The sequence below is a fragment of the Oryx dammah genome, unplaced genomic scaffold (genome assembly GCF_014754425.2).
Source record: "Oryx dammah isolate SB20612 unplaced genomic scaffold, SCBI_Odam_1.1 HiC_scaffold_15, whole genome shotgun sequence".
NCBI classification, from domain to species: domain Eukaryota; kingdom Metazoa; phylum Chordata; class Mammalia; order Artiodactyla; family Bovidae; genus Oryx; species Oryx dammah.
The window spans coordinates 27,753,480-27,825,055 of record NW_024070199.1 but is presented as its reverse complement, the minus strand read 5'-3'; the positions used below and the strand labels follow the sequence as shown (position 1 = coordinate 27,825,055).

The 71,576-nt window shown below is 41.0% G+C and overlaps 3 protein-coding genes across 7 annotated transcripts; 1 reads left to right on the top strand and 2 right to left on the bottom strand.

The window, feature by feature from the left end:
• Window positions 1-7,592: 7,592 nt before the first annotated feature.
• On the top strand, window positions 7,593-14,049 carry ACRV1 (acrosomal vesicle protein 1). Of its 3 annotated transcripts, XM_040255821.1 has the most exons (5): window positions 7,593-7,644; window positions 9,908-9,976; window positions 10,169-10,432; window positions 12,462-12,581; window positions 13,572-14,049. In XM_040255821.1, exons 1-5 carry the CDS (start codon window positions 7,593-7,595, stop codon window positions 13,694-13,696), a joined length of 630 nt encoding a protein of 209 aa, XP_040111755.1. In that variant the 3' UTR covers window positions 13,697-14,049. The 3 variants fall into 3 exon arrangements, with proteins under 3 accessions (XP_040111755.1, XP_040111754.1, XP_040111753.1); XM_040255820.1 differs by having other exon boundaries at window positions 9,908-10,378; XM_040255819.1 differs by having other exon boundaries at window positions 9,908-10,432.
• Window positions 14,050-22,957: 8,908 nt separating this feature from the next.
• Window positions 22,958-40,152, bottom strand: CHEK1 (checkpoint kinase 1). Of its 3 annotated transcripts, none has more exons than XM_040255815.1 (13): window positions 40,070-40,152; window positions 39,235-39,319; window positions 37,270-37,493; window positions 35,770-35,834; window positions 35,606-35,675; window positions 34,458-34,646; window positions 33,955-34,059; window positions 31,998-32,093; window positions 29,401-29,509; window positions 29,029-29,206; window positions 28,348-28,479; window positions 24,882-24,983; window positions 22,958-23,479 (listed from the first exon to the last, which is right to left on the bottom strand). In XM_040255815.1, exons 2-13 carry the CDS (start codon window positions 39,297-39,299, stop codon window positions 23,384-23,386), a joined length of 1,431 nt encoding a protein of 476 aa, XP_040111749.1. In that variant the 5' UTR covers window positions 39,300-39,319; window positions 40,070-40,152; the 3' UTR covers window positions 22,958-23,383. The 3 variants fall into 3 exon arrangements, with proteins under 3 accessions (XP_040111749.1, XP_040111750.1, XP_040111752.1); XM_040255816.1 differs by lacking the exon at window positions 40,070-40,152 and adding an exon at window positions 39,580-39,713; XM_040255818.1 differs by lacking the exons at window positions 39,235-39,319; window positions 40,070-40,152 and adding an exon at window positions 37,594-37,667.
• A 5,025-nt stretch (window positions 40,153-45,177) lies between these two features.
• Window positions 45,178-67,678, bottom strand: STT3A (STT3 oligosaccharyltransferase complex catalytic subunit A). Its single transcript, XM_040255814.1, has 18 exons — window positions 67,598-67,678; window positions 65,385-65,511; window positions 64,451-64,511; window positions 61,999-62,120; window positions 61,473-61,618; window positions 59,859-59,949; window positions 58,605-58,711; window positions 57,785-57,949; window positions 56,376-56,556; window positions 55,412-55,567; window positions 54,393-54,484; window positions 53,565-53,720; window positions 53,109-53,297; window positions 52,031-52,147; window positions 51,812-51,914; window positions 48,842-49,030; window positions 47,915-48,030; window positions 45,178-46,983 (listed from the first exon to the last, which is right to left on the bottom strand). The coding sequence occupies exons 2-18, from the start codon at window positions 65,470-65,472 to the stop codon at window positions 46,945-46,947; spliced, it is 2,118 nt and encodes a 705-aa protein (XP_040111748.1). The 5' UTR covers window positions 65,473-65,511; window positions 67,598-67,678; the 3' UTR covers window positions 45,178-46,944.
• Between the last annotated feature and the right edge of the window lie 3,898 nt (window positions 67,679-71,576).

Here is a 71,576-nt window from a genome sequence, read left to right as displayed (position 1 = left end):
GGCCATATGCCCTTGGTAGGCTGTGTGCGTTGTGTTGGGGTTTTAGAGCCTGTGCAGGATATAAGGTGGGGCTTCCTGCCCACACGGAGTTGTCCCTGCTCTGGCAAGCGTGAGGTTTGCTCCCCAGTTGCTGAAGTAGAGGTCCCAAGGGTCTGGTTTGATCAGGCTCCATTGCTGTTGAGTGTATTCCCTGCCCCAAAGGAGAAGACTGCTGAAGCGAGTGAAGGCTGTGCAGGCACAGAGAGTCCAAGCGCTCCTGCCTAGGCACCTGTGGTTCCATTGAAGCCAGCCCAACTTCACAGCCTTTTCCGTTGTCTCTATCTCAGATCTAGGGTATGCCTACGGTGTGGAGTGGTGGTGTGGGTTTGGAGGTTGGGGAGTTGTGGCTGCAGGAACTGAGGTGACTGACATTTCCCAAGACCTGTCTTCCCCAGACCCTCGGCTGTAGCTAAACCAAGTCCTCTCCCAGGACCTATCCAATGTTTAGTGCTTAACCACTGCACCCTCTGTGGCACCACCCAGCCTCTTGTGGAGGCAGTGGCCACTAAGGCCTACCTGAGTCATAGGCCAGCTCCCCTTGTCTGTCTGTGCTGAGTGCTTAGTCACTAAATCATGTCCGACTCTTGCAACCCCTTGGACTGTAACCCACCAGGCTCCTCTGTCCATGAGGATTCTCCAGGCAAGAATACTGGAGTGGGTTGCCATGCACTCCTCCAGGGGATCCCTCCAGGGGATCGTCCCAACCTAGAGATTGAACCCAGGTCTCCCTCATTACAAGCAGATTCTTTACCATCTGAGCCACTTATGCACACTTGCTCCTTGGAAGAAAAGCTAAAACCTAGACAGCATATTAAAAAGCAGAGACATTATTTTGCTGACAAAGGTCCGTCTAGTCAAAGCTATGGTTTTCCAGTGGTCATGTATGTATGTGGGAGTTGGACTATAAAGAAAGCTGAGTGCCAAAGAATTGATGCTTTTGAACTGTGGTGTTGGAGAAGTCTCTTGAGAGTCCCTTGGACTGCAAGGAGATTCAACCAGTCAATCCTAAAGGAAATCAGTTCTGAATATTCACTGAAAGAACTGATGTTGAAGCTGAAACTACAATACTTTGGCCACCTGATGGGAAGCACTGACTCACTGGAAAAGACTTTCCAGTAATGCTGGGAAAGATTGAAGGCAGGAGAAGGGGACAACAGAGGATGAGATGGTTGGATGGCATCACCGACTCAATGGACACGAATCTGAGCAGGCTCAGGGAGTTGGTGATGGACAGGGAAGACTGGCGTGCTGCAGTCCATGGGGCCGCAAAGAGTCGGCCACGACCCAGTGGTTGAACTGAACTGAAACAAAGTCCTTTCCCAGGGCCTGAGATTCAGTGCTTAGCGGCTGCGCCCTCTTGTGGCGTCTCCTAGTACATACTCTGACGTCTGCTGTGGCTAGAGACCTGCTGCCTACTGTATGGGCCCTCAGTGGGCTCTGTGGCTCCCGACCAATCACACCCCAGGCGCCCTGGTCTGTTTCTGCAGAGCTAGAGCAAATCTTATCCCAGATCTCGTGTCAGCCTTTGGTGTGCTGTGAGTGGACCATGGTGTTTGCACCTTCAGGTTGGGAAGTAAAGCAAGGCAACAGCAAGCCAGCATGCATGCATTCCCCACAAGTACAGTCTAGCCTTCTCCAGCTCTTTGTCTGTGTCAGTGGATTTCCTGGGAGGCAAGGGGACTTGTCTCCTCCACTTGGGAACCTGACGGGATGCCCTAATTGTAGCTTTACTTGCTCACGGCCCAGGGCAGGAGTCCATCCATATGGACCTTCTGTTCCTTACACATCCCTCCAAGTGTGCAGGTTCTGATGCAATGCCTTTGTTTTCCATCCTACTAGTTATGTATGAGGAAGATCTTTTTTACAGCTTTGATTGTATAATTCTTTTGCCCGTTTCCAGTTTTAAACGGAATTTTTTTTTCATTTCTCTTTCTGTTCATTATTAGTGTATAGAAAAGCAACAGATTTCTGTATGCTAATCTTACACTCTGCAACTTTACTGAATTCATTTATTAATTCTAACACCTTTTTGGTGGAGACTTCAGGGTTTTCTTTATAAAGTATCATGTCATCTGCAAACAGTGACAGTTCTTTTTGTCTAATTGCTGTGACTAGGATTTTGAACACTGTGTTAAACAGACACCAGCCCCTACTAGTTTCTATTTTCCTCGGAGTTCCTCTGAGTTGCCACTTGAATCTGCCAGCTCCCTGATTGGAGCCCAACCTCAAGTTCAGGTTGGAACTGATGACTGGAGGGCAACCGCTAGGAGCTGGGAGAGTCAGGGAAAGGATCTGCAGGGGATCCTCTAAGAGGAGGAAGATGACAGACAGGATGACAGCTGGCTACTTCAGGGACGTGGCCCTCTACAACATGGGGTGATACAATGAAGGAGTAAGCAGTTATGTTACATCTGTAAAATGAGCATAACTTTGTCTCACCCTTTTCCTGGGTTTTGAGGAGGAATGTTTTATCTGATACTCTACATGGAAAGTACAGATATTTTCATACAGGGATCACCAACTTCTGGATATACTCTGAACCTGAAAGTGCATGTGAACGTAGAAATGTGGAAAGTAGCCTCTGTGTTGGACTTCCTGGGTGGTGCTGTGGATAGGAATCCACTTGCCAAGGCAGGGGACATGGGTTCGATCCCTGGTCTGGGAACATCCCACATGCCTCAGAGCAACTAAGCCTGTGTGCCACAACTGCTGAGTTCGAGCTGTGGAGCTCATGAGCTGCAACTCCTGAAGCCCGTGCCCCTAGCGCCTGTCCTCCGCAACAAGAGAAGCCGCCACATTGAGAAGCCATCCCACCGAGAAGCCTGAGCTCTGCAACGGAGACTAGCCCCTGCTTGCTTGCTGCAACTAATGAAAGCCTACGCGAAGCAACAAAGAGCAAGCACAACCAAAAATAAATATTATTGAAAAGAAAAAGTAGCCTCTGTGTTACAACCAGGTCTTCCTTCCTGGTTAACTAAAATACTAAATTCCTAATTGCATGTCATCGTTTAGAAACAAACTATAATATATTTACTTTCAGAGTTCAAACCTATTCCTTATGTCCAGTGATCCTCATAACTGTTCACATGTGAAGTCAACTGGATTAAGTCCAAAGAGCATCCAATTGAGGTTCAGGGTCCTAATTCTGGTGCAGTTGTTTTTCATTTGTAGATCAAATACTAAGTTCATGGAACCTAACATTATTTCTGGTACCACCATTTTTGTTTTTCAACTTCCCACTTTATTTTTGCAATCAGGAGAAGCAAAATGAAACAATTTTGGAGTAATCTCTCAAACACTGCTGAGACCAAGCTGCCTGAGTTAAGTGAGGTGGGTCTGGTCAGTGGCGCCCCCTTGTGTCAAATGGGAGTATTCTTTGTCAGTAGCTGCACCAGACTCAGCATTTAATGCTCAAAAGTACAGATTGAGCAGTAGCTCAGCTGGTAAAGAATCCGCCTGCAATGCAGGAGACCCCAGTTTGATTCCAGGATTGGGAAGCCCCTCTGGAGAAGGGGATAGGCTACCCACTCAAGTATTCTTGGGCTTCCCTGATGGCTCAGACAGTAAAGAGTCCATCTGCAATGTGGGAGACCTGGGTTCGATCCCTGGGTTGGGAAGATCCCTGGGAGGAGGGCATGGCAACCCACTCCAGTATTCTTGTCTGGATAGAGGAGCCTGGCAGGCTGCAATCCATGGGGTCATAAAGAATCGGATACGACTGGGCGCCTAAGTACAGCACTGAACAAAAGTAGAAATGCATTGGACTCCCGGCAGGTCAGTTTAGTGTGTTTCAGCAGCCAGCAGTCTGACAAAATTAATATAAGAATTAACTGTCAGAACTAGACTTCTGAGCTTTTTCATAGGTGTGAGCCATCAGACTTAGCCCAGGACTTCTTCCTCAGATTTGCAGAAAGCCCTGTACAGTTCAAAACAGTTTTCTGAATGCCTGCTAAGAAGTCTAGAGACATCTACTGGCAGAAATGGGTATTATGGATTAATGAGAGGAGCATATTATTCGTGTAATGGAGAAATATAATCATTGAAAACACTGATTCTAAGTGAATTGGCATCATCTTGGATGGATTAAGTTCCCTACTGATGATAGCAAAGAAAAAACTACAAATTTTTCCAGTTCTGAAAGCTAAGGCCTCTGTTTTTGTAGAGAAATGGTGGAATCTGTACATCTGTAAAGGCAGAACCAAGGGTAAGATAGGGGATGGAGAAGAAAATTGTTCTTCCTAAGGATGTGAGGACGACTGGGGGAGATTTGTGGTTATTAGGGCTCCAGGGAAGAGAAAAAGAGGCGTGGAGAGGGAAGAGCAGTTGTAAACAACACAGTGGTTGCTTACATCCTCAAACCTCAGACTCTCAAAACCCCTGTGCACAAAAATGCTGTTTTTTTGGTTTTTTTTTTTTTGTCACACCACACAGCATGTAGGATCTTAGTTCCCTGACCAGGGATTGAACCTACACCCCTTGCATTGGAAGCGCAGAGTCTTAGCCACTGGACTGCAGGGAATTCCCCTATTTTTGTTGTTGTTGTTGGTTGGTTTTTCTTTGTTGTTGCATTTATTTGGCTGGGTCAGGTATTGGTTGCCCTACATCATGTTTTGAGCCATATAAATCTAAGCATGTACAATCAGGGTAGGACATTTAGCATTTTGCAACAGTTCATTCCCCTAATAATAAAAACTGAATGAAGTTTATAGTCCAATGGGAGATGAGGTGAAGGGCTGGGCTTCCTCAGGATGCGGTAAACCCAGTGTCTGATGGGAGCGCTTCAGTCCTGCACACAGGCTCTGCTCCCCTCCACCTGCTCTACTGAAGAAGCCGTGTTCTTTCCTGGCTTCTTTTGCTCTCATTTTAACTAGCTTTTAATTTTTAAAAATAATTTCATTTATTTTTGGCTGTGCTGGGTCTGTGTCGCTGTGCGCAGGCTTTTCTCTGGTTGTTGCCAGTGGCTGGTTCCTCTTCCTTGCAGTGCACGGGCTCCTCATCGTGGCGGCTCCTCTTGTTGCAGAGCGCGGGGCTCTAAGCGGGCGGGCTTCAGCAGTTGCAGCTCTCCAGCTCTAGAGCACAGGCTCAGCAGTGGCGGTGCACAGGATAAATTCAGCATCACAAATGTTGAGTTTCAAGAGTTCTGGGATATTGAGCTGGAAGTGTCCAGCTGGTGTTCCAGCTGGTGTTCAGATATATGGGTCTGAACTAAAAAGAGGAGTCTGTGAAACAGATTGGTGGATCTGGGGAGTCTCCAAATGGTAGGTGATGACTGACATGGATTAAGAATTAATTCTTAATCCATTTCAGTGATGAGATGAGATGGAGAAGTACAATGTCAGGAAGTGGGGAGGAGAACCATAAAAATACAGAGGGCATTGCATATTCAGAGAATAATTAGAAGTCGTGTATGAATGTAGCCACGAGAAGACTCTTGAGAGAGTCCCTTGGACAAGAAGGAAATCAAACCAGCCAATCCTAAAGGAAATTAACCCTGAATATTCACTGGGGGGACTGATGCTGAAGCTGAAGTTCCAACACTTTGGCTACCTGATGCAAACAGCTGACTCATTAGAAAAGACCCTGATGTTGGGAAAGATTGAGAGCAGGAGGAGAAGAGGGGCGACAGAGGATGAGATGGCTGGATGGTATCACCGATTCAATGGACATGAGTTTGAGCAAACTCTGGGAGATTGTGAAGGACAGGGAAGCCTGACATGCTGCAATCCTTGGGGTCGCAAAGAGTCAGACATGACTTAGCGACTGAATAATAGCAATGGATGTGGCTTGGGACGGAGCTTGGGATGAAGGTGGAGGAAGGAAAGGGGAGGAACAGAAGGACAAGACAGAGGAAGGAAATGTCGGGACAGATTTTGCACGGTCTTGACGGCTTCCCCTGGTGGTAGCACTGCCCAGATGAAGCAAAAGACCTGAGAATCCTAGTTTTGTCCTGCAACCCAAGCCAAGTAGGGTGGGCCTCTGCAACCTCTGACCCCTGGGGTCCTGCTTTCTCCAACTGACCCAGAATCTTCACCCAGCCCACTCTAGGGGCTACCTATACCTCTACCTCCATGAAGTAGAGAAACGGCAACTCATTCATTCCTTCATGCAGGAAAAAAAATGCATTGGGGTGGCCACAAAGTTCATTCTGGTTTTTCCATAACAGCTTACGGACAACCCAATATTAAACACCTGTTGTGTGTCAGCATGCTCTCAGGTAGCAAGGACACAACAGTGATCAAGACAGACTGAAACACCACTTTCATGGGGCTCAAAGTCTAACGGGGGCGAAGAGCATTCAGTAATCATAAGAGTGACCAATACCTCTATTCTAGATTCAGAATTCTGTGGTATACGTAATGAAGGGTCCAAGAGAGGTGAGCAAGGAAGAGGGAGGAGATGGGGGCTAGGAGACCTCTGCCACCAGTCATGTTTGTAGCCCTCCAGGCTCCTCTGTCCATGGGATTCTCCAGGCAAGAACACGGGAGTGGGTTGCCATGCCCTCCTCCAGGGGATCTTCCCGACGCAGGGATCGAACCCACATCTCTTACATCTCCTGCATTGGCAGGTGGCTTCTTTACCTCTAGCACCATCTGGGAGGCCCCGTCTTCCAAAAGCTCCGGCATAATACCAGGTAGGTGCTCCGCTGCACGCATCTTCTCAGCAGTCACAGCTCGAGGCTGTAGATGCCTTTTCCATGTCCGTATCAGGTACATTCTCCTGTCACCCATCTGAGTTTGCCATCTGTTTCCTGCCAAAACCATGATTGATATGGACCTTTATGAAAAGATGATTGACAGAAGTGAGCAAGGTTAAGGAAACAATTACAAAAATAAAGTTGGGGCATCCAGGTTTAGCAACAGTAAGAAATCATCATCCTTCTTAGGCCCCAGAGCAGGAGGGGAAGGAAGCCATGCTACCATAGCCTGGTGGAGAACTGGAGCCACGAGGAGAGACACTCAACAGAAACTGTCCTGTCAAGACCCAGCCGGCATCAGAACTGTGGTAGGAAGATCATAGGAGGAATAAATACTTCAGTCTCAATCTGTGTGTGTGTGTTCCCTTCTCCAGTCTTCCACTGGCTGAACTCAATCTGAAGCCAAACCCAGCCAGTCTTCAAGGTGATCAGTAGAGATCAGCCTTCTGAGGCCCCCGACCAAAATAAAAGGGCTCATACAGAGAACCAAATAAAAAAAAATCACATCTCACTGTCATGAACACTTTAAAAAGAGAGTAAATGGCTTTTAAAATTTATTACAGAGAGTATATATGTTATTTTGGCAACTTGATTTTTTAAAGAAAAGGCAGAGAGCCACAGTAAAGTGCCAGGCACAGGGATATCAGCCCTGACAGTATGGTTTGCTGGGGGTTGCCAGAGCGTCAACATGCCGGATCAGGCACCTGATCAGCACAACCCATTGTGAGGAATCATGGATTGTTTCTGAGGTTCTGGAATTCCCAGCCTCTGTGGCTCAGCACTGGAAGCCTCTGCTCACAGTTTTTCTTCACTGCTCTTGGGTGCCCCACACCAGGGTCCCCTCTTGCCCAAAATCCGGATGAAGAATTTCCTTCTACTAGTGAGTCTGTGTTTCCTTGGATCTGCCAGAGGTGAGTCCTCTCTCTTGGCTCCAGGTGGACATGGAAGAGGCCTGTTTAAGGCCCTTGAAGAAGGAAGACCAGTTCTTAGTTACCCAGACCAACCTGAAGCAGGAGTGGCTGAACAAGTTCAACTCTGAGAGTTGCTGAATTGGTTGATTCCCCCTAGTTAATGGCTTCACCATTAGAGACTGGCTTGGCACAGTCTCATTCCTAATACTTTCAGCCACTCGATATTGTACCTGCTGCTCTGTGAAATGAGAAGACAGGTCTAGGGTTCTGGAAGTCTCGGAAGGTTTGCCCCAGTGAACTGAGTGTATGGGATGCTTGTGTAGTTAAGGCAGAAGGAAAGACACAGGAGAAGGCAGTGAGGTATGCCTGAAAGTCATCCCGGGGCCAGAGATCCTAGAAGCCTCCCCTTCCCGGCTCGGGTCTGTCCGTTCAGTCATCCGTTTTTCCTTTCAGGATCCCCATTCAGGATGAGCTCTATTCCCTTCTTCCTCCTGCAGAAGTGAGAGGCCATGAGTTTCGAGTTCTCCATTAAATGAGAGTGTTTTCTGTAATGTTGGTTCTCTGAAATTTTGTCTTTTGCCCTCTTCGGTTTTCAAAACTTGACTCAGAAACAAAGTTACAAGATGGTAGTATGTGCCAGCCACTTGGTGAGGTAGTAAGTCATAAATGACAAGAATGACTAAGAAAGGAGTGTGCTTTTTCAAGCCTCTTTTTTTTTTTCTGTATCAAAAATCTCTTTGTTAAAACTTCTGTTCACTTTTGAAGAATCAGTCAAGCAGGTGGTATTTCTGTAACAACTTCTTAAAATTAAAAACTCCTAAAAGCCTTAGTCGGATTTCCCACGTGGCAGAGTGGTAAAGAATCCACCTGCCAATGCAGGAGACACAGGTTCTATCCCCGGGTCAGGAGGAGATGGCAACCCACTCCAGTATTCTTGCCTGGAGAAATCCCATGGACAGAGGAGGCTGGCAGACTCACAAGTCTGCAAAGAGTGTACACAGTGGAGCGCTTATGCAAAAGCCTTAGTCCATCTTATCTTTCTTCATCAACAGATTCTAATGCTAGTCTTTTGAAAGTCATTGGTTATAAGGACTTGAAATCACTCAAGATACACACACACACAAATTCTTACAGGATTATAATCAGGATGATACTGACTATATTATATTCCTCTCAGCTTTTTGATAGGATTAATAACATACTCATCATTCAAGTCTATTCCCCACCCTCTTCTAGGTTATTCAACCTAAATCAGTTACTCAAAGAGTAATAATAATTTTAAACAGAGTAATAATTAAATTGTCTGCATGATGCTACACTTAATAAAATAAAAACTGTACTTAAGGAGTATTTGTCTGACGGTCATTGATAAACTCGATTAAATGTAGGAGAGACAGGTCAGAGAGAATGACCAGCTACGAGTTTTGTAATTCCAAACGCAAGGTCAGGAGGAGGAAAAATTAAAGTTAATTGAGCACCTCAGCAATGGACTAGGCACCTCACAATTTACCTTATTGAAGACTCATGACAACTCCATGAAGTAGGAGTAAATGGTACATCAAAAGGAATCTCAATGCAGAGATATAGAAGTACACCATATTTTTATCTTAATAATTCATAGCAACTTGGTTTTCGGTTCCCAACCACATGGATAAGGGATTGGGTGTGGGAAAAAACATGAACTTGCCAAATAAAGGTCTTAATCCTTTCTGGTAATTTTCGTGGCCTCATTATATATTTGTCATCTCTAGTTTCAAATTCATTTTGTTTGAAGTTTAAAGTCTTCCGCCCTCGGTTTCAGCTAGAATTACTCAGTTGCTGAAACACTGCAGAGTGTCTCTCTGTTGTATCTCCATTCCAACTTTTCACCCACAGGGGAACTGGAGGGAGGCGAGCGGTGGAATTCTGGTTACATGAACGATGGGATGCTGATTTCCTGATGCTGGCTTTGTCAGGGAGGCACAGGCGCTTTTGGTGCCCCTGTGCCCACTCAGGGTACACAGATCCACACAAATATTGCGGATCTTAAAATTCTTCCCTTCAATCACTAAGGTATTCTCTGCAGTTCAGTAACACCCCTGGCCTTCATGGTCCCTCGAGCAATCGGTTGACTGCCTCCAGCCTCTGCAGTATCTTCAGGTGCTTGACCAGATCCCCAGAAACCTAGCGATCCCACATGAGCCTTGCTCCATAGGAAAGGACTCCTTACCGGGACATCCTCTCTCACCCTCACCATCTCTCTTCTATTACTTCTCCATCCCAGGAGCATCAGCTCAATCTGATGAGCTTCTTGGCTCTACGGATCATCAAGCACCAGTTCAGCAACTCTCAAGTGACTACTTTTCACTTGCAAACCCTTCGGATGAGGCTTTATATGAGACTTCTTCACTCGACAACTCTTTAAGTGAGCATGGCTCAAGTGAGACTGCCGCAGCTCAACATGCTTCTGGTGAGCCGTTGGCAGCTGAACACGCAAGTGGGCCCGCTTCAGTTGATCACGCTACTGCGGTTGAGCATGCTACAGGGGAGGCTGCTGCAGGTGAGCGCACTCTGAATGAGCACACTTCCGGTGAACAACCTTCTGTGGAACAACCTATAGGTGAGCAGCCTCTAGGCGAACAGTCTGTCGGTGAACAGGCCATAGGTGAACAGCCCACAAACGAACAGGTTGCAAGTGATAAACCTGCAGGGGAGCAGTCTGCAGTTGAACCGACCTCAGCCGAACAGGTCTCGGGTGAATCATCAGGGGAACAGCCCTCAGAACTCCCACCTTCAAGCACATTTTCAGGTGAGTCATATTTGCATGGGTGCCCTTCCTTGACTTTCGGTGGGAAGTAGGTGGCACATCAAGAAAGCCAGTTTTAAGGCATTCAGAAGAAAGAACAGTCCAGACACAGAGCAAACAACTCTCTCAAAGGATCTCTTTACATTTCTTTGCAATAATCCCCAGAGGCAGAATTCAGGTGTTGTGGGGCTTTTGAAGGCTAAACAGTTCAGAGGGCCCTCTTTAAGAAAAACAAAACACAAACTGCCAGCTGCCCCTGCAACTTCATTCCACATAAGGAATTATGAAAATGAATGCCCACAGCTCCACTGGAAGAAGGGGCTCATGGAAGACAACCTTAGTGAGCTTCAGGTTAAATCGGCCTGGTCACAAACTATGTTAAAATCTTTGCAAATCCTCCAATAACATGGCTAGCACCAGAACAGGCAGCTCTGGGCTTTTTTTGGTCTGAACATGATGTCAGTGGAAATAATAAACAATCATTAATAATAGAAAAGTTTTACTTGAGCCAAACTGAGGACTAGTTGGCTTTGCAGACTAGTCTGAGAAACGGCCCTGGAGAAGCAGTTTTGGGCACAGTTTTATATCTCGTCCAGACAAGGCATACTGAACGAGTCAGGGATATATTTCTTCACGGTTTTAAAAATACACAACAGACCAGTTCATACACATACAGCACGTACAGTTTGGGCTCCCCACCTGGAAAGGAAGTTTAATCATCAGAGGAGGACTTGAATCAGTGTCCCAGAAAGAAGGGTATTTAATCTATTTTTAATGTGAACTTTTTTTTTAACTTCTGGTCAATGTGATCTTTTCTTTACTAAAGGAGATGTAAAATGTATGTTTGATAGGCCACAAAGAAGCTATTGTAGTTAGCAAAAAATTCAAGTTAACTCATGTATAAGCCAGAATGACTTCTCTAGACCTCAATATGTGAACGTTTCTTTTATCAATGGAAAGTAAAGCATACCAACACTTTTGTCCGCAAGATACAGAAATAAGTTCTCAGGACAACTGCAGTTCTTTGGCTTTTACAAGGGTTTGTTCAAGGAAGGAAAACAAGATTTAAGGTTTAATGTCTCAAGTTATTACTAGACATAAACACTTTATGTTCACCCCACTTGTGTAAGTAGCAGTATTCCAAATTTTCAGAAGAGAGAACTGAGGTTTACCTCATCTGGCTTTCAAGAAGTAAACCTAGGATTCACACTGAAGTATGACTCCAAAGCCCATATTCATTCCCCTTTATGCTTCCTTAATTAGGAAATTGGCAGTGGAAATAGGCAATATTGAGTCATTTCAGAGAGGCTCTGCCCTTTGTGACAAACTGCCCTAATTGAGGTGAATTTGAGAGTAGCGAATTGATATAAACACTTTATGAGGTTTGCAACATTAGAACATTCCAACATAGTCTTTTTTTTTAAAAAAAAAAAAGCAATTTATCTTTTCTTTGTTATTTACTTTTGATGCATCCCATTTAAAAAGTCTTTATTGAATTTTATGGTACTGCTTCTGTTTTATGTTTTGATCTTCTGGCCTTGAGGCATGTGGGTTCTTAGCTCCCCAACCAGGGATTGAACCCTTCCCTCCCCCTGCACTGGAAGAAGTCTTAACCACTCGATCACCAGGGGAGTCCTTAACACAGCTTATTAATCAGTCAAATTTTACTGCGTGTGTGCCTTGTGGATAAGTGAGAGTATCGTGAGGAGTATGAACGTCATGTGAAAAGTTCCATTGCTTCCACTGAGTTAGACACAGCAGAAGGGCATCTAATGATCAATGTCCAGGAAGCCACTGGGCTATGAATTAAAGTCAGTACTAGAGGGAGAAAGGTGGGATTCATCAGCAATGAATATCATAGATGAAGCAGTAAGAAGGAAGTCATTTTCTCTGGTATGGAAGAGAAAAGATGCTTTTTCAGACCTACAAAATGGTTCTACTTGTTGTCTATCATCCCTCCCCAGAGGTGTGACGCAAGGCTACACACCTCGATCACAGGGTTCTTTCATCAGGCTGATCTTAAATTTTTCAGGCCCATCGTTAAGCTGCCACACATGCTCTTACATGAACGACCAAGGAAAATGTCTTCGTGGAGAGGGAGTCTGCTCCACTCAGAACTCCCAGCAGTGCATGTTAAAGAAGATCTTTGAAGGTATGTGGGGACTTCATGGGCTGGTCTTTGACACAGAACTCATCACCCAGCTTGAGTACTGATGGGGGAGGGGGTGGTTAGGGTGGCAGGAGCCGGAGGAGGGATCAAGCTGGGATTCCCTAGAAGCTTAGAGATTCAAGAGGACCTCAATTCTTACAAGAATCAAGAGTAGAACTCCAGCTATTGAGGGAGAGGCCCTTCCCCAAAGGCCTCCGATGTCTTAAAAGAAGACAGGGAGATTGTCTCTTCCTATTAATGTGTGAGTTGCCCCTTGAGCCAGTGGGACATTGACTGCAAGCTCAGGAATGTGTCTATCTTGTTCATGGCTATATATTCCTAGCACTTGGCACAATGCCCAGTCCATGGCAGGCATTTAGTAAGTATTGAATAAATGAATTAAGTAGTCAACAGTTGTCCACTAGTCTGTGTTCACAAGTTGCCAGGCCTGTCTGAGTGTATTCCCACACCCCTCCACCCTTAGACTCAGTCCTTGTGCTCGGTTGCTCAGAGGTGTCCAGCACTTTGTGACCCCATGGACTGTAGCCCACCTGGCTCCTCTGTCCATGGGATTCTCCAGGCAAGAATCCTGGAGTGGGTTGCCATTTCCTCCTCCAGGGGATCTTCCTGACCCAGGGATCGAACTTGCATCTCCTGTGTCTCCTGCAATGGTGGGCAGGTTCTTTACCACTGAGCCACCTGGAAAGCCCACATTCAGTCCTTATCCCTCAAATAAGGGAAGGGATCTCGGTTACTTTATCCTGTGAACCCCATTGCCTGACTTCTCTTGTGGTTTGTCTGGCCCCTCACTAGAGAGAGTAGGCAACTGATGGGGAAACAGCCCAGAAGCAGTAGGTGGAAGGGGAAGGGAGAAAGAATATGCAAGTTGGAGGACTTGGTCACGCCTGTGTAGGGACTCTAGGCACCACGATGAAAGGTAAGATTCAACAAGGAAGCTCTGTGCTCTTTACAGTCTGTCTCTGCTTCTTTCAGGTGGAAAACTTCAATTCATGGTTCAGGGCTGTGAGAACATGTGCCCATCCATGAACCTCTTCTCCCACGGAACCAGGATGCAAATTATATGCTGTCGAAATCAGTCTTTCTGCAACAAGATCTAGCAGCCTATGCCCTGGCTTCTTTATCTGACTCAGGCACAAAAATCCTCCACCACACTAATGGACTCAACTTATATTTAGTGTCTTCCCCAGGCAACTGCTAATTACATCTTTCTCTGCCTGTCAGACCAGAAGCTCTAATATCCTATCTTTCCTCTCCATGCCATTACCCATCCTTCTCTGCCCTCCGTCTTTCCTATTCCTTTACCCCATCTCTCAACATTCTTTTCTTTCTCAATAAATTTTGCATAATTAAAGAATATTGACTCTAGAGAGACATCTTTTTCCATCAACCAGGGGCAGGGTCACCCTGAGCTTCCTTCTGCTCCACACACTAAAGTGGTTGCAATTTTTTAAAAGATTTATTTCATTTTTTTGTTTATTTTGGCTGTGGTGGGTCTTCACTGCTGTGTGTAGGCTTTCTCTAGTTGCAGCTGCGGAGCACAGGCTCTAGGCATGCAGGCTTAGTAGTTACAGCGCACCGGGTTTAGTGGCCCTGTGGCATGTGGTTCTTCCCAGAGCAGGGATCAAATCCGTGTCCCTTGCATTGGCAGGTGGATTCTTTACCACTGGACCACCAGGGAAACCCTAAAGTGGATGCATTTTTAAACAACTCCACATTCCTCAAAGTGAAGGGGTCCCCCAGGGCAGGGACCATGAAGAGGAATGCAAAGTAGGTGTTAACTTTTTAGGAGCTTAAAATAATATTCCAAGTCCTTGTCTCTGACCCCAACCTTTCCATCCCTATGGAAACCAAACTCACTTCTATTTACCACGATGTTCAAAACCCACCCCTTCTTGGGACCTTGAGAGTTATAAGTGGAGACTCTATGTTTAACAGAATTATAATAATGATTCCTTTTAATTTATCTGCTACCTAAATAGAACAGGTCATAGTTATCTTAATTAAATCTTTTTCTCACACACAATGTCACTGGTTTGTCTCAGCATAGAGGGGCAGGTGCAAATTGTATACAGCCCCTTTCATCTTGTATTAGAGTTACACTCTTCAAAGTGTTTTTATATCTGATCCGCTGAAAAGAGCCCAGAAAGGCAAGCAGGAAAGATAGCATCATCCTGAGTTCACAAGTAAGACAGTCTGACATAGAAATGTTTTATATATTCAGATTCCATGTCATTCCAAACATATCAAGGTTACAGAGCAGCAGTGAGCCAGGGCCAGATTGCATGATCTCAATCTGAGCAAATAGCACAGTATAAATATTAGGTAAAACAGTTCTTTCAACACCAAAATCAAACCTCTGTCCCACACAAGCCCATTTCTTATCAGCCACTGCTCCCCACACCTCTGTTTAAAAGCCCCTGAAAAATCAATGTTTTTGCTCTGGTTCTTATCAAGGATTTTATGTGTGTGTTTATAGGAAAGATTTACTTGAAGAAATATTACAACATATAAAAACTACATTAGGTCTTAATTTCCACTCATACAGTGGTAAATTTGATATGATACATAATAAAAAACTTTAAAAATCCACAATGGACACAGTACTGCACAACTTGATCACTAAGTCAAATTAGCTGATAAGCAAACCTCACAAAACAGTCTCGTCAGCCAAGGTCAAAACCACCATGTACAACACATCTGAATTGACAGATTTTTAAATATATTAAAAATATAACAATGGTGGTACGTGTTGGGAACCCCTGGTGTCAGAAACAAAGAGAAATAAAATCCTACTAACATTATAGATGCTATTTTTTTGATGGAGGGAGATAAATATTAGCTAAATGTATTAAACATAGCTAAATCTACTGTGCTCTGCTTAGTCATTCAGTTGTGTCCGACTCTTTGCGAATCCATGGACTGTAGTCCGCCAGGCTCTGCTGTCCATGGGATTCTCTATGCAAGAACACTGGAGTGGGTTGCCATGCCCTCCTCCAGGGGATCTTCCCAACCCAAGACCCCCGCATTGCAGGGAGATTCTTTACCGTCTGAGCCACCAGGGAAGCCTAATCTATTAGCTATGTATTTTGAGGAAATAAATTCAAATATGTTGTAACAATTGAAGGGTAGGGGAGTTTTGGCTTCCAATAATGCTGGATTATTCAATATCAGAGTATTCAATATCCAAGTCTTGCCCCGATCAGTAATGCTGAAGAAGCTGAAGTTGAATAGTTCTATGAAGACCTGCAAGACCTTCTAGAACTAACACCCAAAAAAGATGTCCCACTCCAGTTTTCTTGGGCTTCTCTTATGGCTCAGCTGGTTAAGAATCTGCCTGCAATGCGGGAGACCTGGGTTTAATCCTGGGTTGGGAAGATCCCCTGGAGAAGGGAAAGACTACCCACTCCAGTATTCTGGCCTGGAGAATTCCAAGGACTGTAGAGTCCATAGGGTCACAAAGAGTCAGACGCAACTGAGCAACTTTCACTTTCACTATAAGGGACTGGAATGCAAAAGTAGGAAGTAAAGAAACACCTGGAGTAACAGGCAAATTTGACCTTGGAATACAGAATGAAGCAGGGCAAAGGCTAATAGAGTTTTGCCAAGAGAACGCACTGGTCATAGCAAACATCATCTTCCAACAACACAAGAGAAGATTCTACACATGGACATCATCAGATGGTCAATACTGAAATCAGACTGATTATATCCTGTGCTGCAAAAGATGGAGAAACACTATACAGTGAGCAAAAACAAGACCGGGAGCTGACTGTGGCTCAGATCATGAACTCCTGACTGCCAAATTCAGACTTAAATTGAAGAAAGTAGGGAAAACCACTGGACCATCCAGGTATGACCTAAATCAAATCCCTTATGATTATACAGTGGCAGTGAGAAATAGATTTAAGGGACTAGATCTCACAGAGTGCCTAATGAACTATGGATGGAGGTTAGCAACATTATACAGGAGGCAGGGATCAAGACCTTCCCCAAGAAAAAAAAAATGCAAAAAGGCAAAATGGCTGTCTGAGGAGGGCTTACAAATAGCTGTGAAAAGAAGAGAAGCAAACAGCAAAGGAGAAAGAGAAAGATATACCCATTTGAATGCAGAGTTCCAAAGAATAGCAAGGAGAGATAAGAAAGCCTTCCTCAGTGACCAGTGCAAAGAAATAGAGGAAATCAATAGAATGGGAAAGTCTAGAGATCTCTTCAAGAAAATTAGAGATACCGAGGAAACAACTTCATGCAAAGATGGGCTCAATAAAGGACAGAAATGATATGGACCTAACAGAAGAAGAAGATACTAAGAAGAGGTGGAAAGAATACACAAAACTATACAAAAAAGATCTTCATGACCCGGATAATCACAATGGTGTCATCACTCACCTAGAGCCAGACATCCTGGAATGTGAAGTCAAGTGGGCCTTAGGAAGCATCACTATGAACAAAGCTAGTGGGGGTGATGGAATTCCAGTTGAACTATTTCAAATCCTGAAAGATGATGCTGTGAAAGTGCTGCACTCAATATGCCAGCAAATTTGGAAAACTCAGCAGTGGCCACAGGACTGGAAAAGGTCAGTCTTCATTCCAGTCCCAAAGAAAGGCAATGCCAAAGAATGTTCAAATTACCACACAATTGCACTCATCTCACACGGTAGTAGAGTAACGCTCAAAATTCTCCAAGCCAGGCTTCAGCAATACGCGAACCATGAACTTCCAGATGTTCAAGCTGGTTTTAGAAAAGGCAGAGGAACCAGAGATCAAATTGCCAACATCTGCTGGATCATTGAAAAAGCAAGAGAGTTCCAGAAAAACATCTATTTCTGGTTTATTGACTATGCCAAAGCCTTTGACTGTGTGGATCATGACAAACTGTGGAAAATTCTTCAAGAGATGGGAATATCAGATCATCTGACCTGCCTTTTGAGAAATCTATATGCAGGTCAGGAAGCAACAGTTAGAACTGGACATGGAACAACAGACTGGTTCCAAATTGGGAAAGGAGTATGTCAAGGCCATATATTGTCACCCTGCTTATTTAACTTATATTCATGAGAAACGCTGGGCTGGATGAAGCACAAGCTGGAATCAAGATTGCTGGGAGAAATATCAATAACCTCAGATATGCAGATGACACCACCCTTATGGCAGAGAGTGAAGAACTAAAAAGCCTCTTGATGAAAGTGAAAGAGGAGAGTAAAAAAGTTGTCTTAAAACTCAACATTTGGGAAACTAAGATCATGGCATCTGGTCCCATCACTTCACGGCAAATAGATGGAGAAACAATGGAAATAGTGACAGACTATTTTGGGGGGCTCCAAAATCACTACAGATGGTAACTGCAGCCATGAAATTAAAAGATGCTTGCTCCTTGGAAGAAAAGCTATGACCAACCTAGACAGCATATTAAAAAGCATAAACATTACTTTGAAGACAAAGGTCTGTCTTGTCAAGGCTATGGTTTTTCCAGTGGTCATGTATGGATGGGGAGAAGGAAATGGCAACCCACTCCAGTATTCTTGCCAGGAGAATCCCATGCACAGAGGAGCCTGGTGGGCTGTCGTTTATGGGGTGTCACAGACTTGGACATGACTGAAGAAACTTAGCAGCAGCAGCACATATGGATGTGAGAGTTGGACTATAAAGAAAGCTAAGCACAGAAGAATTGATGTTTTTGAACTGTGGTGTTGGATAAGACTCTTGAGAGTCCCTTGGACTGCAAGGAAATCCAACTAGTCCATCCTAAAGGAAATCAGTCCTGAATATTTATTGGAAGGACTGATGTTGAAGCTGAAACTCCAATCCTTTGGCCATCTGATGCGAAGAACTGATTCATTTGAAAAGACCCTGATGCTGGGAAAGATTGAAGACAGGAGAAGGCGACAACAGAGGATGAGATGGTTGGATGGCATCACCAACTCAACGGACATGGTTTGAGTGAACTCCGGGAGTTGGTGATGGACAGGGAGGCCTGGCATGCTGCAGTTCATGGGGTCGCAAAGAATTGGACATGACTGAGCAACTGAACTGAATGGTGGATTAGTTTGGGTGAACTAACCTTCTTTCAGATAAGAATTAAAAACTATGGACCAAAAATTAGACTTAAATTTCCTCTAAAGGGAACCAGAGAGAAGTCACCCCTAAAAAGACTAGGACAGCACTGGGTGAGACAGTTCTGAGGCTTTATGCCTAAGGGTATTCTCAATCCATATGTCACAGGATGGCAAAAATCCAGTTTACTGCCTTGAGGTCAGAGAACATAGGCTAGAGCTGGCAGAGCAGATGTAAAATTAGGAGGAAATCCTGGAAAGGGAACCACAGAGGAGATAAACTCCAAAACTTGAGTATAAACTGTGACCACATTCTTGGTTGACACTGACCCAAGGAGGCTCAACAATAGCACCTGGAAGCAGAGAGAACTGAGCAGAGATTTCAGCTGTTGTCCACCTCAAAGACCAACTTTGGAGTTCAGGTCAACCCAAGCTACCTATCTACCAGAACAAATGTCAGTACTCTTCAGAGGAACACAGAGTCCAGAAGCTCTCAGACGCATCATTCACCATGTCTACCACAAAATACAAATCATCAAGCAGGAAAAAAAAACAAACAAACAGGAAAATGACTGTTAGCTAAGAAAATTTTTCTAAAAAGATACTGGCCCCAAGACGAACCAGACATTGAAATTAATGAACAAAAGCAGTAAACAACTATTTGAGATATGTTCAAGAACCTAAAGGAGAGGATTAAGAGGTGCAAACTTCCAGGGACAAAAGAAGTCAGGGGAATCTAATGTGCAGCATAGGAAACACAGTGAACAATACTGGAGCAACTCTGTATGGTAATAGACGTTAACTAACTTATTGTGGTGATTATTTTGTAATGTACAAAAAATACCAGGGACTTCTCTGAAAGTCCAGTGGTTAAGACTTCACCTTCCAATGCAGAGAGTGAAGGTTCGATCCCTGGTCGGGGAGCTAAGATCACACATCCCTCATGGCGAAAAAAACAGAACATAAACAACAGAAGCAATACTGTAACAAATTCAATAAAGACTTTAAAATGGTCCACATAAAAAAAAAAACTAAGAAAAATATAAAATCACTATGTTGAACACCTGAAAATAATAGAATACAAGTCAATCATGCTGAAAGATAAATGAATCCAAAATTTAAAAATTAATTTAAAAGGGAGCAAAGAATCTAAAGAAAATTATAGTCATATGAATAAACAGACTCCCAAAGGTTTGGAAACACAAAAAGACAATTCTAAATGATCCATGAGTCAAAAAAAAAATAAAATAAAATAATTAGAAAAAAAATTTGAGCCAGGTAACAAAAATACAACACATGAAAATTTGTGGCATTAAGTACAGTGAAACTTAGAGAGAAATGCATGATTTTAAATACTTATATGCATAAATACTTATATGCAACACATAGGGGCTTCCCAGGTGGCGCTAGTGGTAAAGAGCCTGCCTGCCAATGCAGGAGACAGGAGAGCCAGGTTCGGTCCCTGGGTAGGGAAGATTCCCCTGGAGGAGGGCATGGCAACCCACTCCAGGATTCTTGCCTGGAGAGTCCCTGTGGACAGAGGAACCAGGCCGGTTACAGTCCACGGGGCCACAAACAGTTGGACATGACTAAAGTGACTTAGCACGCATATGCAACGCATAAAGTTGACACAGGACTAGAGTCCTGAAAGTAAAAAGTGGAAGTGTTAGTCGCTCAGCCACATCTGACTCTTACTGACCCCATGGCCTGTAGCCCACCAGGCTCCTATCCACGGAAATCTCCAGGCAAGAACACTGCAGTGGGTATTCTTGGGGAAGGGAGAAGATTCCCTTCTCCAGGGGATCTTCCTGACCCAGGATCAAATCTGGGTCTTGTTCACTGCAGGTAGATTCTTTACCATCTGAGCCACCAGAGAAGCCCAAATATCTCTATTTACAGAAAACACAATGGGCAGTTGACACATGTAGAAACTGAACCACAGTGATGCAAATTCAGACTAAGAGTTAGACAGTAAACCAGCTGGGTTCTTCTACCAATAAATTACAAGGAGAAAAAAAAATCAGAGGGAGAACAAAGGGGGAACTTGGAACCAAAAGCAACTTAGACATCAGTCAACTTCTAGTATGGACTTTATTTCGATCCTGATTCAAGAAAACTGTAAAAAGTAAGAATTGGAAATCTGAACACTGGATGCATATCAGTGAAGACCCATGGGGAAGGGATAATCTTTTCACCAGTGCTAAATTAGATAGCCATATGGGGAAAAAATGCTACCTGACCTCCTATTTATACACAAAAATCATCTTCGGGTAAACCGTAGATCTAAAGCTTTTGGAAGATAACATAAAAGAAAATCTTCATGATTTTGAAGTAGGGATTTTTAAGTAGGAAACAAAAACTGCTAGACAGAGGCAAGTCTTAATTGAACTACATTAAAACTACAATCTTACATGAAGTGTGAAATAAGTCACAGAATGGGAGTACACATGTTGTTGTTCAGCGGCTCAGTCTTGTGTGACTCTGTGACCCTATGGACTGCAGCCCACCAGACTCCTCTATCCATGGGATTTTCCAGGCAAGTATACTGGAGTGGGTTGCTATGCCCTCCTCCTCCTCCAGGGCATGTTCCCAACCTAGGGATTGAACTTGAGTCTCTTATGTCTCCTGTATTGGGAGGCAGGTTCTTTAACAGCAGCGCCACCTGGGAAGCCCTATTTTGTACATATTTGCTGAATTAAATAGGAGCTGCTGAACTGAATTCAGAGTATGAAAACCATATCAAGGATGATTTCTAGAGTTTTGGCTTAAGAAACTAGGGGGTAAATGTGGCATTTACTGAGGTGGGGAGAACTAGGGAGGAATAGGTTGGAGGACAGGGATCAAAAGTTGTATTTGGTCAGGAAATCGAGTATTAGTCAAGGGGAAATGTCAGCTAGACCATGGCTGTGAAAGTCTGGAGTTCAGGGGAGAGGTCAAAGCCAGGGACAGCTTTGTTTATGAGAGTTACCAATGGTTGGCTGACAATTCTCTCTCTTCTTTTATTCTTTTGGCCATGCTGTGTGGCATGTGGGAACTTAGCTCCCCAACCAGGGATCAAACCCTTGCTCCCTGCAATGGAAGCTTGGAGTCTGAACCACCGGACCACCAGAGAATTCCCTGCCTGACAATTCTCAAGAACAAAATTTCTTATTTGAGAATGTACTGGCTTAATTCTTAGAAGTTGCCTATAGGTTTAAATTTATTCCTCCTGTGGGTTGTTGTTGTTGCTCAGTCACTCATGTCTGACTCTTTCTGACCCCATGGACTGCAGCACACCAAGCCTCCCTGTCCTTCACGATCTCCCAGAGTTTGCTCAAACTCATGTCCATTGAATCAGTGATGCCATCCAGTCATCTCATCCTCTGTCGTCCCCTTCTCCTCTTGGCTTCAATCTTTCCCAGCATCAGGGTCTTTTCAAATGAGTCAGCTCTTTGCATCAAGTGGCCAAAGTATTGGAGTTTCAGCTTCAGCATCAGTACTCCAATGTATATTCAGGACTGATTTCCTTTAGGATTGACTGGTTGGATCTCCTTGCAGTCCAAGGGACTCTGAAGAGTCTCCTCTAACACCATAGTTCTAAGGTATCAATTCTTTGGTGCTCAATCTTCCTCATGGTCCAGCTCTCACAACTGTACATGACTATTGGAAAAACAATAGCTATACCACAATAATACCATTTACCAAGATATATAATATATGATAAACTCTATAAAGTTTCATGTTGGCTTCAGACTAGAATAACTGGCTAACTTTTATAAATCAGCAAGAAATGGGAATACTGGGACCCAATCTAACACATTCAAATGTTAATATATATTTCACTGAAAGAACAAAATCTTACTAAAATTAACAGGTGAAAATTAACAGGAATCAGATCAATTTCCATTACTTTCTTACATCTCCAGCCTCTTTCATTCCTCACCATCTAGTTTAGTCACCAATGAGTTTACAGAGTTAGCTATTCATTTTCAAAATAGAATTTATTTATGTAATAAAGAATTAAAATATGGCTGTGAAAGTAGAAAATAATATAGAAAAATATTTAAAATGTGCAACAGTAATTCCAAGTAAAGGCAGTTAAGCACTAGAGTTTATGCTCAACTTCTATTTGAAAGACCAATCATACATATTAACTATACCAGAAAAAAACATACCTACTTGCAATTTTAATTATTGTTCAGAAACAGCTTTATGTACCTGGTCAGGCCCTTTTAAGTACAAATCTTGGGGTATACATATTGAAGCTGGCTTCACTTCACAGACTGACTGATAAATTTACTGTCCCACAAGTAACAATTTTTAAAAAAAAACTAATTTATCCATGTGATTAAGTCAATGTGCAGGATATATGTACTTTTTGGATGGGACCAAATGTTTTGGTAGAATGGGACAAGAGTATCATTTTTAATTATACTGGTATAAAAGCTGATAAACTCATGTAACCCCAGAGCATGGTTTCCACCAGGCGGGTCTCAATTCAGACGCTAAATGCAAATGAAGGAATATCTAAATGAATTCTATCTACCCTTTCCCCAAAGTTTCACTTACAGTTAAGATGTAGATTATTATTTGTATGAAGAATATACAAAAGAATTGGAAAATGTTTGGCTAGAAGGAAGACAACTCTTCACAGATTATTGTTTGCAGTTTGCAGAATAGATAATCTTCTCTAGGAAGAATAATGTCCACATAGCAGCACTATATTCACCAGGAATCCCAGAACCAGTGGATCTATCATGTGACAGGAAGCCAAACCTTCTGGCTGCTCACAACATCACTCAGCTTCCCCTTAATCTTCAGGAAGTGTCTCTTGAATTCCAATCCATCACCCTATATTAGGAATAATATCCAAAACTTATGTTAAAAAAAAAAAAAAGACTATGCCATAAAATCAAACTTTCTTTAGTGGTACGTAGAGACAAACATCCATAGATATGTCCAGCTATCCTCATCTTCAGGTCCTCTTACAAAGACAAAACACCTTCATAGAAGAAAAGTGAAAGTGAGAGTCACTCAGTTGTATCTGACTGTTTGTGACCCCATGGACTATACAGTCCACGGAATTCTCCAGGAAAGAATACTGGAGTAGGTAGCCATTCCCTTCTGCAAAGGATCTTCCCAACCCAGGTCTCCCGTATTGCAGGCAGATTCTTTACCAGTTGAGCTACAAGGGAAGCCCACGTAGAAGAAATGGCTACATAAATAATTCTGACTTGACTATGGGCCCATTACACTGGGCCCAGAGAGCAGAAACCAATGGCATCTTGTTCATTTCAATTGTTGATAGCTCTGGACCTAGATCACTGTTTTTCATAGGCACCGGGAGTTTATAAACTAAAAATAAACTACACAGCTACACTTAAGTCTTGCCAAAACACTGTGGCAACAAAGCCAGTGATTTAGTTATGAGAAGGATTTCACTACTCTAGGATCTTAATTTAATTCCATATCAAGCATCTGGACAATAGTATTGCAGCAAGCTGCCAATATAAAGAAAGTGACCAACTCTTCCAGCCTCATTCAGAGCCATGTACAATCTTTCAGGAAATAGAGAAAATGCTATTTTGGTCTTATGTATCAAGGGCTTTAAAACTATAACCTCAGAACCACTAATTTCTACAGAAAGAATCAGAAATGTGAATAAAACTCTGTATATGAGTATGAATCACAAAGTAGCTTATAACAGATAAAGGTTCATTAACTATCATGTGCAAACATTTTGACAAATTACAATTTTTATGAAAAATACTACATACAAATTCAATAAGAAAAAGCTTAAAATGCTACAAAATGCCAAAGGTAATTAAAGATAAAAATAATCTATGACTATTTTTATTTTCTTTGTTATTTACAGATTACACAAAAAACAAAAACTAGTATAACAAGGAATGTTATTTGAAAAACTGTTTTGGAAGACTAGATAATGACAGAACAAATGTTCATAATATTAACTAAAAAAAAAAACAAGTTAACATATATCTAAAATATAATGCCAGTAAAAATAATCTCCACATGAGTATTTCCATATAGCATGTATTACAAGTAACAGTAAGATTACTCTAATATAAAATCAAAAATAAATCTGTTTTCTATGGATGATAAAATTAAACTCGATTCTTACTTTCTTTTTTACACTTTATGTTTTTAAAATTTCTAAAATGAACATGTAATACTTCTTCAAAAATAACAAAACAAAGTTTTCTCTCTTAAAAAAATGTGCTACTCTATATACCTTAGAAAGCCGGAAGTCAACTAAGATCTTCTCATCCATTTCTACCAGATTCACTTTGAAAATCAGCTTATTGTTTCTTCTATCAGTTGTTGATACAGTAACCTAAGACAATAAAAATAATGTTAAAGCATAAGTGTGGATAGAAAATACTCTAAATAAAAGCTATAATCTCAGTTCAGTGATACTACTGGGATGCAAATTTGAGAAAAGCTTTTACAATAGGAGCAGTGCCGCCAAACATCCCATTCCTTCCAGGACTTTTCCTCTCCCGACGGGTATGTGTGTGTTCACCCAGACCAACGTGTAAACAGAATGCAGTGCATCATTGGGAATTGAGTCTATGTGAATGCTTAGCAACAGAAGAAATTTAGTGTTTTATCAAAATACAACTGAAAGAAGAAACAACTGAAGAGAAGGAAACTAGAATGAGAGGGAAAACAAGATTATTAAAACAGAAGAAAGAAAGAGAGGCTAGGTTTTTGGGTAAAAAGCTACAAAGGTGATTAGAAGATGGCAAAAGTTCTAAGAGGTCTTTCAACTTCCACGTTGTGTTTTAGAAGCATAGGTTAGAAGACTGACATGGAAAGAAAGGCCCAGCCAACAGCCAACACCAAGATCCCAAAAGTGGATGAGGCTGTCTTGGACCATCAGGCACAGAAAAGCCATCAACTTCAGCTGGATGGATAAGCCCAAATTAAGATCAGCAGATGTGTCTAGCTAAGCCCAGTCCAAAGTACAAAAACATTTTTAATAATTCTCATCTCACACAGGGAGGGCTTTCATTAAAAAGAGACAATAACAAATGTTGACAAGGATGAAGAAAAAGTGGAACCCTCATACATGGCTGATAGGAATGTAAAATGGTGCCGCTGCTTTGAAAAATCATTTGGCAGTTCCTCAAAAGATAAACACAAGAGTTATTGTATGCCCAGCAATTCTGATCACAGGTATATACCAAAGAAATTGAAAACATCTTCTGGACTGAAACTGTGTCCCCTCAAAATTCATATGTTGAAGCCCTAATTCCCAATGTCTCAGGATGTGACTATTTTGGAGATAAGACCTCTTTAATGAGGTAGTTGTTGTTGTTCAGTTGCTCAGTTGTATCCAACTCTTTGTGACCCCAGGGACTATAGCATACCAGGCTTCCCTGTCCTTCACCATCTCCCAGAGCTTGCTCAAATTCATGTCCATTGAGTTGGTGATGCCATCCAACCATCTCATCCTCTGTCGTCCCCTTCTCCTGCCTACAGTGCTTCACAGCATCAGGGTCTTTTCCAATGAGTCAGTTCTTCGCATCAGGTGGCCAAAGTATTGGAGCTTCAGCTTCAGCATCAGTCCTTCCAATGAATATTCAGGGTTGATTTCCTTCAGGGTTAACTGGTTTGACCTCCTTGCAGTCCAAGGGACTCTCAAGAATCTTGTGCACCACCACATTTCAAAGGCATAAATTCTCTGGTGCTTAGCCTTCTTTATGGTCCAGCTCTCACATTCGTACATGACTATTGGAAAAACCATAGCTTTGACTATACAGACCTTTGTTGGCAAAATAATGTCTCTGTTTTTTAATATGCTGTCTAGGTTTGTCATTGCTTTTCTTCCAAGGAGCAAGTGTCTTTTAATTTAGAGGTGACTAAATTCAAAGGAGACCATTCAGAGGGCTCTAATCCAATCTGACTGGTGTCTTCATTAGAAAAGGCAATCAGGATACAGAAAGTGGCAGATACAGGGGATGTGTGCACAGAGAGGATAAAGCATAGGAGGAGACAGCAAGAAGGTGGCCACGTAAAAGCCAAGGTTCCAAAGAAAACCAGCCCTGCCAGTCTTGGACCTTGGTCTTGGACGTCAGTGTCTAGAACTGTAGGAAAATAAATCTCTGTAAATAAACAAATAAATACCTCCTACACTATGATATTTTGTTACGATGGCCCTTGCAAACTAAAATACCTGTGTTCACACAGAAACCTAAATGCTCACAGAAGCATTATTCGTAACAGCCAAAAAGTAGATACATCATCCCAAATGTCCATCAATAGATAAATGGTTACACAAAACAGTCTATTCACATAATGGGATATCAATCACCCATTAAAAGGAATAAAGTATTGATAAATGCTACAACATGAATTAACCTTGAAAATACTATGTTAAGTAAAAGAAGACAAACACGAAGGGTCATACACTATATGATTCCATTTATATGAAATGCCCCAAAATAGATAATCCACAGAAAGTATATTAGTGATTGACAAGGAGGAAGGAACGAAGAATGACTGCTAATTGGTAGAGAGTTTATTTGGGGGGCAGTGGGAAGTTCTAGATTTAAATGGTGATAACTCCACAATCCTGTGATATACTTAAAACCACTAAATTGTACATTTTTAAATGGTTAAAGTGATAATTTCTATATCATGTGAGGTTTATCTCAATAAATCTACCTAAAAAAAAAAAGTAAGACATCTATATAAGTGAGAGGATAATCAGGCTGGCTTCAGGTTTCCTCACAGTAACATTTTCCCCTAACTTTTAATTTTGAAAGTTTACAAATCTACAGAAAAACTGAAAAAATCCTACAATAAATAACCACAAATGTTTATTGGCCTTATAAACCTAGAAAAGCATGTTTACTTCTTTTTTACATGATTGTCTCTTTTTTTTAAGTTTTTAAACTAAGTTATAAATTACACACACTTTACCATGTATCTCCTGCAGACATTCTCTTACAAACCACAGTATTATGATCACACCAAAGAAATCTGCCACTGATACAAAAACATTATCTTACATAAAACTCATATTCAAATTTTCCCAATTGTTCTAATAACATCACTTATAGTTTTCTTTTTCTTTAAATCCACGATCTAGTGAAAGACCATGTATTACATTATTTATCAAGCCTCTTTAGTCTCCTTTAATACAAAATATTCCTTTCTCTTTGTTTTTCACAATATTAAGACTTGAAAAGCCTAAAGACAGATCAGAATGTCAATATTATAAATATGCTATAACAATGTAAACAACAAAAATTGGCAATTGGGAGCAGGGAAGATGGAGGAACCATGAAATTGTTAAATGGATCCATCTTTCACAGAAGGAAGCTCATTGCTGTTACAATTTAAGTATAATGCATAGTTTTAAAGAAAATAAGACTTGAATCTCTTAGTATTTGTAATAACCTTAGAGAAGTCTTCTTTTAAGAAATACTAGTTCTTAAGGAAAAAACATTGTACTTAAATTTCAATGGTTTCTTTTTCAAATTAAACTAATTACTTTATATTTTAAAATATACATAAAATGATAGCATTTTAAAACTTATTTTTAATTGAGGGATAATTTCTTTACAGTATTGCATTGATTTCTACCAAATATCAACATGAGTCAGCCATAGAATGATAGCTCTTTTTTTTACTCAAATATTTTAAGTTTTTCTTCAGGAAAAGATCTAACAAAAATCAATGAAACATACCTGATTCATACAACTTTTCTTCCACTGATAGCCCAATTTCTCACAAGTTTCTTTCAGGCATTGATAAGATTTGTCTGCATCCAATTTGGTAAAAAATCGTGTCATTCTTTTGACTAAGCGCTGCCAGGGGTTCTACAAGTCAAATAGAGGAAAGCTGAATAAATTATCAGATTTACCACCAAAAGTAATCATACTATAGCTATTTGGCCTGAAAATTCTTTTTTCTGACTTCAGATTCTTATACATAAGTGTCTCCCCTAGGGAATTCCCTGGCAGCCCAGCGGTCAGGACTCTGCTTCCAGTGTCAAGGAACTAAGAACCATATGCCATGATGTGGCTAAAAAAAGAGAAAAAAGTCTTGAGTCTCAGGATTTCTCTGGTGGTCCAGTGGCTAAGACTGCACTCTCAATGCAGTGGGCCCAGTTTTGATCCCAGGTCAGGGAACTAGATCCCACATCCTAAAATAAAGATTGAAGACCTTGTGTGCCACAACTAAAACCCGGTGCAGCCAAATAAATAAACATTAGGGAAAAAAAGTCTCCCCTAGTTCTCTCCTCCACGTCAAAAAAAGAAAATCTGTATCAAGTGTTAATATTGTATTTCTTAGATTGACAAAAAAATACTTTAAGACAATAAAAAATAGAGTTGCCATTATTTATTTGAGGAACTAAATTCCCTTACCTGTGAGGATCCTGGAGTGCCGAGCAATTGACTATTCAGAAGCATGTGATCAGGACAAGTGGGCTGGGAAAAGCTGATCCCTTGTACCAGTTTGTCAATGTATGAAGGGCTGGTGTCCCATAACGAAAGGCCTGTCCGTGGTTCTGGCTGAGAACTGGAGTACTTCACACTTTCTTCACTGAGGAATTATTATATGGAGAAAAATATAGCTTTAAATAAAGTTCTTTAGGCCTTTCTTATATGGCATTATCATTCTCACACTGAAAAAAATTATATTCATCTTCAGAAAAATTATGTACATGGATTATTTTTCATGGGGACTATTATATCCAACAACTACTTGATCTTTTATTAATTATTAACTGACCTTACCTAGAAGCACAGTTTACTGGAGAGAAGTCCAAGTTGGATTGAATATGCTTAGAGAATCCACCAGGAGACTCTGATACACCACTAGAAGTAGCCCGGGGCCTCTTTGCCCCTAAAAAAAAATAACATAAATACAAATGCTTTCCCAGTTGGCAACTTGAAGAAGAAAAACCATATTTAAATTTATTTCTTAAACACAAAATACTTATACAATAGAGAGTGGCTCTTTCTACATGATTTTATGAGAAATGTGGTTAGGAACTTCTGACTCGGACTGACTTGTCAAATTGTGCAAACTACACATTTCATAAACCTTGGCCTATAAGTATGTCCCAAGTGCACAGTGTCAATGTTAAGGCAGTCATTTTAATGGTACCGTTTTTGGTAACAGAAAAATGTTCTATGATGACTGAGAGACCCAGTAACAGGATCAAAACCTTTTAAAATAAAAAATAATTTGTGATAATGACAATGAATGTTATGAATCTGCTCTACTCAACCTTCTTTGCTCGTGAGAGTCAATTCCTAGGTAGGTTGATAAGAAGTCCAAGGTTTCCAAGGAGGAGAAAGGAGTCTGGGACTCTCAAGAAGAAAAGGTCAAACCTTCTTTCTACATTGCTTTGTCTTAGTCAATATAACAATGTATCTTGCTCAATGACATGTTTCTCCTTAATAAGAACCTTCTGACTAATCCTGTCATCTTAAAACATGTATTATGGGGGTGAGTGGTAAGATCTTTCTATTGTTTGTTCTAATCTTATTAATTTAAGATGTATGTTGTTGGGGCCGGGGGGCACCATTCTCTGTCCCCCTTCTGATGTCTATGTCAGAAGCTTTCTCAGTCCCTTTTCACTTTAAAAAAACTCTGCTATACAAAAGCTCTTGAGTGATCAAGGCTGGTCCCTGGTCCCAAAGTTAAATCGTCTTTGAAAATCATGAATCCGAGATCGTTCACCGAAGCTATCAATCCCTTGGAAAAGCTTTACGGAAAATAATCATTATAGAGAATAGGATGCCACTGTAAATTCACGGCTACTCCCCTCCACTGGATCCTCACCCCTAACAGGCTATGCTACATTTCTCTAATCAGTTTCCTCTTCCTTTCCCCATAATGATTCTTTCAAAACTTCTGTTGCTACTGCTGCTAAGTCGCTTCAGTTGTGTCCGACTCTGTGCGACCCTGTAGACGGCAGCCCACCAGGCTCCCCCGTCCCTGGGATTCTCCAGGCAAGAACGCTGGAGTGGGTTGCCATTTCCTTCTCCAATGCATGAAAGCGAAAGCTCAGTCGTGTCTGACTCTTCCCGACCCCATGGACTGCAGCCTACCAGGCTCCTCCGTCCATGGGAGTTTCCAGGCAGGAGTACTGGAGTGGCTTGCCATTGCCTTCTCTGGCAAAACTTCTGTACTCCTGCCAAATTACCAGGACACCCTCCAGTACCTCATTACTTACATATATCTCCCATTTCAGTTATTGGAAGCTCCCTCGATTTGCCACTACCAAATCTAACTTACTTGCATTCCCACCTGTCCTCTCTTCCCTTCCATCCTCCCATCAAATGTTTATTTCTCCACTTGAAAAGGAGCCCATACCCTCCTTTCTCCTTAGGGACCTTGTTGCTTTTTTCTTCCCTCTCTCTTAGACTTTTAGTATCTTCCTCCCAATTGGATCTGGTGGCTCAGTGGTAAAGAATCTGAAATTCTAGAAAGATCTTTTAAAACCAAATATATAAGGATGTCATTTTCTTGCTTAAAATCTCCCAACAGGTTTTCCCATGGCCTTCAGTTAAAGCCCAAGATTCTTAGCATGGGTTACAAGCTCCTCCATGGCTTGGTTCCTATCTACCAACTCATCTCAAATCTCTCTCCCTCCCCTCCTTCTCTACTCACTTACTCACTCCATGAACATTTATGAAATGCCTACAACAGACTACACACTGTACTAAGCACTGGTAATGTAATGCTGAACCAGCCAGACATGGTCCACGCCGGCCTTCTCTCAAGCCCCTCAGATGTACTACTTTCTCACCACCAGCTCATCCCTGATGCTGCTTCCGTGTTTGGAATCTGCCACTCGTCTTGCTACTGCTCATCTGGCTAGCTCCCCTTTAATCTTCAAATCTTAGATTTAATGTTATTTCCTCAGCAAGGTAAGCGTTCTCTGTCACTTAAGATTAGGTCAACTACTGTATAGCTCAGAGAACTCTGCTCAGTGTTACATGGCAGCCTGGGTGGGAGGGGAGTTTGAGGGAAAATGGATACATGTATATGTATGGCTGAACCCCTTCGCTGTTCACCTGAAACTATTACCACATTGTTAATCAGCTATACTCCAATACAAAATAAAAAGGTGAAAAAAAAAAAAAAAGACTTGGTAAATTCTTAGCTACAGTACCCTGATTTTCTACTTCATAATTATTAATAAACTAAAAATTATTTTTCATATTTCTGTTTTTTGTACTAGAGGCCATCATCTCCACGAGGACAGAGACCACAGCTATCTTGTGTTGTTGACCTATGCTGACTTTACAAGTACCTTTTCTTTCACACACACACACAAAAAAAACCACTTTAAAAAATATTTGTATTTTAAGCATATTACCTTTCTTGAATGGTTTGTTGTACCATCTGTCTTTCTTGATGTCTGGGATGGTAATCCTTACTGATGGGTTCTCAACTAAGATTTTATGTAGCAGAGCTGAAAACAAAATATTAAGACAACATTTATAAGAGTCATGCAGATTAGAAAAGCCTATAGTTTGTGGTGTAAAACACACATTCTCTATTGCTCTCCTTATGTCCACATATTACTTCTGGGGAAGAGAAAACAAAGCCACTAAATTTTGCTTGAATTTCATGCAATTATTCCTTGCTATTGTCTATATCTTTGAATACTCTTCCCAGATCAGACTCTCAGTTGTTTGCAAATAGAACAAGAGCCAGGTGGAAATGTTTCTCTCCACTTGATGATATTTTCACAAAGATAATAAAAAATTAAAAAAAAAAAAAAAAAAAAAAAAACAGAAAACCCCTATTTACACAAAGATTTAAAAAAACCTCATCCATTTTCAATACCAAACTTCATTGTTCTAACATGTCATATTAAGTTCTCATTCACACAATTTTATAATGAAAATTTACTTTCCAATAACTTTAAGAGGCAGTGATAAAAGCAAAAAATCATCCTAAGACCTTAATTTTATTGATAAAGAATTCATACATCGCCCAACACCAAACGAATCTTCTAATGGACCAAAGATTTAAATGGAAAACAAAACAAAACAGAAAAAGCCATGAAAACATAGGTAATTTTTTTCTACTGTTGAGGGTAGAAAAGACCTTTCCAAACATGACAGTATAGTCAGAAATCAAAAAGGACAAGATACTAGATTTAAATAAATAAAATATAAAACTTCTGTATGTTAAAATAGCATAACAAAGTAAAAATACATGACAAAGTGTCAAAAATAGTTGTAACAAATGCAATGATATAATGACACTAATATTTTCTTAAAAACTTCATATAGAATAAAAGGAAGACTTCCTACCAAAAATGAGCAAAATAGACAAGTCTACAAAAATAGACAAAAAAGCTAATAAATCCATAATGGATGTAAAACTTCATTGATACTAAATTTAAAATAAAAATGTTTAAGTTAGAATATATTTCTTATAGGTAGGCCTATTAGATTAATAAAAAACAAAAATGTTTAAGGGGCTTCCCTGGTGGTCCAGTGGTTAAGACTCACTGATTATACTGCAAGGGTACAAGTTCATTCACGGGTGGGAAAACAAAGACTTGTATGCCTCAAGGTGTAGCCAAAAAATAGCTTAAATGTAAACTAAGTAGACTGTGGTGAAATGGTACAAACTTTCTGGAAAACAATTTGGCAAAGTAAACCATAACAATTAAACAATGTATACATCTTTGACCCTGCAATTCCACTTCTGGAATTTCACTTTAAATAACTGAGACGTTTGGACAAAGATTAAGGTATATGGATGATCATCATATCTCTTTCACAACAGTGAAAAATTAGAAAAACCTCTGAATCTCTAAAAAGGTGAACTGGAGAAGTGTAGTAAAGCAAGTCCATGTTGCGGAATACCATCACAGCTTTTAAAAATAGTGATGAATACTTACAAGTATAGTCATGAAAAACTGTTCACTTAGCATTAACACACACACTCACACAAAGTTTACAAAATAACATGTATAGTGCGATGTCATTTTTTTTGTGAAAACAAATATACTTATAAATAATATACATATATAACAAACATTATAAATAATATACATATATAACAAACATATATACTTACATATTTTCTACTACAAAACACAGAAGCAGATATCAAAATATTATTTCTGAGTTCTAGAATTATAGGGTTGGATTTTTAATATTTTATTATTTTTCTACTTTATCTACAAAGATCATGTATTATTTATATAATGAATTAAAAGTTAAAAAGAAAAATATAGGTAAGAAAAACATTCAAACAGCACTAGGCTTCATTATCCAGGAAATCAGTACTTTATATCAAAATAACCCAGTTACCTAGAGGAGCAGAATCAATTTTTTTCCAAGGGTTGAGGTATGTTTTCTTTTCTTTCCAATCACAATATTCCTGACAACTATCACTAGGCTGGTCCCATGGCAATTCTAAAAAAGGAAACAAGACTCGGTTTTCTGAATGTTCAAATCATTTTACAGTAATGATTTTAAGGGAAAATAATCAGTGACACAAATCCATTAAAAGTTTTCTTCAAATTAATTAAATATGGTTTAAGAAATTTTAAAGACACTTCTAAGATAGATAATCCACTTCTGTCTTACTATTTCCAAAAGTGTTCACATAATTTTAAGAGAGAGCTACTGTGATATTCCATTTAATAGCTACACATAAATCATTGTTTTAAATCTTTGGGATTAAAAGTTCCAACTTAATTATAAATAGGTTAATATTAAAATACTATCACATGATTTATTTCATTTATTTTGGTACAGGAAACGTGGCTTTCCAAAGGACAGAAATTTTATCATGATTGAACAGCTCTTACCTCCAGCCAACATTGCAGTAAGTACTATTCCACAGGACCAAATATCGACTGGCTCTGCATGAAATTCTTTTCTCTTTAGAAGTTCTGGAGCAACATATGGTAAAGTACCACACATCTTGTTCAACAAACGCTCCCGATTATTATGCCGAAACACGGTTGCCAAGCCAAAGTCAGAGATTTTGAGGTTATCTAAGTCAAAGGAAAAAACCGATGGCACCGAATGTAAATGTTTTGTAAATAGGTATTTTAAAGGGGCTTCCCAGGTGGCTCAATGGCAAAAGAATACATCTGCCAATGCATGAGACTCGGGTTCAGTCCCTGAGCAGGGAAGATCCCTGGAGGAGGAAATGGCAACCCACTCCGGCAACCCACTCCGGTGTTCTTGCCTGGAGAATCCCATGGACAGAAGAGCCTAGCAGGCTACAGTCCATGGAGTCACAAAGAGTCAGACCCGACTGAGCCACTGAGCACACACACAAATACTTAAAGGAGTCAAGGTTTACTAGAAAACTGCTGGTGTTATTTTAGATTTGTGGAACTTCTCTACCTTAAAGTGATCAAAAACAAATTGTAATAAAGAAGAAATAAAAGACATCATCATATAACTAAAACTAGAAAAAGGCCTCATGGCTTGTATTAACTTAAGACAAATACTGTCAATATACAAACAGCATGGACCAGGTTAGAGGAAGATCCTGGAGTCAAAAGGGTCTTCTAGAAAGGAGCACTTAAACACTGAGAGCAGAGCCATGTCCTCACCCGGCTATGCAGAGGCAGGAGGTATCAATAATACTCTAGGCACAACGTTCTCAGAGATGTAAAAACCCAGCTGGCTGGAAGGAAGCATATAAAGACACACAGAAACTCAAGACCCACAAACCTCCAGAACTTCTCATCAAGGTGGCTATGTTTATAAAAGGAGGAGGAACTCTGTACAAAAACAAATAAGAAGAGCAAATTTCCTAACTTCCCACCTCTAAGACACACAAACTGTAGGCAGAACTTTCACCTTAACTATACTTACTGAATATTTACTGTAACTGTGTGGCAAATTAAGAAGCTGCCCTGAAATTTCAGTAATGCAAAAACCTTGATCCTGCCTTTGTATTAAAATGATTTTGGTAGGAGTGACAAAATGCTAAACTTACCCCTTTCATCCAATAGGAGATTTTCAGGTTTAATATCCCTATGAGTTATTCCAATACCATGCAGATAAACCTAAAAGAGAAGCAGAGGGAAGCATACCAGAACTGAATAACTTATTTCACTAAGACTAATTTTAAATAAAAGGAAAAGAGACCACTGTACCTACCACCCCTGCCATAAGTTGATGGAAGAACCTCTGAGCATCTTGTTCAGGCATGCCTATGTCTGGCTCTATAAGAATTATGAAAGTTAGTTTATCAGGTAAATATAGTCAGGCATCAACCACATAGTTTCCTAATTCTAAAGTTTAACATCTATGATTGTACTTTTGCAAAGAGAATCTAATGCTTAATTAGATTAATCTAATGAAATTAGATTAATTAATCTAATGAAATTATTCTGGAGTCCACTAATACATATATTGCTAACAACTCACATTTCCCCAACTGTTAAGTGGCAAAAATAAATTAACATCACAGGAAAATTAGAGAATAACAAAATATAACCCAAATCAAGAATGGAAGATATACCTTGAAAGCCCCGACTTGTTCTACTTATGATTTATATCCTTCAAATTCACCCCTAATTTCTTCTAAATGCTATGCCAATATTTTTTCTACTCCTAAAATGTAATTGTCAAAGTGGAAGCCTAGGCAAATCTAAGCCGATTTCCTAAATATTTAACAACAAATTTAAATGTCATATAATTTCTCACACCACCAAGCCATGCATGTCTATGAATTGATTTCTTTTATACTCAATTCTTTTCTGAGATACATTTTTTTGGAGATTCTAATAATCACTTTTAAACTATTAATACATCTAAATAATAAATTTAGGTCCACAGAATATTTTATGTACTTCTCAGTATTCTTTAATATCAAGACTTTTAATCTTAAGTAGCAAAAAAAAATAGTCAGAGAAGGCAATGGCACCCCACTCCAGTACTCTTGCCTGGAAAATCCTATGGACGGAAGAGCCTGGTAGGCTGCAGTCCATGGGGTCACTAAGAGTCGGACACGACTGAGCAACTTCACTTTCACGCATTGGAGAGGGAAATGGCAACCCACTCCAGTGTTCCTGCCTGGAGAATCCCAGGGACGGGGGAGCCTGGTGGGAAATGGCAACCCACTCCAGTGTTCTTGCCTGGAGAATCCCAGGGACAGGGGGAGTCTATGGGGTCACACAGAGTCGGATACGACTGAAGTGACTTAGCAGCAGCAGCAAACATAGTACTTAATATTATATATATAAATCCTATAAAATTCTCAATTATTTCACTTATATAATAACCTCTTATTTCAGATCTGTAAATGAATGCAACAATTTCATGAGACTAGAATGTCTACAAAGAAAAAAACTGCACAGGCATACAATACATTGCACTTATGAAACTTCACGCACCAAGAAACCACAGCTTATCATTCTTAAACTCTACAAAACAGAAATGCCAACCAAAATCACTTATATAACTTGGGGGAAAATTTCTTTGATGATTCTACATATGCATTCAGTGTTGACATAAGTTGCAAAAACAAAAAAATTTACTCATTTCACTATTGCAAAAGCAATTCTGAATGGACAGTGAACAAACAGATGCCCCAAGATTAAAAGACAAATTTAAAAACTTATTTAGCAGAAGAATTATCTGAAAATTTTTCCATACCTATTCTATCAAAAAGTTCTCCTCCACTGCAGTACTCCAAAAATAGATACTGGATATTGCCTTCTCTTCTGTGACCATAAAATTTCACTACATTCTCATGATTTAACATTTTATTGATACAAATCTCTTTCTTTATATTTTCTGGACAGTCTATGGCACGTTTCATATCCACAATCTTCACTGCAACTGCTTCTTCTGTTCTTCTATTCACAGCAAGTTGAACTCTAAAAAGAAAAAGGAAGAAATATAATATTCCAGACATTTGAACTGTATTTCTTTTAAAACTTCAAAAGATTAAACGTAACTCATCCAAAACTATTTTACCTTTATTACTTTCGCCACTTGGAAGAAACCATGGGAATGGTTTCTGCCATGTCCTCAACAGATAATACTCCTTTCTGAAATGTGAAGTATAATAGCTAATGCTCCAAAGAAGTCATTATGTTGTACATCCAAAAGTAATATATGAACACTTGATAAATTAAAAATGGAATAACAGCAATTCTAGGCCACATCACACATATACATGCTCTATTCATTTAATTTCTCTTCCAGTTTTACTGAGATATAATTGCCATAAAGCACTGAAATGATTATCACAATAAATTTAGTGACAATCTATCATTTTTTACAGATAAAAAATTTTAAAAATAGAAAAAATAACTTCCCTTGTGATGAGAACTCTTATTATTTACTATTTTAAATTTCATGTATAACACATAGCAGTGTTGATGATATTAATAATGCTGTACATTACATCTCTAGAACTTATTTATCTTATAACTGGAAGTTTGTAGCTTTTGACCATCTTCACCCAAATCCCCCTCCCCCTACACCCTGCTCTTATAACCACAAATCTCATCTCTTTTTCTATGAGTCTGTTTGTTTGTCTTTGAAGTATAATTGACTTACAATGCTGGGTTAGTTCCTGTTACAAAATAGTGATTTGATATTTCTTTACATTTCAAAATGATCACCACTGTATGTCTAGTTAGGATATGCTACCATACAAAGATATTACATAATTACTGACTATACTCTCCAATTGTACACTTCATACTGGAGACTTATTTTGCAACTGTAAGTCTGTACAAGTAGTTCTCTCCTCCCACCACCCTCCCCTCTGGCAACTACCTGTTAGTTTTAACTCTGTTTCTCTTTTGTTACTTTTGTTCATTTGTTTTGTTTCACCTAGTAAGTGAAACCATACAGTATTTGTCTTTCTCTGTCTGACTTATTTAAACTTGGCGTAATACGCTCCAGGTCCATGTTGTCCCAAATGTCAAGATTTCATTCTTGCTCTAGTCATTTAATTTTAATAACATTACCTAACATTTATTAATTTGATACTATATATGTCTATGGTAAATGTTCTAAGTACCTACAGGATATGTACTATTATTGCCATTTTACAGCTGCAGAAGCAGGCACACAAGGATTTTAGGAAGCTCACCTAGGGACTTCCTTGGTGGTCCCCTGGTTAAGATCCCACCCCATGTTTCTACTGCTTGGGGCACAGGTTCAATCTCTGGTCCGCCTCCCGCAAGCAGGATGGAACGGCCATGGAACGGCCAAAAAAGAAAAAGCTTGCCTAAGCTTCACAAAACAAAGGTCAGTAATGTGGCTCCAGAGTCTGTTCATTTGCTCATTTAACCACTATGTTTAAACCCCAGGAAAGAATATATGGGAGAAGAAACCGATTTCAGAAATCTCCTCTAAATTTTAGGGAAAAAATGCTTTGCTTTGCTGTTTTGCACACACACACCCCCCCCAAAAAAAGAAGAAAAACCGTTAACCCTTACAAAAGATTGTGTAGCTTCAGTCTCACAGTTTTGGAATTTGCATGCAAAGATCTGTGCTTTGGGGCGCCACAGTGTTAAACAATTCCAGGACAATGAATATGTACTCAAAGGAGACAGAAAACTAAAGCAAGTGTAAAGGCGGGTAAAACGGACGCAGACTCACTCTCCATAGGCACCTTCTCCCAGGGTTTGCACCAAGTCCCAGTCTTCCACAAAGGGCACTGCCATGACTCCACTCAGTCCCGCGGCTGTAAGGGCAGGAACCCAGAAAAGACGGTTGGTGAGGACGAGCTTCAATCATTTCTAAAGCCTCCGAGCTCCGCCTCTTGCCGTGATTCCCCCAAGATAAATCACAGCTCCTGGTTTCACATCATCCGTATTTTATCCAAGTCTTTTAAAGCATGAGCAAGTATCCTGAACTGCGGCATTTGATTGATAACTCACAAGCCCCACTGCCACTCAAACCCAAAGCTGAAACCCCGCTTTCCAGGAGGCAGAGCAAATGTACCAGCAGCGCTGAGGAGCTGGTGACCAGTGCTGTACGGTGGGGACTGGTGAAGAGGGCGAGAAGTGAAGTCTCGGGTTAGAGTTAAGGGGGTGAGGGCTAGTGGAGGAGGAAATAACCGCAGGGCCCGCAGCCACTCCTCCCCTCCCGCTCACTCCCAATTCCCACCCCCACCCGGTCCCCACGGCCAGGAGGAGCCCGGGGCGGGGCCAAACTGCCCCAAGAAGCGGAAGGGCTGGGTGGCACGCGGGCCGCCGGGCCCCAAACCTTGGGGGCTCCCAGCCAGCAGAGGCGGCTTCTCTCCAGTCCCTGTACAACGGGGACCCCCGCCACCATACTCCTCCACCCTCCGAAACCACCCCTCCGAGGGAGCCTCTCCGATCCTTTGGGATCGGAACCGAGAACGTTCTGCCACCGTGCCCCTCCTAAATCATGTAGTCCCGGAACTCCAGCTCCAGGAGCCTTTCCCACTCTACCGGCCGCCCTTCCTCACCAGGCCGTCCTTTGCCCGCCACCACAGGAATCCAAATGCAGGGCTTTTCCCGCCAAAACTTGCTGGCGTCACATTGTCGCAAACGCGCGCTCCCTTGCCGTAAAGCAGAGAGGTGCGCGTTCCTGGCCCGGCGGATCTCCAGATTGGCAGCGCCTGGGGCCAGGGTTGGTCCTCCATGCGGGCGGAGACCAGAGTTACTTTGGAATCGGGACAAGATCCTGGCGGAAGAGGTTTCGGAACTGCGGACTGCATCGGTTGCGAATGACCTCCGGGCCCAAACGCGAAGTGGAACTCGGCCTGTGACTCCGCCGTCCGGCCTCGCGCTCCCGGGGAGAGCGGCCCCGCGGGGCTCGCTGCCCGCCACCGAAGCCCCGAGCACCTTGCCCCGTGGCCTGGCAGGGTAACCAGGATCACACGCCATAAGAGCTGCTTCAGTGACTTTAAAGCTCGGCCCAGGTAAAACTAGAGCCTAGAAGCTGGCAACAGCTGTTGAGAATTGATCCTGTTTAGAATGAAAGGAACTTTGTGATGTGAGCGAGATGCATCAAACACTGGCCACACAGCAGTGGTTGGGAAGGCATCCTGGTGAAGAAAGCTATTCTTTTGTGGCTTGAGATAATGTCAAGAAAACCAATTTTGCCCTGTCTTGTCCGAACAGGCACCAAAACAATACCTCCAACTCAACCTTTTTGAAGGAAGTGCAACAGCATAGCTTAGTTCTACCCACTGTCTTTAATGTGTAAGAAACAGGCAAAACAGCGTTTTGTATAAGCAAAAACGCTGCGTTTTTACAATGCATAGTTTAAAAGCAGAATAACCAGTTTAGGTGGGAAAGTAAATTCTGGGAAAGAGATTGGCTAGAGAACAAAACAATGTGGAAAAACTGAAACAGATACTCCCTCTCGACAGTAAAGACTAGGAACTCAAGGAGCAAGTAAGGTCATCTTCAAATTCTCCAGTTCTTAAAACTGGGCCACATACATTTAACATAATTAGCTCTTGATTGTGATACTGGTAAAATAAGTGTACAAAAATGCACACACTGGATTTAAAGTCAGGGACAAAAAACAAGTCAGAACACTTCAAAATTCAACCATGCTTGAGGTTTCATGTAAGTTTTCCAGATTGTTTACTCCATTTTCTCTAGTTCCTGCACGGCCTGTTGCAAATAAAGAATATGAAGCGAAGTGTCTGGATACAGTAAAGGTATCTTACCCTGAAAAAAAAAATGAGGTATACACAGTTCAGACAGAGTATCAGCTAAAGGTAGCATATGGGAGAATAGATAGGAAAAGCTCTGTTCCTTTCTGAAACCTTACTAAAATAGTAAATATTAAAATATTCCATTAATTTAGCTTAATATTTACTATTAAAATTTACTATTTTAGTAAGGTTTCAGAATGGAATAAAGTTTACTATTTTAAAGTAGACTATTTAAAGGCAATAACCTACAAATATAGATGAAAAAACAATAACACAGATGAAAGAAGATGAATTCCATCTTAGAATTGCCTAAAGGTTCAAGTTCAATTAGTTATATGACAACATGTAACTGAATGGGGTTTTACAGGTGGCACTAGTGGTAAAGAATCTACCTGCCAGTGCAGGAAACACAAAACACAGGTTCAGTCCGAGTTGGGAAGATCCCCTGGAGTAGGAAGTGGCAACCCACTCCACAACTGAGCACACACATACATGTAACTGAATGAGGCAAAAGTAAAGTTGTTCAGTCTTGTCCGAATCTTGGTGACCCCATGGACTGTAGCCCACCAGGCTCCTCCATCCATGGAATTTTCTAGACAACAGTAGTGGAGTGGATGCCATTTTCTTTTCCAGGGGATCTTCCCAATCCAGAGATCAAACCCAGGTCTCCAGAATTGCAGGCAGACACTTTATCCTCTGAGCCACCAGGGAATCCCTGGTGGTAAATGAGGCAAGTGAAGTGAAGTCGCTCAGTGGTGTCCGACTCTGTAGGACTGGAGCCTACTGGGCTTCTCCATCCATGGGATTCTCCAGGCAAAAATACTGGAGTGGGTTACCATTTCCTTCTCGAGGGGATCTTCCTGACCCAGGGATCGAACCCGGGTCTGCCGCATTGGAGGCAGACGCTTTAACCTCTGAGCCGCCAGGGAAGCCCTAAATGAGGCAAAGGTGGGGCTAAAAGATGGTGAAGGACTATTTATGAAGCAAACAGATCCTTGGTCTCCTCCCTTTTCTCTGTAGGGAAGGAACTGCCTCTCTCTAAAGTAGGTCCTAGACTTGAGAGGGAAAATACATGGTTATCTAAACTGCAGAGGATCAGGCCCAGTTAAGTCTTGGGTACCTAACTGAAAACAAAAGGATAAAGTTTATACACTGCAGGTTATTTTCCAATCCCAAAGAAAGGCAATGCCAAAGAAATGTTCAAACTACCACACAACTGCACTCATCTCACACGCTAGCAAAGTAATGCTCAAAATTCTCCAAGCCAGGCTTCAACAGTACATGAACCGTGAACTTCCAAATGTTCAAGCTGAAACCGTGAACTTCCAAATGTTCAAGCTGAAACCGTGAACTTCCAAATGTTCAAGCTGAATTTAGAAAAGGCAGGGGAACCAGAGATCAAATTGCCAACATTCGTTGGACCATCAAAAAAGCAAAAGATTTCCAGAAAAACATCTACTTCTGCTTTATTGTCTACGCCAAAGCCTTTGACTGTGTGGATCACAACTGTGGAAAATTCTTCAAGAGATGGGAATACTAGACCACCTGACCTGCCTCTGGAGAAATCTGTATGCAGATCAGGAAGCAACAGTTAGAACTGGACATGGAACAACAGACTGGTTCCAAATTGGAAAAGGAGTACATCAAGGCTGTATATTGTCACCCTGCTTATTTAACTTATATGCAGAGTACATCATGCAAAATACCAGGCTGGATGAAACATAAGCTGGAATCAAGATTGCCAGGAGAAATATCAATAACCTCAGATATATAGATGACACCACCCTTATGGCAGAAAGTGAAGAAGAACTAAAGAGCCTCTTGATGAAAGTGAAAGAGGAAAGTGAAAAAGTTGGCTTAAAACTCAACATTCAGAAAACGAAGATCATGGCATCTGGTCCCATCACTTCATGGCAAATAAATGGAAAAACAATGCAAACAGTGACAGACTTTATTTTGGGGCACTCCAAAATCACCACGGATGGTGATTGCAGCCATGAAATTAAAAGATGCTTGCTCCTTGGAAGAAAAGTTATGACCAACCTAGACAGCATATTAAAAAGCAGAGACGTTACTTCGCCAACAAAGGTCCGTCTAGTCAAAGCTACGGTTTTTCCAGTAGTCATGTATGGATGTGAGAGTTGGACTATCAAGAAAGCTGAGCGCAGAAGAATTGATGTTTTTGAACCGTGGTGTTGGAAAAGACTCTTGAGAGTCCCTTAAACAGCAAGGAGATCCAACCAGTTCATCCTAAAGGAAATCAGTCCTGAATATTCATTGGAAGAACTGATGCTGAAGCTGAAACTCCAATACTTTGGCCACGTGATGCAAAGAACTAACTCACTGGAAAAGACCCTGATGCTGGGAAAGATTGAAGGCAGGAGGAGAAAGGGACAACAGAGGATGAGATGGTTGGATGGCATCACTGACTCAATGGACATGAGTTTGAGTAAACTTCAGTTGATGATGGACAGGGAGGCCTGGCGTGCTGCACTCGATGGGGTCGCCAAGAGTCAGACATGACTGAGCAACTGAACTGAACTGAAGGTTAAACCTCTGAGCCTTTTTTCCTCACTTGACTCCCTTAAGTCTGGCAGCCTGGCTTATATTCTTCCAAGGACATAACAGCCTTCTCAAGGAAATCTTACCTACACAGAAAAGACTTAAAGATACCAATATCAGGGACTTCATAATGTTAACAACTCAGCCAGATCACAGAAGCATGAAGCCCACATTCAATAATTCTCTACCCCACCCCCAACAGACCACCTTGTTAGGGTCCTTTTTAAAAAGAGCAGACAAGCAAGAATTTGAAAAGACTTCAGTACAAAAGATGTCCAAACAAAGGAATATTCAAACACAAAAAGCTCTTGGATATTAAAAAAATATGATAGTAGGAAAAAAGGAAACAAAATAGATAGGAAAAAAAAGTTTATAAGATCTCCAGAAGGAAGAATAAACACAGAAAACAGAGGAATAAATATAAGAATATTGGAAGACTAATCCAGGAAGTCCAACATCCAAATAACTTGTTTTTCAGAATGTAAAAAGGAGTTGGAGGAATCCAGAAACAACTCAAGGAAATTTCCCAGACTGAAGAACTTGACCTTCCATATTTTTTTCGTATTTTTCCAAGTTTAAAGTACCCAGCTTTCAGGATACATTATTGGGAAAATTTCAAATTTTACATACAAAGGGAAGAATACTGAGTTCTGGGGAGGGAATGAGATGGAATGGACACATGCAAAAAAATTAAGAGTCAGAATATCACTGCACTTCTCAGCATTTGGAAGACAGAAAACAATGGGCCAATGCCTTCAAAAATAATTCTAAGGAAAAGTTATTCCCAACCTGGAGCTCTACACCAAGCCAACCTATGAGTCAAGTGTGACAACAGACACTCAAGATCTCAAGAAATTATCCCCCATACACTTTTTCAGGAAGGTAGTAGTGATACATCAAGAAAGAAGTCAGGAGATTAACACACAATATGACAGTGAAAGGACAGACGACACCACGTCCACACTGGAATATAGCAAAACAGAAGGCATTTCTAAGAATGAATACCTAGTGAATCTGAACATACTATAAGGAAGCGGGCACAAATGAGGGAGAACGAGGGGAGAAATTAGTGACAAGTACAAAACGCAAATGAAAAACCTCTCCCCCCTCAAAAGTTATACACACAAAAAAACAACTTGTTGCAGTATACCACATGATCTCGTTGTGAAAAGCCTTAACATAAAAACTACTGAGTTAACCTAAACCATAACTGTAATAGAACTTTGAGGTGGTAAGGATGTGTCCATGGGAATAGCAGGGTGGTGAAAACAGCTAAATCCTCATTTTCCACACCAGAAAGTCAACAGTGATACTAAAAATTGAAGAGCCAACACAGAGCAAAATAAAGCAAGTTATTTAATGATATGGAGGTAAGTAATGTGAGAATCAGCAGAGTGAAAGTACCTGAACCTTTGAGTACTTCTGAGGGGCGCTGAAAACAGTGTTGTCTCTTTTTAGAATTAATGTTTTTTTACACTCAGTTCACTTTAACAGTGGAAATTACAAGTAATTAAAAATATATATATATAGCTTCGTGTACTCTAGAAAGTAACAAAATCATAAGAGCAGCAAGTGCAGTGATAAAGGGTTATCATCCTTACAGAGGAAAACACTAATGATCTCTGGTATTACTCCCATTGGTTTAAAAAAAAAAAAAACAACACAATAAAAAAAACCACCTTAGAACAACCTCTTCCACTAGGAAGGAATTCTGTATATAAATCAAGTCATGTATTTCCATACAGTAAGTCAAATCTTAACATCAGTTCTAAATCTCACCCACAATTGAAGCACCTGGTTCATAAACTGGCTTGGAAGGCTGCTTCCTGGGTACACAGGTAGACCTGAGCATACCTTTAGGAACACCATTTTGACTTATCTGAACGTCATGTCATTGCTCCTATTTCTTAAACAGGTAACAGTAAAGAGTTACCTTTTTTTTTTTCCCAACTAACTAAGGGTTTATATACATCACTGATGTAAGTCTTAAAATACCCTAGTATAACTGAACATAAGGCTGTTTGTCCTGACATTAAATATGATGGGACTCCTGTGCGTTCTGTAACTAACTTGGCAAGGCCTTCAAAACCAGATCTCAGAGCTTCTTAGTAAGATGTAATAATGAAGAGGCTGAGACGAAGGGACAAAAGCAGCTCACCTTTAGGTAAAACCAACAGGCTGAGTGCACAAGCTCAAGGATACTAGCAGAGACATGGACTATATACCATGGATGAGTGAGAGTGCTGAAAAGCGAGATTTCAAATAGATATGTATGGTTACAAGTCAGCTAATTCGAGAACACCTACTGACCATCAAGTTCTATACATACATTGGAAGAGTGTCTTCCTTTCCATTGAGAACACTGTACTGTTTGCCTTAAGTCTTCAAAACTATTGATTTAGTCTCCCTGAATGTACTACTGCTCAAAGATAAAAACACACAAAAATACCTAGTGTGATCAGGTCTGGGTAGTCACCTCCTGTCCCTTGTAGTCAAAGCACCGCTAAGGACAAGCGATGTTGAACAGAGACATGATGGCAACACAGCTGCCTTTCCTGCCCAGAAATGGCACTCCTCTGGTCCCGTGAACTTAATATTCATTCAGTAAATGCTTAATGAGCACCCACTATGTGCAAGGCATTGGGCTAGGTGCTGCAGTTTTTGAAATGACAAAATTGTTTGTATATGTAGGATCGGCTAGTCCTTGATAGTTTTCCTGATTTGAGAGAAAGAGAATGACAGAATGCCCCATACATGGCTCATTTAGAGAGTTAAGACCACAGATGAGGTCTGCTCTCTGTCCTTCTACCAGCCTGGCATAAACTTTAGGCTTCCTCAAATCAGTTATAAGTCAAAACAAATAAGGCACATTTAAAAAAAATTCCCCCCTTTAATTGACCAAAGTAAAGCCATGACATTTCATTTGGTAACCTGCTCAGAATTATAAAGATCACTCCATTTGGCCCAGCCCACACTGCCCAGGGCAAAACCTCCAGAAAATTCTAATCTCGTCGCGCTCTGTTCTTATAAACTGCATATTTTTTAAACTGTCTTCAGCGCCCTAAATGGGACGCACTCAGTGCGAAGCAGATCAGAACCAGACGTAACATTTATGTTCTTGACAAGCCTCGATTATCCAGGTCCTTCACCTGCAACACAAAGGTATCAGTTTAACGTATACAATCAGGTCAGCACGGGAGAGCTCTACTGAGTTGGGTTCACCCAGACAGGAAGGGCTTACCCTGGATTCTGCTCCCTGGTTTGGCTCTGGTATGAGACTAGCTATTCTCTGCTGGGCTTCTCAGGGTACCTTGTGAGGAGCTGTGTAAATGATCTATCCTCCAAATACAGCAAAGGTTCTCAACCTTTTCTTATGTAAGAGATATAACACACTTATGTGACTGAGCGCTAAAGAACTGATGCTTTTGAACTGTGGTGTTGGAGAAGAATCTTGAGAGTCTCTTGGACTGCAAGGAAATCCAACCAATCCATCCTAAAGGAGATCAGTCCTGGGTGTTCACTGGAGGGACTGATATTGAAGCTGTAACTCTAATACTTTGGCCATCTGATGCGAAGAGCTGACTCGTTTGAAAAGACCCTGATGCTGGGAAAGATTGAGGGTGGGAGGAGAAGGGGACGACAGAGGATGAGATGGTTGGATGGCATCACTGACTCAATGGACATGAGTTTGGGTGGACTCTAGGAGTTGGTAATGGACAGGGAGGCCTGGCGTGCTGTGGTCCATGGACACGACTGAGTGACTGAACTGAACTGATGTGACTCTCTGTGCCATAAATTCTTCAGTGGGAGAGAAGAAAACATAGTTCAAACAACACACACACTCTCCTACTACCTCCCTCAAGCCTGATAATCACTAAAACAGATCAAGCCTAACTCCAACTGGGAAAATATCACTGCAACCACTGCCAGAACGACAGCAGACTGGGGTGTCTACTAAGAACAATCTAAAAGAAAAATTCCAAGCAGGCTATTTTTCAGACACAGAAATACCCCTATTTTAGAAATACGTGGCCTATTTTTAAGCACTAGAGCTGCTGTCACAGTGTAACACCTGCTCACCTTGTATATCCTGACCAGCCAATGTTCTGTGGTGTATGCTTCTTCTAGGACATCAAGCTCGAAGTCTTTATTCCCAATCTCAGCATTCCGGACACGGTCATAGCCTAGTGGACGCTCTAGAAAGGGAGAAAAAAAGACGATAAATTTCTTTCTACAGTGCTCATTTCCTAAGGAAACAGTAAGTCCATGTGGTAAATCATCCCACTGGAATGTTACTCCCTAGCATGCAGTTTGTGTAAAGAGTAGGGCCTACAAAAAAGGACATCAGTCAGGAAGGGCAAATTGAGTGCTATCCTAACTCACATCTTCCTCAAGATGGTGCTTGGCAGAGTCCACGGAGGTTATCTCTTCTAAAAGACAGAGGCCTGACCTCCAAGCACCTCTATTCCTGAGGACTACCACCCAGGACCTCTGGGACACACCAGTAACCCTTCCATGGGACAGAGAACTTTCCAGATGTCAGAGGCCTGCATCCACAAAACAGTCCCAATTGCAGAACCAAGAAATTGTGAGTCAGAAGGAAGACTTAACCTAAGCACATTCCTTTCAATTTATCTGAAGAGATGTAAAGTCCTTTATCATACTCTATTCTCTTTCATAATCCTTTCTCCAGTATAACACCTTTTACTGAGAGGTAATAAAAAGTAATGAATAAAAGCACAGACTTTTCTAGAGCCAGACTGCCTGAGTTTAACCTGACTCAGCACTAGTTACAGGACCGTGTGCAGTTAAGGAACCTATCTGTACCTCAATTTCATCACATATAAAATGGGAATAATATTAGCATCAATCTTTTGGACTGCTGTAAGGATTACATGAATTAGTAGAAATAGAGCATTTAGAGCAGTGCCTAGAATATAAAAAATATCCTGTATGTGTTAGCTACTACTCTTCTTACTGTTGTTAAGGTTCTCAGGAATCACTTACTGGCTTCTGTGTAAACCTGTCCAAATCGGTAGTAACACATCTTATACATAAGGCAGTTGAGCAGCACTGGAGAGCCCTCACGGTCCACACGGAACTCCCCAGTTGGAGTATAATAATCGTGCTCCTTGATGTGCTTCCCTGTATCTGTGCTCCCTCCAATCCGGACCATCCACAGAAATTTGTTGATGTCTAGAAAAAGAAAAAACTGCTTTATCACCAAGGTAGCTACAGCTAAATCACATAATGAAAATTCACTATTTCTAATACTTTCCTAATGGCATACAGTACCATATAACTCTAAAGTTATAAAAATAAGAAAGCTACTAATGAGCGTTGTGATGAGGGTGAAAGAAGAGAGTGAAAAAGCTGGATTAAAACTCAGCATTCAAAAAACTAACATCATGGCATCTGGTCCCATCACTTCATGGCAAATAGATGGGAAAAAAGTAGAAGTGACAGATTTTATTCTCCTGAGCTTCAAAATCACTGCTCATGGTAACTGCAGCCATGAAATTAAAAGATGCTTGCTCCTTGGAAAGCTGTGACAAACCTAGATAGTGTATTAAAAAGCAGAGACATCACTTTGTTGACAAAGGTTTGTATAGTCAAAGCTATGGTTTTTCCAGTAGTCATGTAAGGATGTAAGAGTTGTACCATAAAGAAGGCTGAGTGCTGAAGAATTGAAGCTTTTGCACTGGGACGCTGGAGAAGACTTGAGACTCCTTTGGACAGCATGGAGATCAAACCAGTCTATCCTAAAGGAAATCAGTCCTGAATACTCATTGGAAGGACTGCTGCTGAAGCTGAAACTCCAATACTTTGGCCACCTGATGTGAAGAGCTGACTCACTGGAAAAGACCATGACGCTGGGAGAGATTGAGGGCAGGAGGAGAAGGGGGCGAAAAAGGATGAGATGGTTGGATAGCGTCACCAACTTAATGGACATGAGTCTGAGCAAACTCCAGAAGACAGTGAAGGACAAGGGAAGCCTGGTATGCCCTACAGTCAACGGGTCGCAAAAACTCAGACACCACTGAGCAACCGAGCATGCACGCAGGTAGATCAGAACTACAATGAGGCATCACCACATACCTGCTAGAATGACTCTTGTCAAAAAGATAAAAGTCATGTTGGTAAAGATGCTAAATAAAGGGAATCCTTGTGCACTGCTGGTCGTAATCTAAATTGGTACAGACACTATAGGGGTCAGTAGGTAGTTCCTCAAAAAATTCAAAATAGAACCACCATGTGATCCAGAAATCCCATTTCTTGGGATATATACCCAGAAGAATTGAAATCACTATTCCCAAGAGAAATCAGTATTCACTGCAGCATTACTCAAAATAAATAAGATATGGAAATAACCTCAGTCTATCAACAGATGACCTAATAAGAAAATGTGGTAGACAGATATATATATGTCTCATGGAATACTAAAGATTTCAGGGAACCATCTATTTCTACCACCTATGGGTATACATTCACATATATAAAAATATATATGCATACAAACACATAAGCACACAAACATACATACAAAAAAAACTTTTTGTACTATTTGCATATATTATTATTATCAATAAGAAAAAAACCTAGAGTCACATATAACCAAATAGTGCTGAAGCAATTGTTTGTGAAAGTGCAAGTCTACGGGAACACATCCCGGCTATTGTCATTCCTCCTCTGCCTGTACAAGACACACATAGAAACTAGTCTTACTACATTAGACTGACACTTTATACATTCTATCCAGGTGAATCTGGTAAGTCTGTCCATATCAGAAGCCAGATATAATCTAAAATTTGAACATCTCTAACAAGCAACCATTATAGTCAAAGAAAATTAAGATAGAAATAAGAGGTAATTATTAACTGCAGGAAGACAAGTTATTCTAGATAAGAATGTTTAACCAAGGTGTACAGGTTGACTCAGCAGTACACAGTACTTATTTAGTCATGATTGTGAAAACGCTTTATCTGGATTTAACCAAGAACTGATCATTAACTCTACTGAGAAGATGCAAGATGGAAAGGGGGAGAGGGAAATACAGAGAACTAAATTCCTTATCTAGTATAAGAAGTTGATATAGGGTATCTAAAATGATCGATCTGTGAATAGAATATACATATTATTTAGAAATATGAATATAAGTAAATAACTGAAGGAATAATTTTCCTGGGAACTGATATTATAAGGTGGTTTAGAACCAGAGGACTACCATTTTTATTATAAACTTTCAGAAGTGTTTAACCTTTTAAAGTTGAAACAGGTATGGCTTTAAGTTTTTCAAGGTTTTTTTGAGGCAGAGAACTATATTTGGATGATTCTTCTAACCACAGGATTTGCTAGTAATTATAAGGAACATGGTTAACATATGCCATATATATGTATATACACACACACACACATACGAGAAACATTTTAAGTTGGGAGATGATTCTATGGCTTAAACCCACTAAAAAATGCTAATTCTTAAGCTCATTCTCAGAGGCCTTATGTTCTTTATTGTTCACTGCTTGTGGAACTATTCCTAGGTCTTCAGACAATTATAGCATGCCATACTTACATGGAGCTTCCCTGGAGGCTCATGGTAAAGAATATGCCTGCAATGCAGGGGACTCGGTTCAATCCCGGGGTTGGGAAGATCCCCTGCAGGAGGAAATGGCTACCCACTCCAGTATTCTTGCCTGGAGAATCCCATGGACAGAAGAGCGCGGCAGGCTACAGTCCATAGGGTCACAAGGAGTCAGACATGACTGAAGTGACTAACACTTTCACTTTTACTTGCATGAGAATTCTTTACATCTACTTCCTACTTGTTTGAAACAAAAATCAAAATAACCAAACCTCAAGTTGCAAATATGTATCAACTAAGAAAATATGTCGATAAGATTAGTAAAAGGATAGAAAAGTAGGAGATTCATCTAGTTTTCTTAGCCTTGTAGCTAGAAATATAATCAAGTTCATTACCATCTGAAGAATACCCAGTGAGGCCTCCGAAAATGACCAGTACGTAGCTGACATCAAGCTCCCTCATGATCTCATAGGCTTTTTCTTCTGTGGATGCCATTGCCTGGAAAAACACATGCACATTTCTCAGAGCAAAATTCCAGGCCATATGATCCCTCGTGGAGAAGTATTTCCATGAGACCCTGTGCATCAAATACTCAAATGACCCCTTCACCTTACCTGGCCTACTCGAGATATATGGGTATTATTCCATGTGTTATTATCCACTAAAATCGTCCGATTCGCCATAGCTGTAATCTGGTAGCCATAATCCCACCATGACATGACCTTCGCATCCTGAAAAGAAGAATGAGAAACAGAAATTACAAGTGTCTCACCAACTCCAAAAATCAAATACTAGGAGTGGAAGGGCATCTGACAGGAATTCACATACAGCTAATTAACATCTTTACAGAATCAGTTCAGTTCAGTTCAGTCACTCAACGGTGTCTGACTCTTTGCAGAATAATGCATGCCTAACAAGAAAATAAATCTTGGCACCTGGTCCTACCTTTGTATACCATAATGAAATCTCAATGCAAATTATACAATCCAGCATTACCAATACTTTCATTCCAGATAATCTTATAAAAATAAACATACTGGCATGGGAGGTGTAGGGAGCTGTGTAATATTTCCAAATAAACAGCTTGGTGTCATCAGAGAAATGATCATCATAAAAAATGATCAGAAACAATATCACAAAAATCAGTTCCTATAAAGAAAGGAGCTGGAGGTGGGAGGGGATAAATCGCAGGATATGATGAATAAAGAAAAAGAAATTCTTATAAGAAATTCTTATAAGAATCTAACTCACAATCGCCAATCTCAGTAGCTACTGGAAAGGAAATGCTCCAAAGGTATAGACCAAAATATTAAAAAGTGGTTATCATTAGGTGATCCTTTATAGAAAATTTGTGTCTTTTTCGCTTCTGTTTTCTGATTTTTCTACAATAAACATGCATTACTTACTGTTAACCTTTCTCTTTTATAACTGGGATGGCCTACCTCACAAGAATATCACCATGCTGTCAATACAAGTGTCCAAGCAGAGTGCAGATAATCTGAACCAGGAAGGGCTGCTACAGAAGACATCCTAACTTGAGTGGAGGCTGACCTTTAAGGTCCATTCAATACCAGGTTCTATAGTTCCAATTTCTCCAAGCTTTCTACCATCTAAAACCTACTTGATTCACTATAACAGCAAATGTCTTTCCCTTCTTCCTACCCCACAGTCCCACACCTCCCACGTTTTCACCTCTGGAGTATTGTGACGAAGCCAATAGTACGCTTCTCGGAAATCATCAAAAATGATCCTACTGCCATCTCCACCACGGGCAGACAGCACGATGGAGGGAGAAGAGTAGGCCTCGCTGGTCACCCAGGTCGAATGAAAGGTGTAGGTGATGAGAAAGAAAGCCATGACCAGTATCATGCCACTCGCCACCTAGACAAGGAAGAATTGTGTCACAGACCAAATTACATTCACAATAGCACAGAACAGCTTCTTACAGACAGTCAATGATTTAGAAAAAATGAGCCAAAATAAGTCAGAGGCTGTATTAATTAATTCTGACCTCTGGTGACAGTGCTCCACTTTACGCCCCCTCACTCAAAAAAACCCCCCCAGATGCTCGCACATCGGCATGCACATACACGCCCGCGCGCACAGCACACGCAGTTCCCCCAGCCTGTTCTGTGTGTTGCTTCTCACTTCATTCTTAATAGGGTAAGTAGAATCCTGCTGTTTCTTGCTCTTCTTGTCTTGTCGACTTATGTCCAAATTCTTCATGTAAGTGGACAGCACCTGAGAGACTCCAATGCCAGAAAGAATGCACATAACAGGCGCCAACACCAGCATCAGACGCACCTAAGAAAACAGGAAGCAAGATCACAATCTAATCGGTGTTTTACAAATTACAGATTTCAACCTATTAGTAGATGATGACCTCTGTTTAGGGGTTTTCAACAAACATGGTCTGTCAATGGAACAGAACAAAATAGGAAAGAAAATACTTGACACATCTAAAATAGAAGTTATGTGGGTTTTTAAAGTTTTTTTTCTTTCCCAGTTCTACATGTACGAATGTATGTACATCTTGAGTAATGATAGGCTATAAAAAGTATTTCTTAATTGCGGTTTGGAATCAAAAAAGTCTGAGAAGCACTGTCTTAACTGCAATATATAAAATCTCTCCTCTCTTTTAACAACCTGGCACTTAGCACCCAAGCCTTTAAGAAAAAAACATCATGTCCCTTTTTGAGACTCCAGCAAGAACGGGGAAGGAACCTGCACAGGGCCTCTCCTTGACACAAGGGTATGAATCCAAGAAAGGTGGGCCTCACAATCAGAAAATGTGAGTACCCTGTACATTCCCGAACAAGGTCAACACCAGTGAGCAGCTTTACCACTCAGCCCCTCAAGTGCGCAGAAGGAAGCCTCTGCACAATTGTCAGCACTGAATCCTCCCATGCCGGGGGAAGAAGAAAACCCCCAGAGTCAAGGATGGAAAGGTTCACCAGGACTGAGGGCATTCCTCACCATTACAGCTGAAAAGTACATGCTGGTCACACCATACATGATGATGAAAATCCGGGCATCAGACAGGTTGCTAAAGCAGTAATAGAGACCAACTACAAAAATAAAGGGAAAAAAGAAGTGAAGAGCTGGAAAAACAATCAGACACCTGCAAAGATGTTACTATGGTACTCTAAAATAGCATAAAATCTGAAACCACCTAAATGTCCAACATAAAGGAGGTATTTAACTATAGAATATTTATAAAACAGAAAAAAACACATTAATTAAAATATTGCTGCGGAAGTTTATGGACCATTTGCCACCTTCTTTACATACCTCTGTACTTAAAAAATTAACAAATGCTGTATCTTAAACACTATTTCACTGACATATTCCTAAATAACATAAATTATGATTATAAAATTTTAAAAGTCAGGAGAAAAACTCTATCATCTGACTTTTAATCAGTAAACAACTGGATGAATATACATTCCAAGTGTTAACAGGAGCAACAGGTGTGTGGTGAGAACTCCTGAAACTTTAATATTTATCTCTATTTATATAAAAGACAACTTATTTTCATAGTAAGAAAAAATATAAAGTTATTTCAATTAAAAAAAAAAGTTCCCTACCAGTGGTAAATTGTTATCTCTGAACTAGCCAGAAGGTAAATTAGATGGAGAGGCTTTACAATCAGCTACGCCTACTGTCAAAATACTATCAAGAAGATAAAAGGAGTCAGGGATGAGGGGTTGGGTACATTAGAAGTACTAAAAAAAAAAAAATCTGAATTAGGGTTGAATTTTATAATACAACTGAACAGAAAACTGTGAGACTCTGAACTTGAGAGTAGGTGCAATTGTTCAACTGATTTCCATTCTGCTTCAAATATTAGAAAAACATGTTTAGCCATTGTCTGTACCACATAACTACACAGGCAAAAAACAAAAACAATACAAATATAAGGATGGGGGTATTTTACTTATTTTGAATCAAATAATTCTTACAAAGAAGACCACTTTGGAACAAGGCAGACAGACCTGGAAACATGAAGACAAGGAGCTGCAGGTCGAAATAGTATGAGGACCAGGTCGTAGGCTGATGCTCAGACACAGAGGCGATGATGGGGATGTTGTTCTTAGCGTAGGAAGGGTCCAACAGCGAGTAGAAACGCCCCGTCCAGGGAGATATTTTTCCTGGCAGCAAAGAGGCAACAAATATTTCACAGTTACTTCTGAAACAAAATAATATCTGATCCTAACTAATCAGAACTTTCCATTTTAATAAGATTCTCTGAGACAAAGCAAGACTAGGTTTTTGTCTAAATGTCACGAATACTTTGAGAATTTCACTGATTCCTTTCTTTCAAATTTGAGAGTACTTATGTCAGCACAGTCAGCAGAATAAAGTCAGGCTGTATGTAAACTCAGAGAAGGAAGGTGGAAATGCTTCCCGGAAGGGTTAGACTAAACCTGGTCAAACCAAGGCCAATGCTATAAACTAAGTCAGGCCGTCCTCCAGTGTTGCTCTGAATTAGACAATACAGAGTCCTGGGCAAAATCAAATTAGACTCTGAGACATCTACGTGAGGAAAATGTGCCATGCTAACCAAACTAAACAAGACATAGCTCTGTCATTTAGGATTAGATGAAGTCACATTGTAGGGCAAATAATGTTAGGATTTCTCTTACCCTACGAATATACCAATAAGAAAGAAAAGGACAGAAGAAAAAAAGAGAAAGATAAGCATGGTAAATACAGTTCTGTTACCAAGCGTGAATCTTCTGAGATTAAATACTGACCTAATAAGATCTTCTTTCTATACTGAATCCAAATACTGGCTGACAAATGGATTGAATGTATAATATGAATTTAATATGCATGAAATCAAGAAAAATGGGAGAAAAAGAATGCATCTTCCTGTGGTCAGGAAATAACCCATGTTTTTTGGAGTTTGTGCTATGTTCATACCCATTTACACTTAATACTAAAAGCCTTTCCTACCTGTCAGCATGAGGAGAGCTCCAATGGTGAGAAGGACAAAGCCCACCAGGGAGATGACACTTCGGAAAAGAACTTCAAATTGCTGTGGATTCAACTTGCTGCGTAGATAATCCACAAAGGCGTGAATCTGGCAGAGACCAAAGACCCCAAAGGCTGCCATGTGCTCTGATGAAAGGACAGGCTGTAGGTGAAAGCAGATGTGTGAGAATATCAGGAAAACAACGGGTCCAGCCTTGACCTGAATTATCCGGACCAAGTTCAGACCAAAGGGTCCAATGAGTTCTGATGCTACCCAGGAATTAGGGCCAATCCAGGGGAGGGTCCAATTCACCTGCCACATTTCCACAGAATACCTAGAGTCCAAAGTATACCATACTCTTATCAATATCACATGTCTGGCCTTTGCTCAGGCTATTTCTTGAGTCTTGACTGTAATTTTCTCATTTTCCCAAAATTTGCATTCATTAAAATTCCCATCATTCAAGGCCCCAAGCAAATACTATTGCCTCCTACTCTGCCAAGCTAAAATCCATCGCTCTCCTCTATATCTACACACCTTGGATCTCTCCTGTAACTTAGACAAACAGTTCTCAAACTCTACCAGGCAGCATAATCACGGTAGAGTGAAGAGGGGGTGTTTAGAAACAGACAGCTGAGCCCCACCACCAGAGCTTCTGAAACTCAGTAAATTCAAATCCTGAATTTGCATTTCTAATGTATTCCCTGATGCTGCTGAGCCTGCTGGTCCAGGACTACATTTCTAGGACCACTACATCACAGAGAGCTACATGGGTGTCTTTCCTAGCAAGACTTCCTTAAGGACCAGGATCACATCTTTACTTTTTACATTTCCCAGTTATTAGCAAATTGCACATTGTAGGGGATGAGCAAAGAAATACCTGCGGAGCTGAATAAGGGTTCCACTTTTCATAAGAATTTTACATGAAAAATCACACATATCGCATCATTACTCTGATTTAATAGCTGTCTCTTAACCCGATGGAGTAATGTGGTTAAAAGGTCTATGTTCTGCTTCCTAAAGGACTTAATTACTTGGCCCCATTAACAAGTTCAGGGGTCATTACTACTGAATGGGATCATTCACATTAAGAAGGACTGAAAAAGATAACTGTGATCACTCACATCAACTCAGTTCTACCAAAATATCTCTGCTTCTCCCCAAACTTAAGCTAACTTAAGAGCAATTAAACTACATGAACAAATATTAACATTCTCAGGGGGCAGACTTTATTGACCAATGATTCTGCTGTTTCAGTTAACACAAGCAGTCCAAGGTCAGACCTGTAAGTTTCAACATCCTCAACAGAATCCAAGATAAATCAATTTAGTTGGAGATGATTAGGAAAAAAGTGGAAGAAACTAAAAGCTCCACTCAGTCTAGGGCTTACCTGGAAACCCACAAAGGAGATCTGCATGGAAAGAATGGTGCCCAGGCAGTAGACAGTACAGTACGCCACGTAGATCCGGTGGGAGAAACGTCCTGTGAGCATCAGCACTAGTACATGAAGGGGGATCAAGTTGATCAAGAACACGTAACCTCCCCAGGAAGAGACCTAGGACAGGATGAAAAGGGACACTTCCTCTCAGCACTCCTCCTTGTTACCTGTGACCTTTTTAAAGAACACCTATTTATGGTAACCAAAACCTTTATTAATGCCAAGTGGTTTAAACAGTTTAAGTAACTGACTTCTTTAAACAGGAAAATCCAATTAAACCCACTACTGTAACTCAGTCCTCTGTTCTACATGGCTCCTGTCATTGTGATCACAAAAGGCCCCTAACCCTCAGCGTTAATCTGGATACGACCTACTATTAGGTCACATGGAGGATTTAGGGATACATGCAAAATGTGGGCAAGCAGAAACAGTTAAAGGAAGAAGTCTCAGGGTTAACGAAAAACTGAACAGAAAAAAATATGTGTTAGGAAAGGAAAAATTTAAGGGAAACATATCAGAAAAGAGAGCTGGCCAACCAATATTATCCATAAGAAATACAGTATCTGGAGACCTCTAAAAATTAAAAAAAATTTCCTCTATCTTATCATCTGCCTGCCTTGGGTTAGGCTTTGTATGGACACAAAAGACAATAAAGCTTCTGTCCTCTGCTCTATGGTCTCAAACCCCAAGAGCTACTTCCAATTTACATCAGTTGATCCCAACAGGTATGCAGACAGAGAGAGACTCCTGGAAGAAGGGAGTGAAGAGTTACCATGTAGAAGTAAGCAAGGGCACACTTTGCTGCCCAGTAGATGGAACCAGTCTTGACTGCTTTGATCCACATGTAATAGGTAAGCAGCATGCAAAAGATGGCAATCCCTGCAGAAAGAACACAAAATTCAATAGAAGGCCACACTGGGATATTAAATACTGATCTCCAACAAACTCCCTGCATATCTCAGACTTACAACCCATTAACAGTGTAATTACATCTCTTTGTCTTAGTTTCTGGCAAAAGAAAAAAAGAGTCCTATATAATAGTGTCTACTTCATAAACGTGTCATAAAGACAAATTTAACCATTGCATGTAAAGCACTTGCAACAGAATCTAGCCTGCAGCAAGCACTCAGTGTTAGTCATTATTGCTACTGTTCTTTTCAGGCACTGAACCTGCTATTTGAGTCCTAATGATATCCCGTACTATCAAGCACCACCCTGCTTCTACGTCTTACCACAAGCTGGTCTTTATGCCCTGACTGCCTCTCTCCTTAATATTTGCCTAATGAAGTTCCAACTTCAGGGCCCAGTTCAAACACAACTTCTTCTAAAAAGCCTTCCCTGATCCCCACATCTGAATCTCTTCTCTCACTGCGTTCCCAAAGTACTCTGTTCATACTTCTCTCATAGCATACAATACTATCTGCCCATTAGATTTATTTTTATAGGTCTGCATTAATAGATTATGGGCTAAATTATTGTGTTCATTATCTATCTCTGTAATTCCTTAACTATAAGCCAATACTCTTATTCATTAACTATTTCTGTAATACCTAACACTGTTTTACCAATAACATTCAATAAATACAGAGTGATTTGGAAATAAGTCAATAAAAGTCGTTATGGTTTTAAGAATATCCATTCCTTTCATCTAAAATAAAGCAAATGATTACAGTGTTAAAACATTCAACCCTGGAGCTTGGTGGGCTACAGTAAATGAGACTGCAAAAGAATCAGACACTACTGAGTGAATAAACAATAACAAAAACCCATCCAACCCTAAAACCTAACTCTACTTTTAGGAATACAGAGATGAGCCGGAGGCCTTATTTAAGGAAAATTACCAGCTACCTTTCTAGAGAAAATGAGAGAGAGAATATAAACTTAACAGTCTGAGGTCCCTTCCTGCCCACTTCTAATCTTCTCACCCAGACACCATTTTTGCTATTGCTAAATAGCAGATTTGAACCCAGATTCTATTACCCTTCACAGAGCTCTACTGGATAATAAGGTGAACTTTAAGTCGTACCTTCATTATCGTAGGAGCCAGCCACAGACCGGGAGATATAGCCAGGAACCACAGCAATCATGGCGGCAGCAAGAAGCCCAGCTCCTGCATCCTGTAAGACAAGAGGGGTAACAGGAAGTCAACACCAATAGAGCTGTGGGAGAAGAGAGGATCCACTAGTCCAATCTGCTTCTACAGGGCCCAGAGAATAGTTCAACACTTTGCAAAGGAGATGTGATGCTAGAAATGCTTGCAGCACAAGAATGTTACACACTTCACAAGCAGTTCCCTCCCTGCCATGGTACTAAGTCTGAAACTGAGCATAAATGTGCTAAGAACAGACAAATCATGAAATCAGTCAGATGCTGCCCCAGAACGGGCGGCTGGGTTGGAGTACCCCCAGATTTGAGTTCCCCCCAACAATATCTGCACACCACAGGAACACCAGTTACACCCCTAAAAGCTATGCAAGCATACACAAAGGAAGACCTAAGTATTTGAGCTAAAAGGTCAACAAACAGAGGTGATAATCTACAGTGGACTGAAGACGCCAGCTTAGATAATAGAGCTGGAATATTCCGAGTCAATCTGTGAACTCGGGAAAGAGGAAAAACAAAATATAACTCACACACCGCAAGAGGAAGGACCTGTCTGTTGATAAGACTCAAATCTGGAACAGGGCAGCAAGGAGAAGGATGAAAGAGCTTTCAAACTAAACTCAAGTTTCCCAAGCCCTCCAACTGGTTTAGCACCTCTCAGTTATCTCCCTGACACCACAGCCACAAAGAATAACATCCCAGGAGCCAGGGTCAGCAAGGCAGAAACCTGGGGAACGAGAGACCATATCACAGACTCTAATTACAAGAGCCAAGTGGTTTCAGAATTTTAAAATAAATGTTTCTTTAAAAATCAAAAATAATTGTTAAGCTAAGTGTCCATTTCCAATAGGAAGAACTAACTGTTTTGGAACATATCTTGTAGCTATTTTTTCTCTCCCTTAGATTGTGAGGGATACTAGATTCAAAATCTAAATCTCACTTTAAATATTTTTTTCCCAGGACTTCCTTGGTGGCCTGGTGGGTAAGAATCCACCTGCCAATGCAGCGGACACAGGTCAGATCCCTGGTCCAGGAAGAGTCACGCGCTGCAGGGCAAGTGAGCCCGTGCGCCACCATCACAGAGCCTGTGCTCCAGGGCCCTCAAGCCACAACCACTGCAGCCCATGCACCTAGAGCCCAGGCTCTGCGTTAAGAGACGCCGCCACGAACAGGCAGGCCCCTCTCGCCATCTGCACGAAGCAATGGAGACCCACTGCAGCCAAAAATAAAGACAGCCAAAAAAAGAAAAAAGGCAGTCCTGTGACGAGTAAACTAACACAAAAATTCTTTTTCCATATACAGCAATTTATATTTGACCTTCAAACATTCCCTTATATGGACAAACAGTTGTTAACGATAAGACACCACATATTCTAGGGAGGGACTGGGATGAAACTAGCAATTCGGCTCAACAAAAGCTGTCTTTATCCCCTAGCTCCCTGCCCTTCTTAAGCTCTCAGTCCCCCACCCTTTAGCATCTACTAGAGAGGTTCAACAGCATCCATTCCCAAGACTCCTGTCACCCCAAATCCTTCACCTTGAGCTCTTTGGTAAGGTGGTACGTGACGATGGTGGTGAAGGAAGAGAAGAGAGGGGCCAGGAACACACAGACATTCCGAATGTCGATGGTGATGTGGAAAAAATGGAGGACATGGTAGATTGCAGCAGAGGTGATCATTAAGCCTGCAACAGGAAGAAGAGAGGCCAACAGGTTATCCTCCAAAGACAAAGAACGTAAGGGAAAGAGAAAGGGAAAATCCAAGTTATTAATACTGTGATTACACAGGTCTCAACAACCCACCAGGAACACTAATAGCAGCTGCAGGAGGCCTATAAATTTCCATCCTGTGGATTCAATCAGAAGTCCAGAATTTATGAAACGCTACCCACCCCCACTCTCTCATACACATTCTCCCTTCTATATAGGATCTACTTTTAGGAATCTGTAATCAGAATGAAATTACAAGTGTCACAAAACAAAGATATTAGAAATAAAACACACTGTTCCATATCATACAAATAAGCTACTGCTGTAAGGAAAAGAAAAATCCTGTTCCCCTCACCTGGGTAAATTGTTCCTCCAATGATTCGTCCCAAAGGGTACCAGGCCCGGTCATCAAACCAGTTATGGAATTTATAAAATCCCTCCTCAGCCAGGAACCGGGTGGTACGATAATTAAAGTACCTGCAGCAAGACAGTGAAGAACTGTGTCTGCTCCTCCCCACACCCAAGTATTTGCCCCAGTGTGCAGTGAATCTGGCTCCTCGGGTTACACCACTGAGGAACTTCTTATTACTCCAATCAAAGTCAGTTTGGTACCCAGAAGTATTTGAAGCAGGAAAATCACTTCACATTACCACAAGTCTCCTCATTTGCAGCTCCATGTTTGTCTCAGTTAAAGCGCTGCTTCTCTCGTAAGGAAACGCAACTGGAGGCTAATTAAACAAAGGACACTTCACCAGGCTGGCATGTAGTAGGCATCAGCCCCAGCCAGAAGATTCAAGCACTCAGAAGACAGGACAGCTGAGATGTGGGCACCAATAGATTTGACTCTTTTCAAGTGACAGCGACACACAAAAGAACATTTTCCATAACACACACGAGGACACACGGGTAACTTCAAGTGAGGAGCATCTCTAAAGATGTGGGTGGAACACCAGATGCAGGATGAACATTTTTTAGTCTACTCCATAACACACACGTCTTAATGAGTATTTAAATTTGTAATCAGATCTACTCATGTTGTTATTTAAAATAGTTCTGAATGCCACCTACATGGTAGCATAAAAATAAAAATTACGTGAGAAGTATTTGATACAAAATGCTTAGAGTTATACACAAAAAAACACAGTTCTATAGGCTCAAGCTATGAAACCTCTTAAGTTTCTCATTTAAAAAGTAAAAAGAAAGACAAATAATATATTATGTATATAGATATAAAACTTATTATATAATTTATTTATATATATTACATATATATTAACTGTTTTATTACAAATAATAAAATATATATAAACAAATAAGTAAAATGAAAAGAACTGTTTAATCACTAAAGATGATCATGACTAACCATCTTTCCTGCCCACCTCTCTAACCCTATTTCCTCCTTGGTCAGTCAAATTTTAGCAGCTGAAGTGAGTAAAGTAGCAGATAGCATAGATATCTATCCTTCTATTTATTCTGATGAATGTTATTTGGGTAACTGTCAGGGAGACAGAAAGGATAGGGGTAGCAGGCAGTCACCAGGTGTCCTTCATCTTACGGCAGGAGTGGCAGAGAGACAGAGGAGGTACGAGTTAGCGGGAAAAGGTCTGGCCTGGGGTCACACTCTGGGCATCAGTTTCCTGCTCTGCAAAAGGAAGTGTCAAATCACATGATCTGTACATCCCTTCTGTCTCTATGACTACAGAGCAGATACTCTTGCTTTCCCTGACCATCTCATCTCAATGTTCACGAATCTGGAGGGTGTGAGAAAAAGCCCTAACATACTGGTGATCAAGAACCAAAAGAATATAAGTTATCTCATTCCTGAGGGAAAAAATTGATAATTGTATGCCTCCAAAGTCCTTTCAAATAACTACCCAAAACAATATGGCAAACTTGCGAACATATGTGGGTATTAAACTTGAATCAATGTTCCATAAGCCTAATACTCTATTTTTATGATATCAATGATGCATCAAGAATCTATGATTCTAGCTCTCTAAATTTTAAATGAAGCCTTAACGTTCAGTAATACAAGTTACTCCAGTGTCTAGAAACAGAGACAAACCTCAATTCAAATCTTGGCTCCTCGATTTACTATACATGTAACATTTATTATATGTGTAACATTTACCATACATGTAACATTTACCATATATGTAACATTTACTATACATGTGACCTTGAATGGCCTCAGCCAGCCCGGTTACATTTGTAAAAAGGGGACACTAATACCTCCATCTCATAGAGTTACTGTGAAGATTTATAGATAATCTGTACAACAGCTCTTGGAAGAGAATGAAGCTATGTAAATGTCTTTCACCTATGCCTCTTTTTAGCTAATAAAATCCCTAATCAAAATCACAACTTTAAATTTTCCTCAATGTCTTAGAACTTAACTGACAGACCCAATTTATACCACACAAATTGTTAACACAGAAAAAAAGTCATGGAGCTCAAGTTTACGACCTCTGATTTTTCTCTTGAGCCTCAAACACCCACCAGGCCCAGTCCCCTTTCCCTTAGCCTGTACCATTAAGTGTTGACCAAGCTGAGAAGTCAGACTTCTCTTAGCTTATCCAGGTCTTAAGCAATAGGTAGACATACCAGCAAGATCTCTCTCATTTTTTATAAGTTTGAGAGACTCAACTGGTCTCAAATTCCACTGGAAATGTTTCAAAAGAGGGACCATTGTAGAAATGCACAGAAAGTACATCCCCATTTACCAAGAGTTCACTGGAATTTGAATCTGAAACCCATTAACCTGAATGCTTCTTGAAGGAAATACCAGACCAAGCAAAGGTACTCACGGATCAAATTCATGGATGACACTTTCAAATCTCAAGACAGCAAAGAGACGAGTGGAGAACGCTGCACAAAACAGAGAACTAATATTTTAATGGCAATATACCATGAAAAACAATAGTAGATAGTAATGTTACACAGACAGTAGTATTATCCAGCACAGAAGTCACAGGAAATACAAAATAATGACTGAATAAAGTATTTATCCATCCCTCCCACACACAAGAAACAAGGAAGTTCATTTTCCCGTGACAATAATCCCCACATTTCCACTGAAGTAGGACACATTTAACTACTTATTATCAAGGTCTATAACAACACATTCACCTACTAGTGTTGCACCTAATTTACATGGTTATCTTCTACAAACGTTGACCTCCCCTTCCCACAACCTTACCTTTGGAGTGAACTAAGAGGTAAGGGAATCTAGACTACTTATGACTCATGAAGAGCAAGAAAAACCTAAGAAAACAGAATAAGTGCTGAAAAGACTTTCAGAAATACTGAGAAAGACTTTCAGAAAGACTTTTCAGAAATACTGGCAACTACAGAAGACAAATATCTTTTACAAAACTCAGTATCCCAGGGTCTCTGGTACCACTTTCAGATCTAAGAAAAACCAAAATTAACATAGCACGCTTCCCATTCTTTCCCAGATGATCACTAGTCCAAACTTCTACAATCCTTGTGTTTCTTTTGATTTCACAAAATTCTACTGGTTGAGAACAGTAGAAAAGAACACATTACAATCTGCTGGAAGAAAAGCAAAGCATTTAAGAAAGCCATTGTTAATTTTTTTTTTCCTTCAAAATTTTCTCCACATTACAATCTGCTGGAAGAAAAGCAAAGCATTTAAGAAAGCCATTGCTAATTTTTTTTTCCTTCAAAATTTTCTCCCTTCCATATCCTGAAGAAAGAGAGGTCCACATGCACACTCACATAACACAGCAGCCATCGACAGAATCAGAAGCTTCAGAAGTGTGTCCTGCTTCTCATAGGACAACCGCAAAAATCCCAGCTTGGTCATCTTCACATCAATGGGCGGCAACAGATGACAGTCAAATAGCTAAAATTGGAAAGCCAAGACCATGAGATATCAAACACCTTCAATTTAGCTAATTCACTTTCATATTTTATGGTGGGAGAGAACCACAGAGAAAGGAAGTAGTGAACGCACAAGAGAGGGTCAGGACTAACTGAGACCCAAGCTGAGCCTGAATTATGACCAACAGACAAGAAGTCGGCATGTCAGAGCTGTAAGTCAAGGATGGAAAGGAATGATGAGACTCCCATCACCATGACTCTGTTTCTCGGTCTTTGCAGCTACCAAGGAGCACAACTGGCAATTGTGTGCTACGACAGGAGTAAAGAAGAAACACATAAAGAAAAAGAGGGTCAGAGGAAGAGAGGCAAAGCAAACAGGAAAGACTGAAAACAGAGAGAAGAATAATTACATGGAGAAACACAGCATTTAAGATAAGGCAGGAATGTATGAAAGAAAGCAGGGAAGGAGCACAGAAGTGAAAGCAGAAGGCTGAGAAACAGAAGTCAGGACTGAATCAGCACCGTTTACATCCCTAAATTTCAGCTCCAAACTTTCTGGCTACAAGCTTCTTTCTGTTCCACATCCCAGTGGGGTTGCAGGGTCAACTAGAGCGCACGACTCTTTACCAATACAAGTAGTCATGCACTCAGGAAGGGAGGGAGAGGCACACAGACAGATCACTGCACTTTCAATCTCTTATATCACACTTTAACTGCTGCTCAAATCTACACCCACCCATCAGCTGTCTCAAAGCATCCTGTAACTGACACTGCTGATTTAAGCCATTGATCAGAGAGCCAGAACTAGATAATAATCTGGAGGGTAAAAAAAAATAAAATTTTCCTACTAAGGCCAAAAAAAAAAAGTTTGCGGCGGTGGGGGGCGGGGGGCCCGGGTGGGGGGCGGGTATTAGATTAAAATAAAATGTTGAAGGAGGGAAGTAGTCTCTAGACCATTCAGACCGTTCAGAACGGTGATCACTTCACGGACAATATTTTATCAGCACTCAGTAGGAGCATAGCTATTTCTGTTTAAAACAGCACTGCCTTCTTAAATCATAAGCCGGTCAAGGGCTAAGTGATAAAGAATATGCAACACTTAAGACTGCAGGAAAAATAAATAAAAGGAACCTGGATCCCTCCTGATCTTTTTTCAACTATTACTAGAGGAACGGAGGGAAAAAAGTAGTGTGGAAGGCATAAAGAATCATATATTCCTAGCTCCAAAAGTAAGGACTCAAGCATCTTTTTCCATAATTAACTGTCCCAGAGGAGCATTTGTACATTTATTTTTAATTATAGTCCCAACGGAAAACCATACCTTGCAATCAAAAATAAACACCTAACTCTAGGAAGTCCATAACACAGTTACATCCCTCAGGACTGTACTTGTTTTCTCCAACGTCTGAAACAGGAAAATTTACCACTATTGAGCTGATACCCAGTAGTAGGAGGCACATGCCTAGAAGACTAAGCAGAGGAAATGAGAGCACTAGACCCTTTCCTTGAAAACGGAGTAAAGAAGCTGGTAATTTAGGCCAGGATCTCAAGGGAGTTTCCATACTGTGCTCACTGATCGTGTTCGCACATCGCTTAACGGCAAAGACACTTTTCTTAAAACACTGGGCATCTGTCCTCCACTTCAACTGTGCCTGCAAAGCGCGGCGTCTTGTCTCACCCTGGTTCTAGTTCCCAACTTGCCCACACACTTCCTCATGCCTGTCCCTCCCTCCCCCATTTCTGCCCACTACCGCAGGTCCCTCCCTTCGTCTCCCATCTACCCAGAACTAAACACCTCCGGCACCCCCCGGCGCGGGACACCCCACCACGTAAGGATCCTAGGCGCCACCCCCTCCAGGACTAGTCGGCGCCAGAGCCCCATCTTTCCCACGCCCACCTGGCCTAAGTGCACGACCCATCCCAGACCCTCACATCCTTCCATTCCCCCACACTACGTCCCACGCCCCCTCCTCTGCAAGGCCCCAGACTGTGCCTGCGCCCACGGCCGCCGCCATGAAAGCCGCACCTCCTGCGCTTCGCTCAGTCCCACCAACGCCTTGGACTGCACCTGCCGCTAATCCTCAAGTTACATCCCAAGGCCTTCTCACCTGACCGGCGTTCCTCAGGAATCCGCTCGCCTCCCTCTGCCATCTGTTCAACGGTGCACCCAACCCTGGCAGCGCCAGGTCCGCCTCCCGAACTGCTCCCCATTGGCTAGTTCAGGTACAATCCGACACTTGAAGAGAGCGATAGGGTTCTAGAACTGTCTGTCAGACTCGGAGGCGTGAACGCAGCCGCACTCCCACGTTTTAACTGGACAATACAGATATCACTCAGTAGCCGGAAGGCGGGACTTCGCCCAACTGCCCAGCCGTGATAGGCCGGCTCTTCAGAGCCGGAGCGCGGAAAGAACACGCTGGGAGCAGTTTGGTTGAGGGAAGAGCAGTGACGTGTCGGTCTGCGGACCGCGAAGGAGTCGCGGGCGGAAGATACGGCGCGTTTAGCCCAGTCCCGTGACAAGAAGCGGAAACGACGCAAAGGCCTAGGCCGAAACTGCAAATCCCCAAAAGCTGCACTGAGATCGTCCGCTTCCGTTTCATAGAGTCTTCTTTTTTAAAAGGTAGAAATTGACGTTACCTTAATATAAGGTTAAAGGAGAGGTGAGAAGAATTTTTAAATAATTCTAAATGAAAACTCAAGCGCTTCACAATCCAGACTGTTAGTTACATCTTGTACAGGATATTGTCTGACAGTTCGCTGGAGAGTCATTTTGACCTTGCTCTGGTAAACTGCTGTGGACTAGAGACCTGCAAATACCACGAGGAATTTCTCTTAAGCCCCTGATTCGTGAATGGGCATGCCTAGGCTAAAAGGGGTCGTGGGGTTTCGGTGGAAGAGTCTACGCGCGGGCTGCGTCCACCAGGACAGCAGAGGCGGTCCTCCCAAGTTATAGACAGGCTTCTTCCTGGAACCAGCTTGCAGCCTGGCGGTGCTTTGCTTATCCCTTTGTAAGTTACCTGCCAGTGAAAACTGTCCTAACTGCCCCCCTTTTACCCCTCACACCCAAAGAAACGTTGCTGAGGGCAGGGAAAGGGGCGAAGTTTCAGCAACCAGTTCTGTCACTTCTCAGACACGCACTTCCCCTCCCTAGAGACCTCAGTGAACAAGAGCACCGAAGAAAATGGGAGCATCTGGCAATTGTGTAAATCTAGTGCCCGTGTACTCAGTTCTCATTGGCAGTTACAATACTATAAATACAACCGACCAAACTTACCGAAAGCATATTAAATTACGGCTTTAAAAAAAGAAATTAGTGCTTCAACATCACGAGTATTTTTTACAAAATTCACACGGCCCGGTTCACCCCAGGACATCATGTTCCAATAGATATGCTTTTTCGTTTTGTTTTTATAATGTATTCAATATAATTTTATTAACAGAAGGAAACTGAAGCTGAACCTGAAGGAAACGCAGAACTTCAAGTAAATGCTTCTTCAAAACGAATTTTTTTTGTAATGAATTAAAATTAGAAAGATTCCTCTAAATGAGAAAACATACCGTTTCAAGAACATTAAGGTATCAAGATTCTCAATTTTTTAAAATTTTTTCAGAAGTCAAAATATACAACAAAAGAATGAAGTTCAAAATCTAAGTCAAAGGACTTTAATGGTGGTCCAGTGGCTAAGTCTCCACATTCCCAATGTAGGGGCCTGGGGTTGGATCCCTGGTCAGGAAACTAGATCACATGCTGTAACTAAGAGTTCCAGTGCTGTAAGTAAAGATCCTGAATGCTGCAACTAAGAAATGGCCCAGCAAAATATATATTTTTAAATCTAAGCCTATTTTTAGGATGATTCTTTAATATCAATTGATAGGGAAAGGCTGAACTACAAGTAAAACTCAGGATGGCAAAGTTGGGGGGAAAATTATAGTTTTTATAGACCCAGAGATTATACATGAACATTCTGCATATCAGTTAATCCTTCTCCCTCCTGACTTATTGAAAGTTTTGAGTTGGTTGTTTCAGAAAAATGTTTTACAATCCCATCATTGTTTAAAATAATGCTATTTTTTAGCTTGCTTTGTAGGAGTTGACTTAAATGGAAGAAAGTAGGGAAAACCACAAGACCATTCAGTTATGATGTTAATCAAATCTTTACAGTTATACAGTGGAAGTGACAAATAGATTCAAGGGATTAGATCTGATAGACAGAGTGCCTGAAGAACTATGGATGGAGGTTCGTGACATTGTATGGGAGGTAATGATCAAGACCATCCCCAAGAAAAAGATATGCAAAAAGGAAAAATGGTTGTCTGAGTACACCCTACATATAGCTGTGAAAAGAAGAGAAGTGAAAAGCAAAGGAGAAAAGGAAAGATATACCTATCTGAATGCAGACTTCCAAAGAATAGCAAGGAGAGATAAGAAAGACTTCCTCGGTGATTAGTGCAAAGAAATAGAGGGGGAAAATAGAATGGGAAAGACTAGAGATCTCTTCAAGAAAATCAGAGATACAAAAGGAAAACTTCATGCAAAGAAGGGCACAATAAAGGACAGAAATGGTATGGACAAACAGAAGCAGAAGATATTAAAAAGAGGTGGCAAGAATACACAGAAGAACTATACAAAAAAGATCTTCATCACCTAGATAAATGTGATGGTGTGATCACTCACCTAGAGCCAGACATATTAGAATGCTAAGTCAAGCGGGCCTAGGAAGCATCACTAGAAACTAAGCTAGTGGAGGTGATGGAATTCCAGTTGAGCTATTTCAAATCCTGAAAGATGACCCTGTGAAAGCGCTGCACTCAATATGCCAACAAATTTGGAAAGCTCAGCTGTGGCGACAGGACAGGAAAAGGTCAGTCTTCATTCCAATCCCAAAGAAAGGCAGTGCCAAAGAAAGGCAGTGCCAAAGAATGCTCAAACTACCGCACAATTGCACTCACCTCACACGCTAGCATTTCTTTTCCATGGGGATGGTCTTGACCCCTGTCTCTTGTACAATGTCACGAACCTCATTCCATAGTTTATCAGGCACTCTATCAGATCTAGGCCCTTAAATCTATTTCTCACTTCCACTGTATATCATAAGGGATTTGATTTAGGTCATACCTGAATGGTCTAGCGGTTTTCCCTACTTGCTTCAATTTGAGTCTGAATTTGGTAATAAGGAGTTCATGATCTGAGCCACAGTCAGCTCCTGGTCTTGTTTTCGTTGACTGTATAGAGCTTCTCCATCTTTGGCTGCAGAGAATATAATCAATCTGATTTTGGTGTTGACCATCTGGTGATGTCCATGTATAGTCTTCTCTTGTGTTGTTGGAAGAGGGTGTTTGCTATGACCAGTGCATTTTCTTGGCAAAACTATTAGTCTTTGCCCTGCTTCATTCCGCATTCCAAGGCCAAATTTGCCTGTTACTCCAGGTGTTTCTTGACTTCCTACTTTTGCATTCCAGTCCCCTATAAGGAAAAGGACATCTTTTTTTGGGTATTAGTTCTAAAAGGTCTTGTAGGTCTTCATAGAACCGTTCAACCTCAGTTTCTTCAGCGTTACTGGTTGGGGCATAGACTTGGATAACTGTGATATTGAATGGTTTGCCTTGGAGACGAACAAGAGATCATTCTGTCGTTTTTGAGATTGCATCTCAAAATGGCTGTCTGAGGAGGCCTTACAAATAGCTGTGAAAAGAAGAGAGGCGAAAAGCAAAGGAGAAAAGGAAAGATATAAGGATCTGAATGCAGAGTTCCAAAGAATAGCAAGAAGAGATAAGAAAGCCTTCTTCAGCAATCAATGCAAACAGATAGAGGAAAACAACAGAATGGGAAAGACTAGAGATCTCTTCAAGAAAATTAGAGATACCAAGGGAACATTTCATGCAAAGATGGGCTCAATAAAGGACAGAAATGGTATGGACTTAACAGAAGCAGAAGCTGTTAAGAAGAGGTGGCAAGAATACACGGAAGAACTGTACAAAAAAGATCTTCATGACCCAGATAATCATGATGATGTGATCACTAATCTAGAGCCAGACATCTTGGAAAGTGAAGTCAAGTGGGCCTTAGAAAGCATCACTACGAACAAA

Coding starts and splice junctions, on each gene's coding strand:
- STT3A (XM_040255814.1), bottom strand. CDS start 65,472: ATGACCAAGCTGGGATTTTTGCGGTTGTCCTATGAGAAGCAGGACACA. Junction 56,557..57,784: donor TCTCCTTTGTGGGTTTCCAG/GTAAGCCCTAGA, acceptor TTTCACCTACAG/CCTGTCCTTTCATCAGAGCA. Junction 51,915..52,030: donor ATATATCTCGAGTAGGCCAG/GTAAGGTGAAGG, acceptor GTGTTTTTCCAG/GCAATGGCATCCACAGAAGA.
- ACRV1 (XM_040255819.1), top strand. CDS start 7,593: ATGAAGAATTTCCTTCTACTAGTGAGTCTGTGTTTCCTTGGATCTGCC. Junction 7,645..9,907: donor TTTCCTTGGATCTGCCAGAG/GTGAGTCCTCTC, acceptor TCTCCATCCCAG/GAGCATCAGCTCAATCTGAT. Junction 10,433..12,461: donor ACCTTCAAGCACATTTTCAG/GTGAGTCATATT, acceptor TAAATTTTTCAG/GCCCATCGTTAAGCTGCCAC.
- CHEK1 (XM_040255815.1), bottom strand. CDS start 39,299: ATGGCAGTGCCCTTTGTGGAAGACTGGGACTTGGTGCAAACCCTGGGA. Junction 34,647..35,605: donor TCTCCTATTGGATGAAAGGG/GTAAGTTTAGCA, acceptor CCTTTGACTTAG/ATAACCTCAAAATCTCTGAC. Junction 23,480..24,881: donor TTGACTTCCGGCTTTCTAAG/GTATATAGAGTA, acceptor TTCCTAATATAG/GGTGATGGATTGGAATTCAA.